This window comes from Anopheles ziemanni, chromosome 3 (genome assembly GCF_943734765.1).
Source record: "Anopheles ziemanni chromosome 3, idAnoZiCoDA_A2_x.2, whole genome shotgun sequence".
NCBI classification, from domain to species: domain Eukaryota; kingdom Metazoa; phylum Arthropoda; class Insecta; order Diptera; family Culicidae; genus Anopheles; species Anopheles ziemanni.
Window position 1 is genome coordinate 60,246,973 of NC_080706.1, and position 72,089 is coordinate 60,319,061.

General features: G+C 40.4%; 3 protein-coding genes across 3 annotated transcripts; all 3 read left to right on the forward strand.

Annotated features, from left to right (window-relative positions):
* The first annotated feature begins 26,296 nt into the window (after positions 1 to 26,296).
* LOC131288761 (uncharacterized) lies at positions 26,297 to 28,208 on the forward strand. The gene is made up of 3 exons (XM_058317934.1): positions 26,297 to 26,447; positions 26,630 to 26,760; positions 28,062 to 28,208. The coding sequence occupies exons 1-3, from the start codon at positions 26,297 to 26,299 to the stop codon at positions 28,206 to 28,208; spliced, it is 429 nt and encodes a 142-aa protein (XP_058173917.1).
* A 4,491-nt stretch (positions 28,209 to 32,699) lies between these two features.
* LOC131286799 (uncharacterized) lies at positions 32,700 to 39,179 on the forward strand. Its single transcript, XM_058315799.1, has 7 exons — positions 32,700 to 32,908; positions 33,029 to 33,185; positions 33,270 to 33,435; positions 37,916 to 38,049; positions 38,115 to 38,645; positions 38,715 to 38,890; positions 38,957 to 39,179. Exons 1-7 carry the CDS (start codon positions 32,700 to 32,702, stop codon positions 39,177 to 39,179), a joined length of 1,596 nt encoding a protein of 531 aa, XP_058171782.1.
* Positions 37,201 to 37,842, forward strand: LOC131286800 (probable small nuclear ribonucleoprotein E). Its single transcript, XM_058315800.1, has 2 exons — positions 37,201 to 37,430; positions 37,542 to 37,842. The coding sequence occupies exons 1-2, from the start codon at positions 37,295 to 37,297 to the stop codon at positions 37,676 to 37,678; spliced, it is 273 nt and encodes a 90-aa protein (XP_058171783.1). The 5' UTR covers positions 37,201 to 37,294; the 3' UTR covers positions 37,679 to 37,842.
* Positions 39,180 to 72,089: the final 32,910 nt, after the last annotated feature.

The window sequence follows — 72,089 nt, forward strand, 5'->3', positions numbered from 1 at the left end:
AGAGAGTTAGAGATTAATAAAAGTTAGAAAATTACAATTGAAAGGCAGGAAACTCTGAAAATTAGAAAAAATTACTTCATTTAAAAATGAACTTATGTTACAAATGTTTATCTGAACTCTACAGTATAGTATCAAAACTACGATCAGTTGAGTGCCCGTGCATTACCATATAACTGCCTAAAATATCGATGTTAATGACTCCGTTGCGCTCATAAAAATGTTGCGTTGAAAATGAAGAAGAAGCTGTGAATCGTTCAGTGGAATTTCAAAACATTCTTTGGATTTACCGGATATTTTGCGACTTAAATATGGATCTGTTACTGTAATGTGTAACTTCTTCATGCACTGAATCAATAGGGGTTTGTTTTTGTTAATAAAAGCGTATCATTAATACTGGACGAGACGAAGTTCGTTGGGTCAGCTTGTACTACTTAAATATGTAGCCATCATGTAATAAAATTTCATCCCTCTAGAGGAAGGGTTAAGAGGGGCTACCATCCTACCCCCTAGCTCAACAATGGTTTAAATGCAATTTTAAAAGTTTAAAAATTCGTAGTATTTGGGGTCACTAAATCGAATGGTCACAGTTTGAGTGCTCAATCTCATGTCAGACTTCTTCTATCTTCTCCTACGTTACACATATTCTCAATCACATAAAATCGGTCTATTCAATTTACACCAAACATAAATATAAGGAAGCAAATTTTTCAAGTGTGAAATGTCCGATATTCTTACTATTTTTAAGCTATAAAGCAAAAGAACTTTAAATCGTATTTAAAAACAAAACACATACATTTTGCCACTCTCATAATTGCTTCATGGATTGGCTTATAATTTGTTTAAACAGCCGAACGTCGATTATCTGTTTTCCTGGTCCAACTGGTGTTTAGGCACAGTTTTTCTCATACCTTCTTCAATTGATTTATTTTAAATGGTTGCACTAAGGTGGAAGCACAGTTAGATAATAAATGCAAAATGTATATTAATCAGGTTTCGTCGACTAAAGGTAATACGAAAAAATAGCATTTTCAGCAAATAGCAAAATTTAAGATTGTAAAACTCAAAATACTGAATGAAAACACTCTTCCACTTGGAATTTATTTTTGCCCGGATGACATCGGGTTAGTCAGCTAGTTGATTATACAATCTTCTACCTAAACTTCCACAAAATATTTTGTTATGCAGAATCACTTATAAGCTGGCAGTTGCTTTTATGAGACAATACCTGATGAAGCGAAGATGAAAATTGCAGATAAAAATTCAAAAATAAATGTTTCTGAGACAAACAATGATGCACTGTGTCAAAAATGTAAGGGCTTCATCAATTTACTTCACCCATATTAAATACAAAGCATTTTTCACTAGGAAGCTATTTACAAGTATAGAAATAGAAGAAACAAAGTGAAGTATGAACGATACTTCAAACCATGCTTCAGATATCTTTTTGAATTCGATTTTATTCATTTTTGTATTATATAAACAACATACTAGCGATAAGGACCAACTTAGCTTCATTGGCTAGGTGTTTGCATTTTCTTGCCGTTGCTGTCGAAATGAAATTTATATGGTGTCTGCTGACCAACTCGGTGCACACGCTTCTATCGGTCTGCAGTTCCGCCCTGGGAAATTAAGGGCAACGACCAAGACGCTCAGGAAGAGACAGCTCGGTTATTTATGGTTTTGATTTTGTTCGCTTCCTCGTGCTCAAAGTTGGAAGAAGTGACAGTCGTACGAGGTGTTAAAGCGATTCGTTCGGCACCGCAGCTCACTTGGGAAAATTGTGGTAAAAGTCCAGGTAGGATGAGCGTGTGTGTAGGATCCGTCGGTATGTCGTATTTACATGCTAAACCCGATTGTCATAAGCCTCGCGTTTCTTGGCGACTAGTGATGTGCGGCCCTAATCCAATTCCTAAGCTGATAATTGCTACTGGCTGTTAATGGAGACAGTGGCGACAAAATGGAATCCATCGCTTGTCAAAACATGCTACCTATAAATTACTGCGTACGCATTGAGAAGTAGCTTGCGAGGAAGAACTCTGTACAGATGCAGTTTTCCCTCAGATGACGTTGAATGATTTATGTGCGTTGTTTCAGGAATTAATTATCGTTTTATAATAATGCCAGCTTTGAAATGTATATAGCCACCGACCTAGCATCGAAAGAAACACGTGTCGATACACATTTGAAAGAGAAGAAACGATGTGTAAGCATGTTGTGAAACAATTTGGGATAAAAAAGTATTCTTGGTCTTTACAGTATTGTTAAACGATTTAGTTTACTTTTATCTTACTAATTTATTCATTTATTTAATGAAAATTCGAAGATTGTGGTCAGTCAACAAAAGATAAATATGGAATAACAATGAGTAAACCACGCTGTAATAACTTTCGACAGTTTTGGAATCAAATAAGGGCTGAACGAGACAGAATAGAAGAAGATGCACCATCAGTAAAATAATTCATTGGATTACAAGTAGCTTTTGTGAAGAAAGGGCTAGGCCAATCTTTAAGTAACGTTTGCACACCAGAGACATGAAGACGCGTTGTTTATGCATATTTCACGCCACTTAATTGACCACATGCTGGTAAACGACATCGTATGATATTCGTTTCGTTTGGTTCAACTGTAGAATGGTGACATTTGGTTCGGAAGAGAAAACGCCAAATAGGATACCGTGCAACACTACTGGAATATAAAGTACCACAGCATCGAGTTTTTTTTTTCTAGGCTATTGCGTGGAATAAAAATTAGCATGCAGTAAAATGCTGAAGTCATTGGCAAAGCACTCAATCCAGTTGAACACAGCAGACGGATCATGTAAAAACCAGTTCTTTGCTCCATCGGTGATTCGTATTAGGTAAACTTTCAACGATCCAATGGCCTGTCTCATGAAATGGATACAGAATTACTTGCACAAGGTGTTGGAAACTTAATCAAATGAATTGATATTGAATAAACGGAAATTTACAACCATTTGGGTGCTTGAAGAAAGAGGATTCCTTACGATGATAAGATACAATTACAACAGAGTAATGGATGAACATAAATTAGAGGGTGAATGGATATTCGTCGAGTAGTTTGAATTAACCAGCGATACGTGGTCTGAAAGCATATACAATCTTGGGTTAATACGAATTCTACAGGGTTGAGCCAAAAAATCGTTAACTTCGCCAACGAATCAATATATTGGGTGAGTATTGGTCAAATGTTTTATCAGTATTACCTAAGGCAATAAGCGTATCACTTAACATCACGCAGCACACACTATTGTGTCCTTTGTTTGATTATAAAACGAATTTTCATTATAAATAGCATTTAAAGCAATTGTACCAGAACCTTTAGAAGATGTTTTACTGCTGTGCAAGATCAATCATACAAATTATGCAATAAATTAATGCGATATGTACCATCATTTCTTTAGTATTTTTTAGAAATGTTAAAATAGTTTTTGATTGATTTGAAGTTTCTTGCTCAGTAGGATTTTCCTTTCTGCTTTCGACATCCCACGAATTCCGGGTTTTGATACGGAGATTAACGGAACCAAGCGTTCACATGTGCAAGCTTATATTCCCACCACATTATCTTAAAAATCTGGGAAATCCTGCTGCGTTTGCATACTGATTTCCGTTAATTATGCTGCGAATGAAAAATGTTTCAAATCAACAATTTTTGGGAATCAATTGCTTCGACTGCGCGGAGAAATTAGATCTCGATGGATACACAGTCTGGCTGGCGGTACTTAACAAGAAGCATTTGTTGCCTCAGGTAGCTTCCAGAGTGATGATAGTTATATTACTCTCCACTTTTTTGGACGGACATTACTGAGCTGCAGCAAAACAAGTTACCGGTGGAAATGTCCAGACGATCATACATACTTGCTGGTTTCGCTGCACAATTTGTTTGCTTTAGCATGTTGTGAATCCTGTCGAAACGAATCAACAAACGAACTTGATAATATGCTGGATCTGGATGATGATGGATGCTTTAAATACACACAGGCCCAAACATCATTGTGCGTGGTATGTTTGTCTGGTTTGCGGATCTGCTATTTTCTGTTGTTGTAAACAGGTTTGATATCATACTATTGTGGATTTTTGGATAATATTATGGAGTGGCATAGAAGGATGGTACTCTTTGCATTTGGCAAAACATCGGATAATGTAGCCAAATTCTGTATAATTATTTAATACTCTCAAATGAATCATCAGTGCTGATGAACAAATCGAGTCTTCTGTTATCTCTAGTCCCAGATAGCTGATAACACACACCTAATCCGTAATTGCGTTCGAACCCCCATTTTCAGAAGGACAGGAAATCAATCATGGAAAAAGGGTGTCACTTCTGCGAATACCAGTTGCCCCGAGACTGTTCAATTTCCCAACAGGATCCGATGCAAACGATAATGAGTTGGTACTTATGGCACAGCCGTTACAATTCAACATACATAAATCGCAATCACTTATCGATCAATTGAAAAATGTTTTGACCACGTAATGAATGATTACGTGATCTTGTAGATAACGTTGATTAATTAGATTTTGATGAGATTTCGTACCATATGGTTCATTTGTAATTTTGTTTCAGGTAGTAGATGTTTTTTTTTAATTTAACGAAAGATTTATAGTTCGTATACGTGTGGATGTGGAAATACACAGCGAAATAAGGTGGAATGAATAGTACCAATATGGTTAGAAATTTACAATTACAACATGTACAGAGATGTAAATGTTTACCAACTAAGCAATCGAATGATTTAATTAGCTTTTAGTATAGAACTATTTAAGTAGAGAAATTATTTTAAAAAGCTGTTAAGATAATTCTTTGTTTTGATCCCATGCGACCTGAGCAAATTTGATAATTATAGTTTATTACTACTTTGTTTAACATAGAGAAGTGCTATGCATGGTGCGTCTTTCCCATTCAATTTCTTTTCAAAAGAAGGCAGAAAAATATAAGCATATGGAAGAAAAATGTATCCAGCTGTGTGTCACCGATTGTCATTGAATTACATTACTGGTTTCCGATTCACCGATCCAAATCCATTTGAAATCGTCACTCTTAAAAACCTTTTGCATGATATCTTACTGTTCGAATATTATTTTTATGGAAGGATATACCATTCTCGAGCCTTTTTGCAAAGGTATAAAAAGGTAAAAGCCACAAAAGATGTCCCTATTTCTAGCACACCAAGATATTGCAAGGACCAATGAGAACACACTCGTAGAAACTAGCTGTTTGCGTTGCGAGCCACATTTTTTTCCGTATCCTTTTGTATGATTCCTATGCTGTGCATTTTTTCTTTTACTGTTTCGTGGAATGCAACATTCAAGCAAAGTATAATAGTCTTCCTGTATTAACCACAGGTGAGGAGGATGAAAACGAAAAGACGATTTCGTACATAGAAATGGGATAGAGTAAACGGAGGGAAAATTGGTTGGAGGTCCAATAAAGATCGGTACATGTGACCATTGTGTCCTATGGCATCTGCAGTTTTGTTAAACGCATTAGTTCCCTTCGTCAATTCCTTTTGCTTGCCTTCCTGTGTTAGAAGCGGGGAACGCATACAAAGAAAGAATAATGGAAATTGTAGAGCGTTTAAAGAATTTTGAAGAAAGATTGCGAAGATTTTGAGAAAATGCAAGGAAAGCTTAGGATTCGAAAAAGAAGGTCAGCGAGACCACACGGAAATTGGGATACGTCAAAATATTTACTTTGCTTTGCGTAGAGGTGTAGAGCCGTCCCTTGAATTGAGAAAGGAAGGTCACGTGTGTATATTTAAGAACGGCCGCTAAACAAAAATGGACCCTCAATAGTACTTTATCAGGGTATAAGCAATTTAATGTTTTTAAAGTTTACCACTAAACATGATGAAGAATATCAAATAAGAATTATAATAATTATATTAGTTCCACAACTGTCTAAGAATTAAATCAGTACTTATGCATTAAATCACAGCTATCTGTACTAGTGTTTTAATACCAAACATTTAAGACTGTGCCCTAAAGGAATCGAAGAAAGCTAACCGATCCACCGGCTGCATTGGGCTGCAACATCTATTCCAGCCCGGAGTCGTTGGTTCGTAAACAAGCAATAACATCAGTAATTAACTGTATAAACATTATTTAGTGCCTCTGTGCTATGAATTAATCTAAATATTTACGGTGCGAACGATATCGGGAACGCTAAACAGTGTTTCGGTGAAACCGATTATCGATTGTATCGCAGAGAAGTCTTCGGTTCGTATGGTGCTAGGGCTGCTTGAGGCTGTACTATTTTCCTTCTCTCTGAGCCATTTGAATTGGAATTGAGACATTGGGATGGGATAGGATAGGAGGACGTATTGTAATCGAAAGAAACTGGTACATGCACTATGAGCTACTGTATTCAAAGAATGGGCAAGCTATACAGAAGTGCTTGCTTGGTTTCGGAAATCTGAAAAACCTAATTTATGATTTCTTTGAAATTAAGAACATTTGAGATAAAATCGGACATTTTATTTTAATACAATTGTTTAATGTATATTTGTTTGTTTCACGTTATATTAAATTACTTAAAACATATATTTTTACGTTAGGCAAAAGTTAAAGTATTGATAGTACTGACCTAATTTGTCTGTTTTCAATCATCTGTCTCTAATTATTTTCAATATTTCGACCTAATTTTCACCACAAAACTTCAATGGTCAAAAAGAAGCATGCTGTTCAACGCACCCATAAAGATTCAATTGACGATCGATTTACGATACCGATCGCCATCAACACTCTTTTGTGCGGGATAACAGAATTTATAGACTTTGTTTCCGGCGCAAACCCCCGAAACTGAAAATCTATCATCGATGTTAAGGAAAGCGTTTAATTTTGAACGTATAACATTTTCTACATTGTTTGGTTTGTTTTTGGGAAGCTCAACATCCGCATGTGTATGTAAATGTAAATAAATGTAAATAAGAAAAAACCGTCGTGGAAAGGAATGATAGGTTTTCCTTTGATGCTTTATCATTCTGTGTAAACGAGCTCCTTTTTGTCGGTACCTTAGTACTTTATCAAAGCGTAATCGTGATAAGCAAATTTTAAGCAGCGCAAATAACGGCGAACCTCATAGAAAAGACGTAATGACGCACTATTCAGCTCTATTTATAATTAGCTGAAGCATCATGTGAATGTTATTCAAAAGAATACAAATTATGTAGCAACAAACCAAATGCTGGAGTCACCCCTTCTTCAAAGCATTTCCATAGGCGGCAAGTACTCTTCGTCGCGAGACAAACAAACTCCCGCGAAAACACAACGCTGGCGTTATTTGTCCAGCGGATGCATCACGGAACGCCACTTCAAGAGCCTAGCAGCATGCCGTGTTTGTATAGCTAGCAAATGAGATTCAAAAGGGCAGTGGTGGAAGGAGGAACGACCGCTCCCAATCCTTTGAACGATATACCTACCGGAGATAAAACAGAATGCATTTGTCGGTAGATAAAATTCTCCAGTAATAAAAAGAACTAACCGAATGTATATGGGATGTCCCTGGGAGCAATGCTTGGGCAAACATTGGCACTCTTGTACCGAAACTGTTTTTCAGTTTATAGTGCAACCTTTGTTGTATGGTACTGCTGCAAGTGCTTCCGCGGCACGAGACTTTTGTTTGTAGCCTATGACACAAGATAGGCTTGCACCAGCTCTTGATTGCTTAAATCAAGAGAAGCAGAAAGTTATTTGAAGTTGGATCGCTTCTTCAACGTTATTTTAAATAAGCAGTTTTTACATTGACATTTTTGTAAAGCATCTAGAGATTGAAAGGAAAAAATATCAAGTGGGGAGCACCCCTATTCTAGAAGTTTTGAAGGCACCTTCAATTAGTATTTCAAACAAACAAAGGATATTCATTAAAACGTACGTTATTCATTTTACTGAAGCGGCTTTTACTGTGAGATATTGCATGAAACACGTTTTTTACTTGAAAAGTCCAGCATCAGGAGAACCGTTCGACCGTCATAAATATGGCGGAATGCTTTGGGAGATACAAAACGTTCAAACATATTGCCGCCAAAATACATAGTGGGATCCTCACTTTGGTTGGGTACTGTTATCATAAACCGCTTAGTGTTTTAGGTATTATGTTTTTTTAAACCTTCCACTACGCTAACAAGAGCGGAAACCTCTCTATTCTTCGTCCATAACACAAAACACAATTCTACCAACAAACCGCCATATCTCGCAACAAACCGTGACTTCAATGCGGGGGGTCTCAAGAGTTTATATCGTGAGGAAATCTCCTTCCGCATTTAGGCGTTTAAATGTCCATGTTGTTACATGCAGCGTGAAGAAGAATGTTGAATAAGTTAAGACGCAAATAACATTTACTTTTGAGGCTTCCCTGTCATGCACTATGTTTGATGTACAATTTTGTAAATATAACATTTTTAAATAGGTTACACTTGCAAAACTTTCATTCTAATTTTTTTATGAAATTTGAATTGGATAACTTTGATACATGTTATACTTTAAAAATCGCTATGAAACCTTAATAATTGCAACGCCTCATTTACCCTTTTACCGAAACAATTTATCATGACTAAATTATTGTAATTAACACTACAGAGACATTTTGAACATCACATTTTAGTCACGATTGTGAAATTGAACTAATTTAATTTTTAAATTTAAACTTTTATTGTGAACAACAACAAGCTCAAGATTCATCTTGTGGCTCATAAATTATTTTTCTCTGAGTTAGTTGAATTATTGATGACTTGCCGGTTATGTCAAGTGTATGATAATATTTGTGGCTTCCCCTAAATTATTCTTCCAGAAATTTGAGGCTACCACTGGCACTTGAGCGCTCTGCCGAAGAAAGCTTACGTGTTTCATTGCGTGCGACTCGTTTCGGGTAGAATGTGAAATAAAAAACCAACTATAGACACAAACATCGTTAGGCCCCTGCTGAGACTCCTGTTATCTTTTACGATGCATCTTCGGTTAGATTTGGACTGTCACTCTGAGAAGGTCAGAAAATATCAACTTCCAAACGGTTGGATATTTGTTTTATTTTTTTCTCTCGTTGGGATACTTCGGGCGATCGAGTCCGTCGATAGCGTCCCCATGGGTCTTGTCGTCGAATGTCCATAATTCATAAACATTTTCTAATTTATGCATCAAACACTTGTCCAGTAAAGGAACATGGTCGGGCTTTGAAGTTTTACTGTGTGTGGGAATCAGGCAGCTTGTTTTGACCGTAGACGACAAACGCCATGAACAGTGTCGCCACTGATAATTAAAGCTTCTCATAACAGGTTTCTATGTTGTTGACGCTTTACAAACGGACGATATGTGTATGTTGCATATCTGAGGCGTATGACATACATAGCAAAGAAGTTCTTCTATAACTTTTAATGCTTTTTAATGTACCGATTATTGCGGTAGTAGTTGTCGTTGAGCGACATTTTGAAAGGTGTGATAGGCTTTAATAAGATGAACCAATTACCGGTTGTTTGAAACGGATAGCCGATAAATGGCTTTATGCTTTGCCGCCATTTTCTTTTATCTAGCCGACATCGTTGTGCGGTGCTGTTGTGCCAGGCGTTAAGCTGCACACAATTACTTTCTTTCATTTACGAACAACGATTTTCGTAACTTAATTAGATTCCGAATCGGATTATCTGCCACCAACAAAGCATATAGGTTGAGAATATACCGGTATTTAAGGTAGTTGAAAGTAAAAGCTTAGATTATAATGAAATAGAAACGTAGCAAAAATGTGATTGATCAACACCGATTGGTAATAAACAAAAAAATGTTTGTGTTTTGAAAATGAGTTTAATAAGGATTTATAAAGGAGTCAACCTTTTATTTACTTTTTATTACTGCTTTATTTAATTTCAGTAACCAGTCCTTTTTCCAGTTCTACTTTTTATTTTATGTTGAAAGATTACTCCAGCACTACGATTTTACATAACGAATAATCCACACCTACTTTCACCTTTGTATAAGTAGTTTAAGCAGCATGTTAACAAAAAGTAACATAATTTTATTTACATTATGCATAAATTAAGCCGATTAAGTAAGCAGGTAGGCAGCTAAACTACCCCGAGAAGCTGATGGCGGGTTTATTGTGAGAAGCACACTTTCTTTGGTGAACTCAACCCGGCTACGCTAGCGGAAGGGCATAATGAAAATAGAAAATAGTTAGAAAACAACTGGCCGTTTCGTCTCATCAATATTCATGATATAATTTTAAGGTGTATGTCAATGGGAAGAGTCGACAGTTGGTCAAAGGCAATCACACACGGCTTGATGTCACAGCCGTGGGCAAATGGTTCCCTGTTTTTGGGACACTGTGCTTGAATAGTAATAACAGTGGTTGTCGGACAAATATCAATCCGTGCACCAGCCACGCACTGTGAGCAGACAGTTGGTGAGAGGCGAGGTTTACATATTCGTAGAATGGAGGTCCAAGTTGACCCATCAAACAGAGCGTAGGTGCTACTGAAGGAACCGATTTTGTTTTTTTTTGTTTTGTCGTCCCAGCTGTACGTCACGAATGATGAGCGGTGCATCCATCAAAATTTGTTGAGTAAACACTTCTTACCAATGTCAACAGGTGCAGTGTTTTTTCCAGTGAAGAAGTTTCCTTAGCATTTTTATGTGATGTGATTTGTTTGCATTGACGTTTATCTCTAATCAGAATTGAAACTCACAAAGGCGCAGAGTCCTGTGAAATATGAGTTTCTATGTAGAGGAATGATCTATAAATTGAAATTTTGACGCTTGGATGATTTTGGTACTATTATATAGTATGTGGTCCGTGTATAAAACCGAATAATTAATTTCTAAAGGTATCAACTCGAATACCAACGCATCAGTTATTTTTGATTGATAGTTCTTATGAAAACCAATCACCGTAGTAGCTAAGGTTTGATCGAATGAACACAAAAGGAAGCATACAGAGCGAGATGGCAAAGGCGAAAGGACACCAGTTTTTATGATGGCTCATTAATATTGAATTGATGCAGGATAAAATTGTGTTGCTCAACGACAGTGTCTTGTCTTGTGATCGTTAATTAAAGTTGATTTATGATCTCTTTCGTTAGGGAACAGATGTGACATTGTTGTGAACTGTAGCACACGTTCTGTGGATGGTTGTTGTGTAGTGTTCAATTGACTTCGTTTTTGAAGTTAAAGAAAGCATAAATTATTTTGTACTTTATACTAAAATTGAACCTTTTTGCATTACTACTATGCTTTTATTTCTAACACCAACTTCAATTTACTCAATGTTTATTGTAAGCTATTAACCCAGCCAGCCAAAATGAACGCAATTCACCCGCATACACCCATAAAACGAAGTATCTATAAGAATTGCTATAGCAGTTGCACTAGCCTTTGCTATACACATCCGGTGTTCTTGAAAATTCATCGGGAATTCATTCCAGCAAAACATGAACCCCGCTTCCCCCTTGGTGGCCCTAACTCTTCTCTCGCACTAACGCCGCCGCATGGTCTTCGTGCTAGCTATCTGCATGCTCCTCGCTGTGTCTGCGCTCTTGGTAGTTCCTTTTCGCTTGGGTCTTCAGATGTTCGTGGCTGGAGTCGAACACTAACTGGCGGCCATCGGTGAATACTGAAAGTATAATACACGATACACGCGTGGCCAAAGCCCGCGCCTGGATTGCATGGATTGTAATCGACTTTTTATCTACAGGAGTGCCCACGCCCAAAACGTTTAAAAGTCTTTACTATCACCGGAGTTGTTGGACAAGAGTTGGTGCGTGATGGATGCGCTAGTTCCCCATCAGTTTTAAATAATGGATAAAAAAATTATGGTCGGTTTTGAAATTATTAATTTATTGTAACATATTTTTGATGGGGCCCGAGTATACTAGGGCTAGCTTGACTTAACGTTATAACGGCAAGACAAACATGTTCGCCATGTCAATCAACTTAATTTTGTTCATAACGCATTGCCTAACATTTCTACTTGATGTCGTTAAAAACATACAGCGAGTTATACCAAATATGCTAGCAATTATCAAATATCGAATTTCAGTGCAACAAATGCCAGCCAACTACAGCGGGGACTCTTGCAAAGCATGAACCGGATTTAGCCACTCCGCACCATGAACACTTGTCTGGACAAAATTATAAAATTCAATTTCTTATTCGCTTTTGACAAAAAATGTTCGCTTGTTATACAGAAAGAAATATACAAATATGCCTTTTTAGTTGGGCACAAATGTGTCACTACAAAATGTTCAACTTTGATTCAAATGTGGAACATTTTATATCAATTGTTGTTCGCGGCATATTGCATTCTGTCCGTCATGGTGCCCAAAGTGCGGGTCGGCGCATGCGTGGGACGGCGTGGGTTCATGAACGTCGGTCGGCGCATGCGCCGAATTAGCCACTCCACACCATGAACACTTGTCTGGACAAAATTATAAAACTCAATTTCTTATTCGCGTTTGACAAAAAATGTTCGCTTGTTATACAGAAAGAAATATACAAATATGCCTTTTTAGTTGGGCACAAATGTGTCACTACAAAATGTTCAACTTTGATTCAAATGTGGAACATTTTATATCAATTGTTGTTCGCGGCATATTGCATTCTGTCCGTCATGGTGCCCAAAGTGCGGGTCGGCGCATGCGTGGGACGGCGCGGGTTCATGAACGTCGGTCGGCGCATGAACGATTGGATTTACGCAGTGAACGTATCTTACAGATACTTCTTTTTATGGGTGTGTGCGTGGTTCACTGCAGTGAACTTATCGATTATTCTGTTTAAAGGTGTGTGCGGGTTGTGCGCTCCCGCGTCTGCCAGAAAATGTTCACCGCAACGAATTCACCGGTGTGAGCCCGTGTACAGATACCCAATACATTCAAAGATCGAGCGATTTTGATGAATTTGAGGGTAAATCATGAATTTTTCTATTCATTTGGCTGGCTGGGAAATTTCCGTAACTTGTGTTGGAATTTGATATTTTGTAAGTTTGTATTTTAACTGATGAAGATAATGTTCATAAATGCAAAATAAACAGTTTTTTTATGTGGCACGACATCCTCTAGTGGGATAAGGACGCTCTCAGAAGAGAGTTTCTGTGACCGAAAGACGATATATTATAGACCCCCGTCAGCCGTTCGTAATACCGGAGGGTACCAAGATTAGAGATTCGATCCCACACCTGCTGCGTGGTGTTTCACCCCACAAAAAAAAGGGGGCACCCCCCAAAAAAAATTTAAATAAAAAGTTTACTAAACTCTTAATTAGCAGGTGAAAAGTGAAAACAAATATAAATGCGTAATTGTTCACAAATAATCTGTTTTAGTTCAAAGATAAACTCACATACATACGGTTTTTACATAATTGTTCTTTTACTTCAAGAAAACAAGCCGAAGAAAACAAACAAATAATTTTTTTTTGAAAAATATAAAAATTTATTACATTTGAATTGACAACCAGATTAAATAAGAGATCTTCAGAGACGATTTTCATTGTTGTTGGTTAACTTTAATAATAATGAGTAATAGCAAATTTTTGGCATTAATCTTAAGCGAATATTATTCAGAGCAAATTTCTCCTTTTCAGCTTAACCAGATTAGCGTCGTTTCTTCATACGGCATGCCAAATTCAAAAGTAGGGTAAGCCAACCCCATACTTCCTTTATTTTACTTAAATTCAGGAGAATAGATTAGTATATAGCATCTTTGATCAAATAGTGCAGTAAATTATTAACCATACAACATGATTTTTAAGAGAGTTACAAATGAATTGCACCACGTACCTTGTTGAGCTGTCAACATCAAAAGTAGTAGACATATTGATTGGAAATTGTGATATTATTAATCAAATATTGAACATTAAACGTTTACAAACTAATAATCTAAAATCAGAATCTCTTATTTATTCTGTTGACCATCTGTCATTTCTCCTAAAGATACATCCCTTTATAATACATACATATACATATGCTTAGAACTATGGTATTGGTTGGATTACAAATCTTTCTTTTTAAGAGTATTATTTAGAGCATATCGGCAAAAGCATGAATCTTGTGTCATTTACCGCATCGTTAATACAAGACAAGTTGAAAGAAACGTGTTTTTACATGTTCAGAGCGTTAAAGTTAAAGAACAAAAGCGTGTTATTCATATCCTGCTTATATGTATAACTTGTGTAGCATGTCGCGAAAGGTAAAAGCCAGTATAAGCATCGTTACAAGAAAGCGGTCCGTGATGCAGTATTTAAACCCTAACTGCAGGAAGAGAAGATTTCCGTCGGTTGCTAGCGCTGCGTTAGATTTTCTGCAACACTTTACTGGATGTCTGATGCACATGCTGCATCTTTCTCGTGTTGGGTAGCAGAGGCATACGCATTGTGGCAGGACGGTAGGTAATGAGTTTGAAAGGAACTAAAAAGTTGCTTTGATCTTTTATGCACATTCCCCCGTTGAATGGAGGTGCATGTTGTCGTGGCCCTTGTCAAAATAAGAAGACAGGCCGCGCTAGCTTACTAGCAACCAGGAGCACAACATGAGAAGGAAGCAAAGCTATCAAACTACGTTCTGTACTTGACGCAAGAAAACTCCGTCAGTACCATCAGACCACCGCAGTATCACTCACGCTCAGTGAAGTGTGTGATAACATTTTGATATTGTAAAATTTGATGAATCTTGCTCAGCCAAGGTAGGATTGCTTCAGATCTAGATTCAATGGACGCACTGCAGTGGCTTGACTTGGCTATACCTACGTTCATAGGGATATGGGGGAAGTAAATATACTCGCATAGATCAAATGCCTGCTCGCGGAAAATTCGCGACGTTGCATACAAACGGGGAGGAATTTACGGTGGTTCACGTTTTTCCTGGATTTCTTTCAATACCAGCCGAAAGTGTGTAGGTATTGACTTAAAAGAAGAATAAAACCTCGCGATCAATCCTTTCAATGATGCAAAAGCTTCAATCTGCGAGCTCAGCTTTGGTGCCCCTTATCCCCTACCTATCCTTTGCCTATGGTTTTCTATGAATAGAAGATCACAAGACGCGACTGGTGACGCCGCTTTGAAAATTGTACCATGCTTTGCAGCAACCATTGGAATGCATTTTACGGCAAGTTGCATTCAATCAGACTTCATCATTAGCGAGGAGTACTTTTCCACCTTTGGTATCAATGATGTGATGCTGATTTCTTATTTGGTTTTGTATAGCACTCGCCAATTTCTTTTTAAATCAAATTGTCATTACCGTTGCTATCAATTCTTAAAAGTTATTGTATATGCTTCCTAGGGTAAAAAAGCAGTCAAATTTAATTTGATTTTTAGATTTTTATAGATACATATTTTTTATTTTTCAGTATAATTCAAATAAGTTGAAACCTGCAAGGTGGTTGTATAGTACTATACAATTTATTTTCATTTTTTACTTTGATACATCATTTGTGGGTTTTTGAATTACTTAAATAATGGTTTCCAGATATTCTTTCTGCATTGTTTTATAGGGCTACTAGCTGTTTGCTGTGTAATAGTTTTGAAATATTATTATTTCAGATTTGTTTAGTATGAGGGAAAAAATTATATAATGTAATGAAAAACCCTCGAGTAGAATAATATTGTTAAATTGAATCTAAATCCACGCTGATAACTAATCTATTAATAACTAATCACAATTGCTTATACATATTAATTATCACTTACTGACTAATAACTTAGATGTGATGATCTACAGACAGAAGTTCTCTTATCAGTAGAAAGGTGCTGGCTGTGAATTGATGAAGCTGGATTTGAGGTTTGTTAAGATTCGGATTAAGGTGTTAATATTACAGTCCTGATGACTGTAAAGTCGTTCTGTACCACGGAAGAACTCTAAGTATAGGTTTTAGGAATTAGTTTTTCAATTTTAATCAAACCTGCAAGGTCGTACGCTTGCTATTGAATAAAAAACAGTCGTAGAGTAAAAGTGTTTAATTTGGAATGCGTTTGGCATACATTTTCATGAATTAAACTTATGTTGCGTTCAACATTTACTACAACAACTGAATTTTCATTTTAACTTTATTTTTGTCACTCTCAATGTGATTTGCTACCGGTAGCGCATCTTGCTCTACGTTTGATTATTGAGGGTTTGGCCGCGCGTTCGTACGGGCACATTTGTGAAGGGTCCTGAAACTTTACGATCGGCCCTTCCCCTATGCCATGGTTGTCGTGAAATTGGTCATAAACCAGCATTTACGACTTCTGAAATGCGCAACAGGTTGGTGAGCTACAACCTGGCAGTTTACTGGAAAGGTCCCTGAATCACGTTTAGAAGCAATCGTTATAAAAATTAATATTGGTCACGGTCGACCAACGTTGATTGTTATGCGACTCATAAATTATCGTTTCGTCAAAATGGGCTCATAGAAAATATGCTTATGAACGCAGTGTTGATATAGGGAAAAGATCATTTGCAAATGGAATACGCTTTATGATTGTAAATATCTTGATTCCAAAGAAAGAAAATTATTTATAAAGTACGGCAAACCGGAATTCTTTCCAGCGCTTTGTTTCTTAAAACTAATGAAAGTAATGATAGTTTGTATAATGCAGATTTCTTTGTTAAACTTCCTGAATAGCCATCAGGAAATATTAGTACTGATTGAAGGCTGCCTAAAAATAAAAAGAAAAAAAATTTGATTCAAATACTGACAAAACAAAACTATTCCGCCATACCTACTGAATTTCTGACAACTTGCATCCCATTGAAAATGAAAATCTCCTGCTACCTGAACGAACAAACATTGCACGAATCAGCTATTTATGTTGGCCGCCAAAGTTTTTTAAAAATAAAAATTTCTTCCGAAACAGAACTTGCGAATGAAAAGGTGTCTGCCGCAATTTTTTTCCCAGCGGAAAGCAAAGATTAATATAGCATGCCTCATTACGACCGATGTCTTTTCTTCCTCTCCTTATTATAAATTTGCGGAAATTCTACTGCACTTTACTTTAAGGAAAAATGAAAGCAGTGACTTAAATAGGAATTTAAACTTATTTAAAGGAAAGCTGAAGATAATGGATTTCTTTAACAATCTTAGATGTAATAAATTTTAAATCTTAAATTTTATTACTATTTTACTATTATCAAATAGTTTTTGTAGTATGATAGATAGCTGATAGATTCCATACTAACTTGATGCCCCAGTGATGCTCGGTGAAAGAGAGTTAAGCTAAGTGTTATGGTTTTCACTCTTTACTTGAGAGTTATATTTTAATTAACAGTTGTAATAACGGGATTATGCTCATACCTCATCGATTTCCCCTTGTTTTACAAAACCCTGCTATGTAACTTTTGATGAGTACCATATGCGGATTCATGGTTACTTTTATTAGAATTATGTGTGAGTCAAAATTTGGGTTAATACAAAAGGAAACCCCCTAATTGCTACGAGCGATTATCCGTTTACCTTAAAACTAAAGATAGTTGTAGACAATGTTGGGGGTCCGCGACAGTCGAGCGGTAGCGCCGGTTAGAAAATCGGCCCATGAGCGCCGGGGCTCACCACCTCGACGGCGTGGGTTCGAATCTCAACCGAGACCGGACCCCTCCCCTGTACGAGAGGACTGACTATCCACGTACAACAGGGAAACAAGTCTCGTAAGCACTTAACGGGCAGGCATGACCAAGAGGTCGTTTACGCCAAGAAGAAGAAGAAGAAGAGTTGTAGACAATCCTGGATTTGCGCAATTTATATTATACATTTGCACAGTGAGTATTTTTTTTTCAAGAAGTCTAGAATGTGTACTCGCTTGTTTTGTTTGTGTTAGTAAAACTTAGTTTCAATTGTAAAATTCAGATGATTTTATCAAAAAATTGTAATTAAACAACTCTTCAACAACATCTGCAGTACTGGAACTTAATGTCTGGACTGTTTTCGAATCGACGGTTCAGTATTGGTTCCGCGTTTAGTGTACACAAAACTCCATACAAAAAAAGGCTAAAATATAAAAGATAAACTTCATATATTTAGCTTTATTGAACATGCACGTGAGGGATGTATTTCAAGAGTGTACAATCAACTTGTTAGTGACGTTCATACAAAAAAATGTTTTTTGTTATATACATCATATTATATGCGCAAACGCACTAAATAATAGAGAAAATCTCAGTGGATGCGGTATTCAGTTTCGCTTGCCACCACCTGAGGCGAAAACAATCTATGATTATCTCCCTATCGTTGATGTCCTATGTCAAAGTTCATCAAAATCGAAAATGAGCCCTGGAGGAAGGTTCATGTCCCTAGCGGATCACATTCGCCCTTTTCTTACCTCCTACAAACGAGTTATCGGTCTCACCAACGTTCATTTACAACTGCAAGTGCGAAAACGGTAGTCTCATCGATCGTCGGTTCTAATTTTTGCGCACTGGCTCATCGCCGACGGGCTCGTGGCGATATTTATTTTCCCGACAAAACCAATAGAGCACAACGAATTGGATTAAGTTTATGTGCACCAGCATTCCGAGATCGCCCGCCGCGCCACACCGATTCCTCAGCCGCAGCAGGAACCATCCCCAACAAGGTTAATTCCTTCACCAGAGCTGTCACAAGGGGTGTCAATGAATCGTGTAAATAAAACAAGAATTAATCGCCGGCGGCTTTACGGTGACGATGGTTGTTTGTTTTACGTGCTACCGAGTTGCAGGGATGAAAATGGGTTAGAAGAATTCGATTTTCTTCGATATACCCGCAGGAGAGATAGCACGACGCCCGAGCTTCGCATGTGTTCGGGCCGCCAACAAACGTAAGGGAAAAGGTGTACCGCTCGGCGCTTTTCAATTATCGACTCAACCACAACGTAAAACGAGTAATCCACTCATTTCGAAGGGTTTAGGTAAGCATTCAATTTTTCTCTTACATTCAGGAATTTTCTACCCCACTCGCAACTCCACGTGGTATTTTCCTGCGAGGAAATAAGGAGCTGTTTTATCGATAAATGACTCAACAATGGTACGTTCCGCTAAACATTGAAGCGTTTCTCAGTTGAACCACAAACGATGCGGAATGAGTGACGCAGAGCTGATTTTATTATCTTCGCTCTGATTAGCTTGGGTAAATTCGTACCACCTTCTTTCTATTTTGGTACACAAAAAGCGACAGACAATGCTAAGCTTTACATATTTAGTTTTGGAATGTAATGAAGAGTAAAAATCAAGAATTGGTACAATACAAACCATATCGGTCTAACTCGTAGTAAACGCTACGACCACCACAATTAAAAATCGCCCTCAGTCATCGATTCACTGAGAACTAGTTGAATTGTATGATTATTGTTTTTAGAAGTTCGTCAAGCGTGTGCTCAAATGGATGTGTTATTCAAGCATAAACTGTTAATAACAATAAAGATTAAAGCCGTCAAACCCAACATCTTAGGTATAAATTACCTGTTTTCATTATGTATGATATATATATTCATGCATACAAACAAGCATAGGGGGGTCCGCGACAGCCGAGCGGTAGCGCCGGTAAGAAAATCGGCCCATGAGCGCCGGGGCTCACCACCTCGACGGCGTGGGTTCGAATCCCAACCAAGACCGGACCGTCCCCTGTACGAGAGGACTGACTATCCACGTACAACAGGGAAACAAGTCTCGTAAGCCCTTAAACGCCAAGAAGAAGAAGATACAAGCATGATTTAAATACGTTCGATGGTTGCTTTTATTAGTTAATACTTTTAGATACAGTTATCGTATTAAGACAGACTTTAAACGTTCCTAGGTGTTTTGATCTGGAAGAACTTTAACAACATTATCTTTACTCAACACTTTCCCGCCCGGCCAAAGTCAGATTGACTGTCAATGTAAGAACACCATGTAGTAGTGATGCTGGCTCTATCGATGCTGCAAACAAACATAGTTTGTTTTAGTTGCAACGCGTGCTAATTGCAACGATCAAATTTTTATGATTTGTTGTGTTTTATCAGCACATTAGGTAAGTAAAATAAGTGGGTTTAGTTTACTGGTTAGATTCGCGAATAGGGAAAGAAAGAGAGCTTAGAACATAGCAACAGCTGCGCCAGAAGAGTTCGTAAATTGTGTGCAGTTCAAAGTCTTAACTTGCCCAAAATTTTCAATTGAGTGGTTAGTTCAAACGAGGAAAGTCAGTTCTCTCATACAGGAGAGAGACCGAGTTTTGTTGTGATTCGAACCCATTTAGGCGCTCGGCACTCGACTCTCGCGGACCCCTAAGGTCAAATATGTCAAATGTTTGAAATTGACAAGCTATTTTCTCACAAGATGTTTTTTATTCGAGTAGGTTGAAAATAATTCGTTGTAATTGTCAATTCGAATTACCTTGGTGTAAAACTATACGTTGAATGTTCAAGCCTTGTGGAGAAATTTCATAGAGTCCAGTTCTGCTGTGAACTGTGAACTACAAGAAAATTTCAAATATGCTTTATTAATTTTATCTTTCTTTTGTATCATTTTGGTATGTTTACTGACGTAATAATCAAATGCAAAGTTGGGGTTTGTTCAAACAAAGTTACATTTGCTTATGTTTCGCTTTTCACTGCTTTGTAGAAAAATAAAGGTATAGTTATAAAGCTATTATCACAAAACAGGTTGATGCTCGTGATTTAGCTGAAACATTGAGGTACAGCTTGTAAAAGTTGTTTTTTCTGCTCTGTTTTCTTATAACGTTCCACAGCTTTGAAAAATATTCAACGAAAGAAAACATGGATGTTCTAAGGAATTGGTCAGCCTAAATGTAGGCAACTGTGAATGAGTATCGAAAGCTTTAACCCTTAATAGCACACCTTCCTTAAATTGGACTAACGTATTTTCGTTTAACGTTATAAAAATGGTATTTTTGTTTCTACTGTTTTTTAAAGGTAGAAAGATGCGGGTTTAAGTGTTTCAATTTCAATTTCAAGCTAAAATTTGTTGTTTAATAATTAAAGTTTAGCCATTGAGTTTCTGCATCAAACAATAAAGGCATTAGTGGAACGCTCCAAAAACTGTTTGAAAACAGGGTTAGGCTTCATTGTTTTGAGAAGAACTAACTTGATCGGTGGTAACCATCTGTAACCATCCAAATTAGAGTGAATGTTATTTTCGCATTTTTATGTTATAGTTTTTTTTTTAATTACCTGCACACTCGAACTAGAACTATGCAAAATGTAAATTTCTGTTACATTCCATTAAAACTAAATGACAATTTAAAACCTTTTTTTTATTCAAGAAGACCATCATACAAATATAATGATCTGTTTAGGGAGGAAACACCGGTAGTGCGAGGTACCGAGAGGAAAAATCACGCTGAACCAGGCATTGGAACCATTCGCGGGTTTGGCACCCCCGGTTATGCGAAAGGCTGATTTGTAATATACCGTCTTTCGTTCCTATGAGGAACTCTATTAGGAGTGTGGTCTAGTCTCGCTAGGGGATGTTCTGCCACCTAAATAAAAGCCGTAAGAAATACTGGGAGGAGCCAGACTCGAGATTCGAACCCACTACCTCTTGTGTCGTGATGTGTATTCGCGCTACCGTTGCGCCATGAGCACCCCGACAATTCCACCCATAATATACATACACGTTCTTGATTATTTTAGAGACACATTCTTGCATCCGACACAGTGTTGCCAAATATGTGGAAGCTACGTTGCTGGTTTTTAGAGCACCGAAGTTAAAACTTTTCAACTCCCTCGTGATACCTCAGAGTACAGCCATTGTGCATCAGCCGCGTCAGTAGTGTGGGCTCATGCACTTACTGGAAAATGAATCAATTTGCCGAGAAATAATCTAATTAGTACAGGAATTTCGAAACATGACACAACATGGTAATCGAATCACTTATGGAGTGTCCCGACATTGTTGGCAATAGCTCATATGTCCATTGGACGTTTCCTGGAAGAATAAATCCTTTGTAGTAGAAACCAAGTGTAGTAAAAAGGACTGAAGCACGATTGGGAGATTAATCGGTGTGTATCAGGGTTTTGAAATACCCTGCGATGCTATTCGTAGCTAAAGCCAGACAATGAATGCGTCATTTTCAAATACGCTCGCCGAGAAATTGATTTCCAAGCATGATTGAGTTGAATTCATGAGACGCATGCCGCTCCCTCGTTTTGAGTGAGGTTGACACATTCATGGCTTTGAACTAATTATTGATCCACAATGCGAGCAGCTGCGTGTCTTTGGATACCTCTAGACACAAACGCCTTAGTAAGTATGCTACGCCCCAATGTACATGCTGTGACACCATTATGCTATTCATGATCACAAATTCGGAGTGTGAAACTTCGAGAGTCTCAGTGGGGATGTGGAATTTTTTTTCAACTTTTTGTGTGGACCATTCCTTCAACATAATGAAAGTTAAAGCTTTAGTGGAATGTAAAGTATCTTTGGTTATGGTATTTAGGAAAAAGTGTACAATCATGAAGAAGAGCAATTAACATAGTTAGACTGGACTAAGTGTGTATATTAAGAAATTGTTTTACAAACTTTGTTATGTATGCTGACCAAAACTTAGTTTCACACTTTCTTTGCACTTATTCGTTGCAGAAGGAAATCATCTTGTGCTTGTATATATTTTTTTTAGCCAACATAGGAAGTCATTGATCGAATCATTTTACCATATCCAAGCGTCAAGCAACCGGTGATAGAAAGAGGTAGCAAGTTTGCTATCTCCGATTAAGCTATCTTCAAGAGTTTGCATCATTGATCGTCAACCAGAAATTAATTGCTAACCAGAAGAGAAAAAGCAAAACCCGTTTCGCTTCTCCACCGCCGAAAATGAACTTTCGCTTATTTTATCCATTCATTGATGGAGGGCGCAAACATTTAAGAAGGGGTCGCTCATGATTTGTCCAGAGTGCGTCGTGAACATGGGCAGATACAAAAAGTAAGTAAAATAAGAATCCGCTACAAACAAGCCTACGTTCGAGTGGAATTTGTGCTGGTGGGGGACAGCAATGCCTCAAGCTGTGATATCGGATATGGGTTTTCTCTCGCGAAACCGGTATCGAAAAATGACGAAAACATGACCACCGGTCCCGGTACGTACATATGGCGTCTCTACCCATACAGGGTCACACGGGTTTGGCCAAAACTGTTTACATCGTAATGACCGATTCGTGTTTTCATTTGTACGCACCATTGGGTGGGTTCACACTTTTTCGGTTGTTTTGGAATTCTTGTCGAGCCATGTCGGATAGTGGTAGCAACATCGGCATGATCGATTTTTTAAGGCGTTGGTAGTTTTATAAAAATATCCCCCTAAAGCCTAACAGTTTGAAGTGTTGCAAGCATGTGTTAACAATTACAGCCCTAAAAAAAGTATTAAAACTAAGCCAAGTTTCTGTAGAACAGGTACATAAAATCTCTCTTAATATAAAAACTCTCTGATTTTTAAGCCATTCGGAAACAGTTCTTCAGAAGGTATTCAACTACGCCTTACATTTACACTTTTACCAAAAAAATCGTATACCAATAATTGATGAGATACGTATAGAGAATTAGCATAAGCTTCAGTTGATTGAGAATCCAAATCCTTTCAGTATTTGTTAATCTATACAGAAATAATATTAACCTAACAGCTCTTTCAAATACATGCACTTCCTTATAAGCTCGGAGCAATATCAGGTCGAAACAAATTTCTCTCGTGTTTGTTAAGTTTGAATGCGTACCTGACAAACTGATATTGATTGATGGATCTTTGAAACAATAAAGTAAAAAAGTCCAGTTTATTGATACAATTTTAAAAGACATGATTCAGCCAAAACTTCTTTTTATTCTGCCATTTACTTGGCGGAGCTTTTTATATTACCGGTGCATTTAGATCCACTAGCTCCTACTTTCTTATTTAAGTGCATTACAGCAGGTTTGATCAGTGGGTAAATTTAATTGTAAAACAATAAAAAAATGTTGTGTTGATAAAAATTATTTATCTATTCATTCCGATCCATTTTTGTTTGTTTCCCATTTCAACAATAACTAAAACTGCGTTGGTCTGTTCACATACCAAGCCACCGCTTCATAATGACAGCCTTCAGCCTCCGATACGCAGCATATGTTTTCCCTACGAAGTGGACCAAAGCTGGATCGTGCTCGATCGCTTGCATGGCGGTACTTTCAGTTTGAGCTGGTATGCAAGTGAGGCAACACCACGCCGCTACGACCGGACCAGGACTGTAGTGTGTATACTAGTGCTCGCGAGTGCATAGCTGACTGCAGCAATCCGAGTGCACGCGTCCGGATCAACCTTGCCGGGGCGATTGGCCTACGAAGCGACCCTGCCATTGGCTAGAGCAACATCTAACGTCTCACACAGCATTGCAGCCACGCTACGCCAAGTCGCTCGTTCCTGGCGCGGTTTATGCAAATGCCACCGGAACACGTCGCCGATAATCCGTGGGACAGTTTTGAGTCACGTGTGGTCGTCAGCCGGGTGGTATTAGTGCGTAGAACAGATGTGAGCTGTGCGAATTGATTTGACTTCACAAAAGTGAGAAATACTACTAAAAAGAAAGAATATGTAACATACATCTATGAAGAGGTAATCAATCCAGTGCTGTGTTCAAAACATAAGAAGTGACTAGCTGCGTAACCTCACTGGAAATGTTTGGGATGAAATTAATCGTTACGTAATTGTGAGAAGATGAAAATATAAGGGTTTTGATAAAAAACGTGCGCAATAAAAAGCAAAACAAATGCAAAAAACGATGGGCATGTTTTTGCAGAAAACCAGTTTGAGTGGGATGGATGTGCCAAGTGCATAATACCTACTTTCTTTCACCTCCCTCGGTTTTGCTTTTCGCCAGCGGCCACTCCTTCTTTAAGTGTTTTTTTTTAATTTATTTTCTCACTTTCTTCGGTCGATCATCACATTCACCGTTGTTTATTTTTTATAATTTTTCCAAACATGTATTAAGAGGAAACTAAGATAAAGAATTTATAAATATTATTGCAAACTCAAAGCAGACAACATCATTTTAATATTTAACATATTAGAAAGACGTTTTTGGTTTCATTTTTCCCGATGGAATTAATGCATTACGTAGTATCACAATTCTATTTAAGCTGTAGTCGCAACTAGATCTACGAGATATGTTTCTATAAATATGTTATTGAAACTTGCGTAGACCTACAAACCATGTATTTTCGTATGGCACTCTTGACTACTTCACATAGTTGGAAATAGTTTTATAGATAGTTTTTTATCAAACCATTTCTTACGAACGGGATATTACAGTGGAATGTGCGTTGAATGCCGCTGCTTTTAGCCATCCAATGCTGCTGTATTAGCATTTTACGGGTGTCAATCCGAGTGTTTATCTTTTATTGCTATATTAGGCCTTCAAAGCCTTTGCGTTGAGCTGATGCATTGGATTTATGACAACCCATAAGACACCTTCTCAAACCACCCACTCTCGTTCACCAATTGCGGCCCAACAACAAACTCAACCGTCCGATCGATACCGGCGAGCACCATACGCTGAATTGCACGGATCGGTGAGTCTGCCAATTCCCTCCTCGAGTGCCGGTGCATTAAGAATAACCTTTCGTTTTGTTCTTCATCCATTCCAGCGTTCCTTCCTTCCCAGTTGCGTCTGCTTGTTATTTTACCAATCGTTCGAATGACAGCGGAATTCGTCACCTACTCGCAGAAGATAGTCAACGCAAGACGACGCGCTCGTGACTTCATCCATCTCTTGTTTGTTTTGTGAACACTTCCGCACACCAAACGGCATCGTGCCAAACAGCGGGCGTGCGCAGGAATTTGTCGGTGGAATTTAAATATTTTCCGTATCGATTAAAGCAACCGATAGGCAAATTATCATCCTCAATGTCAGCGCGCCTCGAGCGCCATTAGTGAGACTGTGCCCCCTCTCCTTCTTCTCCTGTGCGGTGGTTCGCGTTTGTCAACAACCGCCCCCGGGGAAGTCGTCCTAGGCGCACGTATGTGTGTATTGTTGTGTGTGCGGTTGCGTGTTCGGCAGCGTTGATTAAGTGCGTGTTAGCGCGCCCATAGCCGATCGATCAAGGGGTCATCGTAGCGAGAGGAAGCGAGATCGCGCTAGACCACCATTGACAGACGAAAGACTTCGCCGCACCGGCAAGCGACGAACCTCGACGAACCGAGCGAACCGCGGCCTACAGTCGATCGTCGCGTGTGCCATCGGTAGCATCTCGGCGTGGAGTGAAACTCGCAGCTCATCTCAGCAAGTGCGATCGTGGAGACGTTCGCGGATCAACGGCTCGGCCAGTTCGGTGAAAACATTCCGTGAGTGCGTGCGTGCCTCAAGAAGTTTGCCAAACAGCAAGCAGCAGCAGCACCATGCGCGACAAGCTGGTGCTCGTGGCGGTCGGTGCGTTTTGTGCGCTTGCCTGCCTCCAGGTGGCCAGGACGGACCTTAGTGATTATGAAATCGACTACGATTACGACGAGGGCTTCTGGATTGGCCACGGGCTCGGAAGCCGCAAAGAGGGTGCGTTTGCGTTAGCGTTTCGTTTCCGTTTGCGGCGTGGTGACGTAACGCGGCATCCGATTGCGATGCAGTGCAGTTTGCCTAGACTAATCCAAACCCCATTTCTCTACTCCTTCCTTTTCTCTCAACGCAACATTGCCGCTTCCCGCGGTTGTCTGGTCGTGGAAAACTGGCGCGCGCAGGCGACGAAGTCCTGAAGGTGATGCACAAATCCGTCGGCCCGTTCGCCGAGCCGCAAAACGTCACCATCGTGGAGAAGTTCGCCGCGGCCGACGGTGAAAGTATTACGTTTACCCAGTTCAACTCATCTAAGGTAAACACACACTGGCAGGCGGCTCTTACAAAACCGTAATGATGGTGATAAAAAAGTGAAATTAATGGCACTCGGCGATGATGACGATTGTGACGCAGTGCTGCCGGAACGGGGCCGGTGTTCGTTGGCTTCCCGAGGCCAGCCAAGAGTTCGCATTCCGCAACAGTAACGCGCCATAACGTACCGGTCCCCGGTTGACACGTGCTGATCCTCGACGACGGATTGAGTGGCCATTGCGTTTCTCTAGTGGCAACGCTCCTAGTCGGGGCCCCGGTGCTTTGTTATGTTGGTCCACTCCCCCTCCCCTCGCCCACCACCACTTGATCGGTTTCCCTTCGGGTACGGCCGTCCGGAGGTTGTATGTTCGTGGGCAAACAGAAACGTCCGTGGTCATGTAACCGGTACGGCGCACCCCGTGTACGCTCTTATGCGTACAGCTACAGCACAGGGCCACCGGGCCCAAACGCGTAGGGCTACAGCGCAAACAAAACCATGCGTCATTTCTCATTCGAAAGCGTCCGCCGAAACAAAACAACGAAAAAAGGTTTCGAGAAAAGGCGGGGGCTAGGCAACATCATCTAGAAACTGACCACCACTACTACTGCGCAGTTTAAATAGTTGGTTTCCTTTGGTTCACTGCCTTTTTTCCATTTGATTCCTTGCCGTTGGCCCGGTTGCCGATTGACCTTCGCCTCGGGGTCAGTAGCTACCATTTTACAAACCAAAGAAAGAAAAAAAATCAAATCAGATTCAAAATCTCACAGAAAATGAGAGTGGGGCAGATAGGAGAGTAAGATTGTTTCACCAAAAACCCAGGTTGATCGAGTAAACCGTCGTTCGAAATTGTGGTCGGGTTCTTAATTGGGCCACCAGGGTGGGGGTGTTTTTGTCCACCCCTTCCTAACCCAACCGACTAATTAGATCAAATTTACGATCACCCGGGCCGACTGTAATCATAAAAAACAACGTGGACAAGGTATGTTTACCTATTCTGTTTGTCTAGCTTTTCGCGAAAAGACCATCTTAAGCAATTCTTTGTTTGGCAATGCAAATGGCCTCAGCGTTACGGAGGACTGATGGACGATGAGAAGATCCTCTAATGGATTCTGCCAACTAGTAACGCTGTGTAATAAGCTATGACATTTGCTTCGATGTGACATTTTGATTTAATGCCAATCAAGAAAGATACACCCCGTTGCAGTTCAAGCTATATTTGCAATCGACCCTGGGATCGAACAATTAATGTCATCCTTATAACTAACTTATCATTAGAACTGACACATTATCATTTCTTCTTCCAGGTTCTCACATACTTCCACGAAGTGGTGCTGGATTTCAACCCGAAAAGCTTCTACATTCGACTGAAGCTGTTCAACATTTCTAGCCTGCGACTTCAGCGAACGGTGTATGGATTTCGATCGAACGCAATCAAACCGGATGTGAGCTAGAAACGGCCTGCTAGGATGGCGCGTAGCAACGCCGGTAGGAGCTAAGTTAACTGTCGGTATTGTAAAGATTAAACACCCCTAGCGACTAAGGAATAAAGCCAAAAATTTCTTACATCACTCTACACAGCGCGGCTGGCGAATGTTCATTATGCAGCAGGGGTGTGTCGTTGCGAGCGAACACATTCCACCGAAATACGAAAACCAAACGGACGGAAGGTATGGATTGATTTCATAATGATGACATAGGTTCGCCTAATAAGATGCTGGCTATTTGTCAACGGCCAGCCCAACGTGACTCGCTTTCGACTTCATAGTCAAGAAATTGGTTTATCAGCGCGTTTTTCGAGTCATCAGTGCTATAGGTAGGGTTTAGGCTTTGCTGAACTTAAATTAAATTACGTGTAGTAATGTATACAAGTTAGCCTATGCACAAAGTTAGTAGAGACACACATAATTTTCAAAAAAAAAGTCCAACGTCAATGCTCTTTACACTTCGTTAGCTTGTGATAAACCGGAACAAATTGGTTGACGGAAACTAATAGCAAACAAATGATTCATCTCCTTTCTGGCTACCGCTAAACATTGCTCTGAAACTCAATTATCACGCTCCAGTCCCTGTTCTCCTATGCGTCACTTTCTTATTTCCATATATCTTTTCATTCCCCAGTATTTTTTGCGATTGGCTACTCGTTGAAGTAGAGTGAAATTGTCTGTTATGAGATGTTGTTTGCATTACATTTCGTGCCACTTATCAGGCCTCTTCCGGTGTGCCTTCGTAAACCGTGTCTAAGGTTCGCAGAATCTCAAAACCTTCTCTAGAGGAGACCAGTTTCTTTTTTCCTCGAAGATGACCTTAGTGAGAGGCCGCAATGAGTGTCGCTTGGTCCGATACAGCCTCTTCAACTGACGGTTTGGAGGAAAATGGAACTTTTTTCTGTTTTGCATACAATCTAGTCTTGTGTTAATTCCTGCCGACATTGACACCGATGCATAGGCCTTATTGTCAATTTCCCTCTTTATTTCGCGTCACCAACACTAAACATCACCAGAGCAGTGGGGTGATTGAGGGAATCCCCCAGAATAGAAAAGATTACAAATTTAAATGGATTTTTACATTTTCCAAAACATCATCGACCACTTTCGTCGTTTCGAAGCTTCATTGTAATGGAATATGTAGACGAGTGCTTTCCTTCTCACCCTCCGCCAGCAAGCCTCGCCCCACGGACAGGAGTGGGTAAATCCGCCGAACTAACATCTCGACAAAAGGGACACTCCCTTTCCTAATAGTAACGCGTACACCGCAACGGCTACGTGATGGCACGAGGGAAATATGCATCCGAACACAAAATCACACAAACAGCAAGGCGTGATAAGTGCTGTGAAAATAGCTGTTGAAAAATAAATCATCCCTCGCTGGAAGTGTTTACTTTCGGCAAACAGCAAACGCCATACACTTTTCCGTTCCGGAAACGACAGGCATGGTTCCGTTTTTTTTTTATCATCTAGCTCTCCAAGTCTAATTCTGAGTAGATCCTTTAGTGACAATAAAACCTTCGTACATCGATTTTTTCGATTTATAATTAGAAGAATTCAATTCAACTAAGCGTAACCAAATATTTATTGAGTTTTCACTACACCTTTTTTGTATACAGAGTTTAACTAATATGTATATCACCGAATCTGAAGCTGCTTATTGATTGTGAAAGGTGCAAAAGTTTGTTCTATTATTAGAGCATTTATTATTTTTCTACAGTATGTTCATTCTTCCATTGACGTCGGCTTCAGGGAACATATCTTGGCACTCCAACGAAGAAAACGAAATTAATTTACTCCCTCTTCGTACACGCCCCTGTTTGCGGTTGGACACAATCAAATCCTTCGGAGAAGTATTGTGTGTTTTGCTCATGACGATTGATATGTTGTTGTTGAAAAGAACCAATATGAATCAATCTATCAAACTTTGTGGTCGTTTCTGACACGGGAAATGCATCGTAGGACTTCTGCTCAGCAAATATCCACCTCTTAATGCAGGGATGTCAAACATGCGGCCCGCAAGAACATTGGGTGCGGCCCGCGACCCCTTTGAAACATTACATCGAAAGTTTGGATCCTTGAGTATTGGCTTATAGCAAATACCAAAATATTTAATGTAAATTTTTTCACGAACTGCGAATTGCAAGAGAACTGAACGAATGTCAATTTAAACAATTTCAATAAGAAAGTGATATGCAACTTTGCAGCAAAGGTTTAACACAGATTTTTCTAGACAAGTGGATAAATAGTGTTTATAGAAAACAAACGTGATGAACTACAAGACCATTCCAAACAAAATAACAAATGCGGAGCAATAAGTTAGCTATTGTAATTATGTACCTTTACTTTTCTAAAATCATTAACAAAATACACAATAGTGTTGAACTGCAATATATATTTCAATAAACTTGATTTGAATTCGTTAAAATTTAGAAAACGATTTAGCAATAAACTCTCTCTTTTACTCAAAATTTGTAAATTTTTTAAGAAGTAATATAATATGAAAAAATGTGAAAATGTAAAACATCATTGACTGTTAAGGTAAAACCACATTGATAAGAACATATTTTCATCACTCCAATCAATTATATGGTTTGGCCCGCGAGCCTATTTTGGGAGAAAATGCGGCCCGCGAACCTATTTTGGGAGGAAATGCGGCCCGCAAGGTGAAACGAGTTTGACATCACTGTCTTAATGGGAAATGGGAATGATATTTTTGTAGCGGCAAGCAAGACTGATAATTGTGGGAAAAATCGCTTTTCCCAACTGATGAATTATTAGAGCCAGGATATAGTGAACAGCTTAACAAACCCATGTTTTTTTTTAATAAATTAGTTAAAAAGTTTTAATGAATTAATGAAAATTTTCAGTTAAAACAAGTTTAAGTTTAAGCAAACTGCTTTAATTGAAAATTTTGAATTGTTATATGTTGTGTTACATACCAACAATTCTACAATGTTATATATTTGAACTTATATTTAATCTATAAACTTTAAAATTTATAAATATCAAAAAATGAAAAGAAACGTTATCTAGTTGAAACTTTAGTACTATTTTTTAGTTAAATATGAATTAAAATCAGTATAAGAGGAATTTTATATTACAATACAACTCTTACAAGTGATTAATGATTCCAGAAAGTAAAGTTACTATAATCGAAAATTATTAAAGCACAGGGCTTACTAAAATTGCACATGGCAGCAGTTTTGTGTAGGTAGCGGTATTTAAAATTAATTCAATATTTTCCACAACTACCTACAACGTGGATTAAACAGTACTAAAAAGTTCTTCATATTTTTTTAATTTCCAAATTTCTATTCTATTGAAGAGTAAAAGATAAATAAAGAGGTTGTTAAAAAGCAAAATTTAATCTTCTTTGGTATGAAATTACTAAGGGCTCGTAGCAGAACAAAAAAACTGGTAAAATTGTCAATAACCGGACCGAGGTTTATTATGTTCACCACTACTGTTAGATCGCAGCTCAAGAAGCACACATTGCCCGCAACATACCTGTTCCGAAAAGAAAGGGTAAGAAGGCAAAACAATCTTACAGTTGCTTTCATCATAGGAAGGAGTGAAGAAAACAGCCGTAGAACCGGTGTCGATGTAGAAATCTTATGATGAAGCGTCCAACGTAAACGCATCAAGTCGGTGAACATAAGAGCTTGCGCGCAGCGTGGTGTCTGCTATTGTTTAGAGTGATCTTTACATAAAAGTCTCGAAATATTCATTGTGACAGAGTCCTGTTGTTATGTTTCAGCAAATTATCAACGGAATATTACAGGAAGCAATCGTGAAAATCAAGAAAACCTTTGTGATGCTGCCTCCAGTGCCCGTTCTGTGAAAGAAAATCAATTATTTCCCGACGATCATCGTCCAGGTCGATCAGTTAGTGTTGGTGTGACGATCGTGTGCCAATACAGCAGCAACTCGAAACTTTCTTGTTTACACCTTGCGCACAGAGTGGAGTCTACTGTTGTTTGCAGTGATCTGTACGTAGAAGTGTCGAAATATTCATCGAGATAGAGTCCTGTTGTTCTATTTCGTAAGGTAATCGATCCAATATCAATGGAACCGCTCGTGGAAATCAAGAAAACCATTGTAATGCTGTTTTCAGTGATCGTTTTGTGAAAGAAAATCGATTATTTTCCTACGATCATCGTACGGGTCGATCAGTTGGTGTTGGAGTTGCGATTGTGTACCAATACATCAGCAACTCGGAACTTTCATGTGTGAATCAAGCGCACATGTTTGATAGAGGTGTTTTTCTTGCTTGAGTGTGTGTTGTTTTCTCAGTTGAGAATCTAGCGAAAAACGCGTATTATTTGTTTACATTTCGTTGCCCCAGGAAAGTGTCCGATCAGTCCGATAAACTGATAGAATTTCATAGGGTACAGCGGAAAAGATCCTGTTTGTATTGACGTATTGATAACCCACCGGTAGTGAAAAGCATTTTGAATGAAATACGAAATCAGCTACCATAGTGACTCCGAGACGATGGGAAGTCGAGCGCAGTCTGTCATCTGCGACAAGGTCCTTGCTGGGTTACCCCAGCTTCTCGACGACCTACAGAAGCTCTCCGAAGATCAGGATACGTCGGACGTGGCATTTGTGTTGGGATCTGGCGAAGAACGTGTCTACGCACACCGCATCATTCTAATGGCTCGGTAGGTGTTTGTGGATATTATTTCCATAATATTGATCTTCCCTGATTTTCGTCCCCGGCAATCATTTCATTCGGTTGCTACCGCACACGGGCACTATATTTCCGGTCGATTCATTCACAGGTGTAAATCTTTTCAAAACACAAAACGGGGCGAAATTTGCCGCATTCCTGGCTGTACGGTTTCCACCTCCGCTCCGGGGACACCAACACCCATCCGCTTGCCTCACATCGAACCGGACATCTTCCGGCAATTTATTTTGTATGTTTACACGGCGAAGGTAAGGTTTAGTTTTTTTTCTCGCCACCAAAATCGGTGCCTCTGGTTGTGACAGGTTTTATTTTGGAGTGCTCCATCCGTACAGATTATGCTTCAGGACTCGAAAGTATTCGAAATGATGACACTGGCGCAGGATATGGGCGTCGAAGAGCTGAAGATTGCTTGCGAGGACCACGTCAGCAAAACCATGTCGGTCGCTAATGCGTGCACATTTTTAACGGCTGTTATGGAAATACAAGAAAAGGCATCAGGTAAGTTGTTTCCTCCCCTACTCATTATCATCAATATATGTTTTTGTTACATAATTTTGCATCAGAAATCATTCCTAGACACTATTTGAAAACCTTAAGATGAATTGATATTTTACATCTTGATAACCCTAGTGAAACGAGTCCTCGGATCGAACTATTACTTTACTATTCTTCCTATCCAGTCTGATGTTTCATTGTAGTCGAGTTAATACAATATTTGTAATAAATTTGTGCTCATATGAGATTGTTAATTTTATTTTAACGCGATTTTCACTCATGCATACGTCTTTCGACAGAATCTTCGCCAAAACTCGACGACTGTAGAGCAAAGAAACTAATAAATTCAATTTTTGTATTTTAAAAGAATTGTAATTAGTTTAGCTTTCACTTAAACAATTTTTTATTTTAATCAGTTTGTAGTATTTTTAATTGAGATAAATTCGTACCCTTTGCAACAGGATGTCGTGTTTTATTCAATATATTTCCATGCTTAGAGTGATAAGTAGATAAAATTTCACCTAGCGGAGTGTTGTAATTATGAATAATCGAAAACAATTTTCTTAATACTGTTTATCTATCTAATTATGCTGAGCTTATTAGAATTTAGATTAACGAAGATGATGTTACAAAACCTAGCTAAAATTAATCTAACATTAGCTTTACTTTCTTATGCCCATCCATGATGGTTTATTTTGTTGTTATTTATTTTGAATTTTAAATAGATTAAATGAAGGTAAAGTTACAAAAACGAAACAATAAATGTTCAATTTATCGGTATGTTATAAACGTACATGTTTTCCGGTGAAATTTTCATACGATTTTTTACATACAATTCAGTGCTGTGCAATTTGAATGAATTTTATATTTTTTATCAAATTTCAATCGGAACAGTTTATAAACAGTTTTGCAATTGCTTGGTGATAAAGTTAAATTTGGTGTTGATCATCGTAACTCAGTTTAATGTTTCGTTAAGATGTGTATTGAATTAATCATTTTGTTTAACACTACAGTTCAAAGCGGTCCGAAATGTTTCTCCAATTTTAATTTTGGTGCGTCTCAAAAACGCGCAGTGTGCGCAACACACAACAATTTTATTATTCTATGAATTCCCATAAGTATTTTTGATTTTCGAGTAGTTTGGTGAAAAGGATGATAGCTCATGATGGAATTTAGATGTTTTTTTTAGTTTTATCACCTTCAATTGCAATACGCAATTTTAATGTAGGTTGGTGGCTACACTTTTCATCATAAACCTACGTTTGTGGGTTTTCAATGCTTTTTATTCCAACACCTAAAAAATTGTTAACTGTTTTTTACCCATCGGATCGAAGTTTGAAGATTTGATTCTTCCCCCCTTCTAATTTTCATCTCCTTTTGAACCGAGTTTGAAGTCACCGTGCACATTGTAAACGAACACATTGGAATTTATGCCCAAGGTATCTGACCAAGGTATCTGATTTATGACCAAGGTATTACCTGTATCTGTTTTCCACAAAATTTATTTAAAATCTGATTAGTACGGAAAACAAATCTATAAAGATGTTCACCTTAATATAAATTTATCTTGGAGAGTATTTTGTTCAAAGCGTTCAAGGGACTGAAAGGTTATTCGTAAATTGGTTGTTTTAGTCAGGTTTTAAATTGTAACCAAGGTTTTTAAAGCTTGTTGGCGCGCTGCTGCTTCATTCTAGTGGTGGGTACATCGAATCCCCAAATCCGAATCCAAATCTATCAAACAGTCGCGAGACGATGCAAACCAATCAAAGCCGATCTGGAAATCGTTTATCCTAATCTTATTCTCCATCAAACCACAACTGATAACTCGATTTTTCCGTAACAAAAGCATACCACATATTTCCGAAGTGAGCTTCGCCGTGGTGTTTGTATGCAACACTATCTAACGAAGATTATCATTGTAAAATGATACCCGATTGACAAAAACTCAAATTTTTTGCAGCTGTCATGTAGTACCAGCAAGTTTTTCCATGGCAGATTGCTGGGACTCTTGCTGGAACTACATAGTACCAGCATTTAAATTTCTGTCAACCGGGTAGTATTACCAAAGACAATCAACAGACAGGTCGGGTAAAAGCTGTTTTTTGCTCCGCCATTGTTGTGACAGTTGGTTAAAAAAGTGTTCACAAAAATTTCCAGCATACTTGTGAGAGATCTCCGCCAAAATCTTCGCGAAATATGTAGTTGGTAATTTTAGATCACAGTATCCATGGTCTTGCGGATAGAAACAGCTCGCCTGTGTGAAATCATGAGATATGGATCCTTTTGCTCGCTGTGATTGCCGAAATTAAGTGTGTTGGTCTGCCTTATACCCAGTTTTCCTCCAGAACATATTTTGAACGCCTTAACTCTTTGTTCTGTTAATGAAATATACCAAATTTGCAGATTTACCCCACTTTCTTCACTGTTCGTGAGAAATAAACAAAATTTTAACCAACTGTCAAAAATTTTCCCACGGTTTTCGGCTTTACATGGTATGCTGCGACCTGTCTGTTAATTGACTTTGAGTATTACTCAAAATCCGGGAAAAATGTACAGTAGGTCCGCGCAGTACGCTATACTCGATATACGCGAATTCGCAATACAGTCTGTTCTCGAGTTACGCGGTTCTCGACTTACGCGGATTCGGAGATACGCGGTTTTCAAAATTTGACAGTAGATTGGGTTTATTACATCGATTTAAATTCCTGAGATGTACAACCACACGAATAAATATGTAAATTACACATTTGCATAACTTACGCTTTTTATTTCGTTTGTTGCAATTTATGTTGTTTGAATACGCTTGCATTGCATTCATATTAATGAACAAAGAAAAATTTTGAATATTCTATGATACATGTACACAAGAGCTCGATCTCTTAACTCCTAGTATAAACTATGTGTCAAGCAATATTCGAGATACGCGGAAATTCGAGATACGCGGATTTCTCTGGTCCCCATTATCCGCGTAACTCGGGATTTTTTACAACTGACAACACATAGCATGAGTTCTGATTAGTCAATTTTACTTTGTTTTGGTAGAATGAAGTTTTTAATATGCACTTTTAACATAGATATAATGATACAATAGAAGAAATGTAACACTTACTAGTGATTTGGATAGAAGATATGTTAAATAAGCGGTTCCCTCTCAGTTTCAACTCTTCAATATGAGGTATAAACGATATGGCAGAGGTACTGCGGGGACCAACTGCAGTTCTACTTACCATACTAAACTGGTCGATGCCCAGCGAACGGCGGTACACTGAATATCGAGTAGTTTTTTGCCTTTTTCTTTCGGACCCCCCGATATCCGCTTAACGGGGGGTCGGATTACACGCACACAACGTTGAGTCAGAGGTGACACGCACACCAAGCGAGCCAAACAAAAAGAGAGCAAAAACATAGTTGCTCTCTTATTCCGCTCTCTACTATGCCCAGCCCCACTCTTTCTCCCAGCTCACCTTCAATTCTCACCAATGCGTCTGTTTCTACTATTAACTGTTCTTGTCCACAGTAGAGTGTCGCGAAGGTGGGATTCTCCCTACCCCTCGCCTGTAAAATGAACTGATTCGAGCAAAACCGTTCGCAGAGTGTTTGTTTCATTTTAGCACGATTTTAGAACGATTGCTCTGATTCGACTCCCAATCGGATCAAATCTTTGGAATCCGTCAAATGGGACTCGAATATTTCGAATCCGTCTAGGGATCGAATCTTCAAATCTCCCAAAGCCCGGATCTGTCAACACTACTGTCAACGCCCGTCTTCACTTTTGTTTGTGTTTCACGGTTATCCGGCATCATTGGCTTGGAAGTTAGATTCGGTTAATTATTTCGCAAATTAGGTTGCCAAGACAAGCAAGATGTCGTTCAAAGGGTCTAAGGTACAAAAGGTGATGGTTCAACCCATCAACTTGATCTTCCGATACCTGCAAAATCGATCCCGCGTGCAAGTGTGGCTGTACGAAAATACTCACCTGCGAATAGAAGGGCACATCGGTAAGCTTGGCGGCTTGAATGGCCGGTCTGTGCACATAACCTTACCGAGAGGTGTTTGCACAAAAACATTTCCCATTTGCGTGCATTAACAATTATTCCCGATGATTTCAGTTGGTTTCGACGAATATATGAACCTAGTGCTGGATGAAGCGGAAGAGTACAACATAAAGAAACAAACCAGGCGTCAGCTAGGTCGCATTATGCTGAAAGGAGACAACATTACACTCATCCAGAATGTGCAGAACTAAGATGTGTTCAGTGGAAAGAATCGTGCTTCATTTGGGAATGCACCATCTGTGTTAGGATTAAGGATTATTCAACAAAAATGTGTCCGGAAGATAAATAATTCGATATTGAGGGAGAATAAAGTAGATTGCACACGTTGATGTGCATCTAAACTAAAAGAAGTCAGACTTATCAGTGCATTGATAGTGTAGCTTAGTGTGATTTTTTACGACCTATTTGAACAATAGTTTATTTCGTAGGTGCCAAGTGTGCAGCCCCGTTTCTGGAGAAATGCATCACATACATAGCAGAAAATGCTTCCGAATGCGTGAAAACCAACGCTTTCTTGAATCTGACGAAGGAAGGGCTCATTCAAGTAATTTCATACGACAATGTAAGTACTACATATGCTGGAAAAATGATACAGTTCGATACAAAGATTCGTTTTTATTTTAACAGCTGGGACTAGAAGAAGAAGATGTTTGGCGTTGCGTTCTGGCATGGGCAAAAAACCAAGCAGGAGTAACTCAACCGACCGCGCACTGGACGGAGGAAGAAAGGCAACGGGTATGCCAGTACCTGGCACCAGTTATTTCACACGTTCGACTGTTCCTGATTGATAGCCAAGTGTTTGCTGAAGAAGTTGAACCAACCGGAGCCGTTCCAATTGAACTTTCCCTTGAAAGATATCGCCGGGCCGCGCTGCACTCAAATAAGATCCCTACAGTGACAGCAACTGCGGTGCCTGTGCCGTCGGGTCCATTGACTGAAAATGATAAACGTTTGCAACCACGGTTGATGTTGAATCTGTTCCACGGCTCAGCGATACTGAAGAATGATAAAATTCATTTCCAAGGCACCCTAAATGGCTGGTATGGAGCTTCAAAACAAACGTGGCGCATGGTGTACCGGGCATCAACGAACGGATTCGCTGCATCTGCTTTCCATCGACATTGTGATGGTGTTGCGCCATTATATATCATCGCATTGGTTAGTAGTTCCTTCTGTGCTTGGTTATGCTGGATCATAGTTAAACATACAATATCTTTTGCATTGCAGGGTTCCAATGGAGCTATAAGCGGCGGTTTCACAGATGTTGCGTTTGCAAAAACCAACCGGAAGGGAGGATACCTTCACTCGGAAAAGGCCTTCCTGTTCGCGCTCAATTCTAGCAACGAGTCGCCAGCAAAGTTCGATATCGTAAAGAAACCATATGCAATCTGCTATCACCCAGAGTGAGTAAAATAGATATTATACTCGTTTTCCGATATCAGATTATGATGTTCCGTACTTTTTGGCAGCTGCGGACCCATCTTCGGAGCAGGCGCTGATCTTTTAATTTCTAATAATTGCAACATCAACATGGAATCGTACTCTAACTTTCCTCATTCCTACGATGGACCGAACTCTATGTTTGGTCATTTGTTTGGAGATTATAATTTTTCCATCATCGATTACGAAGTTTTTACACCTGCTCCGACCTCAGCTCCTGCTGCGAACAAAATCAAACACGATCGTTACTGATGAGTTTTTATTAGGTAAATCACGTTCTTCGCTTCTGCCTTACTCGAAATATTCTAGTTACATAATAAGTAATATGGTTGAGGTTCTAGATTGGTTCTTTAGACAGTAAGTCATTTTTAAATGATACATAGAAGTAAAGCATACACATGCAAACCCACAGGAGTTCCAGTCGGTCACAAAATCGATCGTACACCTAAACCTAAACACCTAAAGGATAATCGGGTTTTCTCTCATAACGAGTAGGAACATAGACATGATGCAATCTTTAAATGTACGTTTGTAGCAAATTTAAGTGACAGATTAATCGTACGAATTACTTTTTTATAACTTTTCTCTTTTTTAATGGCACGGTCATAGTTGAGCGCGTCGTTCTGGCATGGCCATGATTTGTTATAGCTCGTTTAATTAATTTCAAACGAAACTTATTAGTAACGATTGGTGTTTGCTTTGCACTGGATAATTTCTTATTGAAATTTGGAATTGGATAATTGGAAGCATAATTTGACTTCGTGAACTTTTGCAAGTGTCCAATAATGTTTATTCAGCAGTCTGACCCTGTTGGGGTCTGGAAAGTCTACCTTTCGAAAAAAATTGTACCAACAGAATTTTGTAACGTGAACACATTTTATTGATATGTGTTGCCATGTAAAACCGTTACGGGAAATAGGGCTAGCCTATGGTCGTGTCGTACATGGCAAAAAGTGGCGGACGAGGTAATGAATACAGAGATACAGAAAAATCCTACCGACAGAGGACGTAATGTATGTTTATAACAGCCGACGAACGAGGAGTAGGAAGAGGTGGAATTACTTGATAGCGTTGTACTGTGAAGTTCAACGGCAGAGAGAAACTATACAGTCCAGCGATATGACGATGGACAAAACTTGTTATCTGAACGTTCTGAAACATGACCAAACGGTGAAGAAATTGATCTTTCTTCGTGATTACTACCTCCAGGAGGACAACGATTTCAACATTACTTGGTGCGTTGTATGCGGTTGTTGTAAGAAGACTCTAAGCAATTTAAAACATTTCTCAAAATCTCAGGACACTCAACCGCAAGGCACTTATATGGTAGGAATTCAAGCACCTGCCTAATATCCTCGGCCAACCGTAACCAGGGTACATGAAATAACATCCCGTCGTTTGTGACCTAAATACGCATCGACGATTGCAATAATTGCTTAAATGTCCAAGGTAGTCATAAAAAGTGCACTAAAGTGTTATGTTTTGTTCAATTTGATAAAAAATTACTTTAAAGAATAAAACATGGTCTGTGCGCTCAATTTGACGATGTAAAATATGGTGTTCTTGGATTTGTTAATATTGATCAACATTATAAACTTTTATTAAGTTTTCAGATTCCAAATGAGATAATGATCGCAATATTACAAAGTGTATAAGTTTTGCATTTGTTTGTTTGTTCTCCACACAGACTAAAATTGGTGTAATATCTGTAGTTGTACTCTTAATTTTGTGGCCGATACTATGCTTTATGCCAATCTTTGCCGCGATTAGTGGTTTATGACTTAAAAAAGTAAAATTACATTGTGTGTGTTAATATGCCTAAAAAATATAAAATAAAAATAATAAGTGCGGCTTTTAAAACCCTATGAAACTAACGTTTAGCATTCAAATATTTGTTTTATTCATAGGTATTACTACTAGAGTGGTATAGGTGAAAGAAAGTATTTTAATTACAATTTTGTGCAAACGATATCAATAAAAAAACAGGGTTATTTCCGATAAAATTACAAATATGACTTAATCATAAATTGTTATTGCCGGTTTCGGTAAGCCTCTTGTGAGTAAAAATTGACCGAAGGTGATTGTTCGTATAAGAAGACTTGTAAGTAAGGGAATTGACATGAAAAACTCATGTTGTTTTAGAAACCATATGATTTAAACCTTTTGACCTTTTGAACCAAATGATTTAAAACAAAATCAATTAACCCTCAGATCTACAACCGTTTTCAACCGACCTGGGTAAGTTTTGCCCTTATATTTATATATATATATATTTTGGGTTAGAGTGAGAGGTTTTGTGGCTACACTTGCATCGGTCGATTCTCGCAGAAAAATCGGTTTTTGACACCTGGACCGCACCAGTTTTTTGGTATGGTACTCTTGGTGTAGTCACGCGGTAAGGGATAACAAATATTTGAATGAAAAAAATAATAACTTATGGATTTTTAAATATTATTATTTAAATGGGATGTATTAGAAAACATTGTAAGTACCATAACTGAAAATTTCAACTCACTACGGCATCTAGAATAAAAGATAATCTTTGGAGCACAGCAAAATGCTAACTCCCATACAAAGCGTATGGCTTACCCGGGTAGGCGGTCAAACGTTAACGTAGGTATTTTTGGTCGTAGACTTGAAGGTTAAATCTTCTTGCGATAACATAAAGACACAAATGATCAACAAACATTTTCAAACATACACACGCGCGGCTAGCGAGGCAAACACTGATCTGCTCAATACAGGGTTTGTTGTAATTCAACAAATGATAAGAGATTTCTGATTCAGATTCTGCTATTAATGCTTCGCACAGTGCATACGCGGTGTTTTAAGTTTTATTTCAACTGGGCGTATTATTATAACATACAGAGTTGTTCCGTAAGTGTAAATTTGATAAAATTGAAAACGATGTGAAATTTGTAGCTTATCAAATATGACCCACTTAAAGTATTTCTTTTATAAAAGTTTAGAAAATGTTATAAACATAGTGGCAATGTTAAGATTTTTATAAAACACCTCAAAGAGAAGCCCGGTCCGGAATACCATCAGCCGGATCGGTAGTTCTATAATAGTTATAACACCGTTTGAAATTCCTTAAGATTAACGATGGGCCGTATACAAGAAAACTCGGAACAAATACAATTTAAGAAAGATCTAATGAATAAACTATATAGTTTATTCAGTTCCAGTTTATCCAGTTTATTAAAATTCAATAATTTTAAGGTTGATAACTTGTTTTTAAAGCCTTTCCTCGGTCCAATTGGTTTTTGGTTTCTAACTTTGTAGTTTTCAGTGTGATTGAAATTTTACAGGTTTAAGCAAAATAAAATCGTTAGTCAGTACTTCTCTCAAACGGTTACGCTTCGTCGCTTGTTTGTGGAAATAGAACCCAACACAACATAGGAAAGAGTGGCTCTGTGCTCGCGATGAACCCATTAAACTGCATTGAAATCCGAAATTGATCGATATGCCAATCATTCACTTTTTCGCCCATGCCATGCCGCCAAGCAGTCCTGAAGTTGCAGAAGGCGACGTATTCGCCTCGAGCTCGCCCCTAGACCACAACGAAGAAGGAGAAACACCTCGCCAAAGATGTAGTAACAAGTAAGAAAAAACTGCATCCAGCCGTGTCAGAAGGGAAAAAACAGCATCGCGGTGCACTAATAATGCAATCATCCTGCTGGTTCGCGAGAATTCACAAACGGCCTGCTCCAGCTGGCATGCTGCGACGGCACCGTGGACAGCCCCCATGAAATATTTGCTCCGTGGGATATTTGTGGATAGGCCGGGCTACCGATCGGTAAGATAGATCGACATTCTGCTGCTCACCGTTGCACCGCACTCCGGCCATGGCTCCCGTCGTGCTGACGGTAACACAGTTCAGCGGTTTGTAGTTCATCCATCCATCCATCCATCTATCCGTGCGCTCAGCCGATCGACCATTTAGCCAGTCTTTCTTCCGCCGCCTGCAAGTCTTTCTCCGGCCGTGATGGGTGCGATCGGTAAAAATGACACGAGCCGTGCACTATGATCCGTAGAATTAAGCCTATTAATTATGTCCCTTTGCGCGTCCTGCGCTAATCGCTCCGCCGCGCCGGAGGGAGATTAATATCACGGCGAAAGTTATCCATCACGGCGGAGTGCCCTCCATAAGTCCACCGTAGAGTGGCGAATAGGAATCGGAGTGCGGTGCTGAACTCGAATGCCACGCCGGGCAGCGTACCAGTGCGTGCACCCGGCATGCAGCATACCGGCTTTGCGCTCGCAAAAAATCTCGCGGAAACCGCGTGCAGGTCACGGGAGATACGATTGTCGACAGAAATATTTCAGGCACGTTGTTGGCCCGGGTTTGCCGGTGTCCCGGGTACTGCCACGGTCCGATTCCAGCATCGAGCGGGGCCCATAAATCATTCATCAGTTTTGGAATGCTTTCCCGGGTGTTGTTGCGGGTCCTGTGGGCTGATGCATACGCCGGCTTTGCATACGGTGATAGCGTACGACGGGGATGCAAGGGCGCAGATAACCTGCATCCAAAACAATTCCAGCAGCGGCTCCGAACCGTGGCTCCAGGTCGCGAAGTTAGTCACGGGCTGCAGTGGAACCCGGTCAACTCGAGCAAGATTTACATGGGAGTTGCACCGGTAGACCATGTTCCTCGCAGGGTTTCTTTCGACCAGATGCACATTACGTTCGCTCCCCACAGCAATGGATGATCGATGCTAATAAAATTAAGTCCTTGTCATTATATGGGTATTAGCTTTTGTTGGTTTTGCTACCGCGTAAGTTCAGCGGCTGTGAATATATCAATACCAGCGGGAATTGGCTCGAACCAGACTACCAGCTGCCAACGCAGAACCCACGATAGGCAACGGTCCGGGCGTACCGACGCATGATGGCGGTAATGGAGGGCTTTGATTGAAGAATTTTAACCGGGAAGCCGGCGGTCTGCAGTGGCTTTCCTCTGACGAACGATGACCAGATCGTGCGATGACCTCTGCGAGTTGACCTGTACTGAAAGCGTGCTGAAACTCGTGCGCGATCCTGGGGGATGGTTGTACCGAATGGAATGTCTCGCAAAAACGGGACAGTAGCTTCAACGCTGCAACCGCACTGGGTGGATAGCGACTCGGGGTAACACCTTCAACGGTTTGCTAGGCCGAATGACAAGCAATTTACTTTCATACCGGTTTTATAAAAGGATGCGTATTGACCCAATCACTTAATTATTTTTATCTTGGGATAGAAAATCTCATATTAATTCGCCACTATTGCAAAGACCAACAATGCTCGTGGAAATGAGATTCTAATTTGTTGGAGAAAATCTTTATCGACTGTTAAAATACAAAGATAGGAATCAGATTCGAGGTGTTCACTATTAAATATGATAACAGCTGCTGTGCTCTTCCTATTTTATTATCCTTTTCATATCTATATTGCTTTTAGTCACACTATTTTTATATAAATATGGAAGTGCTAACAATTTTTTTCCTACAAATGTAATGTTCTTACTTGCATTGGTACATCCATTTACCGTATAAAAACACATTGCGACGTATTTTTATTACATTTGTGTGCATGGTACATTCTTTATAAAGACATTTTTGTGGTTTTACTTTTGTGAGAACTTTTTTATAAAATTAAACAATATGTTAACAATGTTTTAATGTTCTGTTAACGATTACATTAAATTTTATACTTATTTAGGCTTTATACCAAGAATTCAGACATTCATCAGACGAAAAAAACAACTAGATGGCCAGACTATGCTGACTGTTTTACAATTGTCAAATTGAACCAAACCGGAATATCACTGTTGACTGTATTCACATAACTTATTCCCTGTTTTAATGTGCTTTTATTACGATAATGGAAATTATCGTCTTAATTCTATCATAGTCTAAGATCAACTTCGTGTATTGCAGTTCTTTGTTAAGTTTAAGTTAAATGTTTGATGAGTTGCTTTTCTTTCTTTACATAACACCTCTTCTTTAGAGCCAAGAAATCCGGTATAGTAATGGTCAAACATCAATAATTTCCTTCGTTTTCTTCGTTGCAACGATTTCTGCACATCTAACCTTGTGAAATTATTGCTTCGCAGTTGATCTCTGTAGCGGTATTTCACACGATGATAACTGTACGGCTAAGGCCAAGCACACCGCTTAAACTGTTATATACGGCATAGATCCCCACAGATTCCAGCTATCTACAGTTTGGTAACTAAATAGTACGTGCAATGGCATTCCCTAATGGTTCCAGGGCCGCTCCCATCGGGCATCTAGCTTATCGGGTTCGAGGTACGGACACGGAATTAGCCCGCGAACCGTGCCATCTTCGGTCAATTACGAATGCAGGTGTTAAAGGGTAGTCAATATGACCACAAACCCCTTTCCACTGGACCTCTCCGGGTCTTTACGCACTTGTCGGGGGTTCCGTCCGTGGGTGTTCGTTGGCGTGCGATGTTGCGTCGCAACAGCTCCCAGCGGGTCCCGTGGCGGGCCCCCACTTTTATTGGCATTATTCACGAGAACCTGGTCAGGTTTTTACGGCCCCGCGGGCACGGTCCCGGGGAGAGCGAGAAAAACGACTGACACTCACATGCAGCAAAGGTCACTATTAAAATGACCTCGAACTTGTGTGCCCATATTTATAAACACCCTTTTCCTTTGCGGACGCCCGTTCCTTGTGGGCCACACGGCGCAGAGGTGGAGTTGGCCTGCCATTCATCTCCGGACTTCTATTCTTGGGCGCTCGCAGGTTTCGCCCATGTTGACGCTGGGCCAAAGTAGCAAAGCAAAGTAGTAACGTATGCTTCATAAATATTTATTCACATGCGCCGAACTGGATGTACTGCAGTTGGGGTTGGAATAATGTGCGCAAGCGTTTTGCTCAGTTTTGCCATCGTCCGATAAGCTGAAGATGAGTCTTGGAAAAGTGGGAAGTGGGTTGAAAGTTTTCCATTGAAGCTTGTCCTTTGCATGCGGAGATGCGAAGATCTTTCGCTTCCAATAGGTTGATTCGAATTAGATCGTTGATGTGTATGGGCGGTAGGCGCCATACTTGTCATAGCCTTTTGAAGTACCGGAAAAGTTCTTAAACTAATAATTTATTTATAATAGTCTCACGACTTTTATTATTTAATGTTACCTTTGAATTCAGTTTGTTTTTCTTCGAATCTCATAAATAATAATAAATTAATGTTGCCCACATTATACAGCTTCATCACATAACTGGTCCCAACCAATATGTCTGTTATATTATTTGCATATGTGCACCAACTAGAGTTGATGAAAAAACCATAACTTAAATACGTAAAGACAAATTGAAATTCACGAAACATGATGCTACCTGTCTTTTTCAGTGAATACTTATCATGAAAAGATTTGTTCCACGATTGGTATAAGCTATAAATCATTATTATTATCTTCGTTGATTTAGATAAAATTTGATTTAATTATTTTCCAAGTTTTTTGAAAATTTAGAATTATTATTTTTGTACGTACAAATAGCCTTATTATAAGTGGTATATGTGATATTTATTTATATATTTATTAACTCGACTATAATTAACTTTGTAAGGGCAGTAGCTTATGGTAATGATAGTATTTCTGATCTGCGCTGTTTGGTCGATTTTCTAACCGTTGTAATCACACGCCTGTCCCAGACCTCGCTAATGTTCATATTTTGTTAATTTACATTTTTCTAAACAACACAGTCACCGAGTAATGTATTTTATAGAAGTATATAAAATACTTTTATAAATAAAGATTGACTTGCAACCGAAAGTTGCACTATTGAAATACGCGGGTTAAGATAAGTAGGAGACTGCAGGTAACATTCTGGAACGCATCCACTATGTTAGGATACTTATATTATAAAATAATATTAAAACCGAGCTGCTTAACACGAGTATGTGGTAATCAAACAAATAATTAATGAATTATGAAAATTAGTATATTAAAACAATGTTGAAAAATAATTATCGGAACCATCAAAGACTAGTTCAAATTACACAAACATATCAGGACACAGAAATTAAAATAAAAAACATGACGTATTGCTTTAGAACTCAATTAAACCAGAACATTTTCTATCAGCAGAAGAAAATGAAGTATTTCGGGAAAGTCCGATCAACCGTGAATGCTTTCCCCCGTTATGGCAGAGTGATAAATTTAACGGATAAAGCACAACCAACGAGTGCTAAACAAATCATCGTTCGATCAAATCGTCGATTATCGTTGACATAATCGACGTTATTGATTATTTTCCCATGATCCTGTTTTCTTGCCTGCACCGTTCCAGACGGGCCTCCCTAAGTACGGTCTTTTTCCGTAATCGAATAAGATCGATCGGCGTACCCTCCGTGGGCTGCACCGAGCAATACCCAATACAGAATCCACCGATCCGATCCACCGGCCGCTGCACAGCGCTCGCGAGCAGAGTAAATAGCACATAAATTATAGATCATCAGTTTAGAGCCCAATTGTCTAACGTGCAGCCGGTGCAGCGATCCATCAGCGCGAGGGAGGCATGGCCGCGCTGGCCGGGAAGGAACAATGGATCTCAATCGAATGCTAAAGCTCTGCATTTTGCTCGAACCTGTGCTGAGCCTCTTTGCAGCCAGCGAGGATAGTGAGCCGTTTTGGCACACGAAAAACACCCCAGTCAGTGGAACGCAGCTTTGTGCCTATTGGGACGTAATCGCGACAAAATCGCACTGCATCGTCCGGAGAGTACGTACGCAAGCGGCGACCATGGAAAGGTTAGACGGTGTAGCCATTTTTCATCTGTGGGTTTATCGGCGCTTGGCATGCACGTGCAGATAACAATCACGGAAATTGACCAGTATTTTGGTGAAATTTTGTAACCAGGTGCCCGGTGCATTCCCGGGTGGAAATCGCTCGGAGCGTGGAAAGGATCGCCCGATAATGACGTTCGTTTTTGTGTGGGGTAGGAAGGAAATTGTTCATCCCGGTGCAGTAACGTGCTCTTTATGGAAAACGGAAGCAACGAGAATGTCAAAAGTGTACCTTGAGGACCTCGTTGGCCAGCGCCCAAACACAAAAATCAACCTCGCAAAGATGGAAAAATGATGCAGCGGACGATTGTCCTCAAATGCGGCGGACGATTCGTCCGTTCTCCACCACAACCCTTCCCTAACATTCCACAACGCAGTCGACTACGGTGCGGTGCGCGTTTGTTGACCAGGTCGGTATGATCAGGTGTTTACGTGGTGCATGGTGCGCTGACTTATCGACCGCTTTCGCCGTGTGAATTGTGATTGCGACCGCCGATTGCAATGTGGGAAAGGCAGAGTCCTGGGAATGTGCATTGTGTTGCGCTCGCCCTGCGCTTCGCGCTTCCTGGCGCTGCGGATGCTGCCGACCGGACGGTCTCAATTTGTACCGCCAGCCCATTCTGTGCCTAATCTATCCTCGATATCAAACATAACTCAATTACCATAAACCGAGTGCACCGGGGGTCGCAGCGCAGCACGGGTCGGCATCGGCGAGGGCTGGCGTTGGTGGAGGTACGATCTATCGATCGGAGGCGTTGCTGGCGACGAGCAACGGTACATTTGGCTCGTTTCGAAAACAATGGCACGGATCGGAGATGCACCTTTCTCGATTTCTGCGATTTTCTTTTCCGGGACCTCGTCGCAACTGGACGAACGAGCTATGTAGTTATGCTAGATTTAGCATTACAGTGCAAGCCGTAGAGAAGGAAGGGAAGTAAGGAAGTTTTCCTCGAAATGATCGCGTATTCGTTTCAGTAACCCGTTTTTGGCGATTTGTTGAATAATTTTTAACGTAGTTTCTGGAACTAAGTTACTGCTTAAGGGTTTCTTTATGTAGAAGTTAAGTTTACACTAGCAAGCCCGAACAGGAAATATTTCACAAATATTGGATCAATAGTGGTGGTATCAACATTGTAAGACCGGCTGTATCATCATCTTTTCGGACAATTTAGTTTGTTGACTAAACGCTGCTTCTGTCGCAGGAGTTCGTCGGATTCAGGAAAAGCAACGCACCTAGTGCTAACAGATGGTATAAGGTGTTGAATAAAAAATTTAGAAAGAAACAATTTTACGGAAAGGATTGGTAATATATTTCGTCTTTATGGTTTAAAGCGATGGTAAGTTATGAGATTATTAAATCATATTATTTTATTTTCTAGAAGTTGTTTAGCTAAAATTTTATATGCAGTTTGATGCTAAATGGAAGCAAATTTACAAAATAAGTACTAGGCCAACATATATAGGTGTTTTAAAAATTCACATTTTTCATTCTGAATAAGGAAAAGAAACGACTAACAAATTTTTAACCTCCTCTGTCTATTCGGCATCGAACTAATTTTCTTTGCGCTCAAGAAATCGAAAATTATCTATTTAATATTCATTGCCGCGTAGGATTGCTGTAAGGAATTCCATGAGGTTATTAATAAATCATCCTTTTACTGCTGATTTTATTTTCACGACTCATACGATCGGCTACGATGAGTGTCGTTCAGGCAGCTTTCTGGTGAATGTTGATCACTATATCCTTAAACGATAATGATCGCAAGTTCACCAAATGTCCATAGCTGACGAATCAGCGGCCAGAGAGCTATGACGGTAGAAGTTATGGGTTGCTCGTCATCAAATGCCGGAGATTTATTCGTTTTGGTCGATATTGGACGGTCTTTGGCAGCCGCAGGACAACATTTGGACAGCCGTTAAAATCGTTTTTAATTTGAATCGATCTGGAGTGATTGGAAGATTCGGTTCAAAGTCGTAGATTTTGGGATGTGGGTTTCGCCCCTGTAAGGAGAAAAAAATATAATATGTCCGCCAATCAGGCACGGTGCGGCGACGACGATACTGGCGGTAAAAGGTTTTTGGCCGGAAGGGTTCAAAAGCAGGTGAGATAACCGCATCGTTAAAACGATGATTTATACAAGCAGGAAACTAATCGGACGATCGACTTAAATGATCATCAGAGCTCGGTCACTGATCAAGAACCAGTTTCGAATGGCTGGAAAAAGAAAAGATGGTAGTGTGTTGATGGTAGTCGTCAAACGATTGTGTGCTGTATTTTGGAGATGAGTTTTATTCCAAATCAAGCAAAGGAAGATGTTGCCAAGAAGTGATATATTTGAGTTGAGATTTTTAAGCTCCCTGCCAGTAGATTGTTGTTAAATTGGGTTTTGTTCTGCGAATCATAACCAAGACCCTTTTTCGACTTATATTGTTGGATTATAAGTAACTGACCGGTACCCTTGTCACCCATTTTGGTATTATTGTTATTGTCGAGTATAGCTAACTCGAAAACGTTTATGACCGGGAGAGTAAAAAAAACTTGTTTGAATTTTTAGACATTTTGAAAAATATGTTCTGTTTGTAAATATCTGTAATTTTATTTATGATGTGATAGGTTGAACAGATTGACCAAAACAAACGATTGAAGAGACGCATCGTGCAAAACATAGGCTGAGATAGTGAACAAACATTTTTGCTAACACACAAGCTTAGACAACATGCAAGCTTCTGGCCGAAGATAAGTTGTACGTACTGCGGCGCACAAGTTCGGAAGAAGCGCTGTGCCATCCTTTCCAAGCCCGTCGAAATGAATTGGATAATAAAACAGAAAACATCAGATAATGATATTAGGATGGTCCCGCGGCCACGGCTAGAAAGCGGCTGCGGGTTCATGTGCCGTTCAGCGAAAACCCGCCGACCTGTGGCCTGCCCGGAGGAATTCCAACTGGCCGCTAACGGCGATGAAAAGGCAATCCGCGGTTGTGCAGTGCAAGAATACGAGTTAATTTGTGGAATGAAGCCAGCAATAATAACAATGATGGTAAACACAACCCCATCGGGAGGGCAGGGAAGAGTAGGGCGGCAGAGTGGGTCGGGTAGTTGACTGGGTTGCGGGCATGGCGACGGTTTGGGTCACCATCGTTTACAATGTCTGCCAAACGGGCTTGTCTGGAGTCTCTCGACCTGCGATGCATGCGGTGCACTTGGGGTCCTTTCGGAACCATACATGAATGACTTCTATTCAAGGCTCGACGGCGAACGAAGCCACCGCCAATTGCCGGAGCTGTCGTCATCTGTTGTGGCGGACTGGCCTTATCTTTGCGATCGATGAAGATGAAACCTGTGTGAATTGTGTTATACCCGGGGGGACGTATAATTTTCCTATCGATGGCAATTTATAAATTGTTTTTCCTGCTCTTGCTCTCTACTTCCCGCTTTCATGCTTTCTGTCCCACTTTTTCATCGAGTACATGCAGGAAAATCGCATCGTATCACTTCCTTTGACCCAAATGCTAGGCCGACGTTTACGTCGAAGTTAGAATCTAAGGAAAATATTTGGTTTGGGATATCCGGAGGATTTTTTTTTATCATGTACACAAGGTTTAATGTGTATTAATAAGACAGTTTCCTTCTTCCTAGATTCCATCTTCTAAGAATCTTTGAAAGAAAAAGAAAGGGTCTCTCGGATGAACTGTGATATATGTATGTTTAACAGTAGCTCGAATGAAATTTACTAAAATGCATACAAAACTACCATCTTGTTTCAGAATCGGAAACAACTGCCTAAATCTGCATTTGCATACTTTTACAAACACACTTTTAGCAAAACTTAAGCTAAGGCTTTTTGGAGGTGCCAAAATGCCAAATTAAAGTAAATAAAGATAAATTACAAGTACTATTTCGTGTTTGAACCACATTTAAAGATTGCCATTTCCGAGTTATGTATTTTGTATACAATATCAACATCGTCTAATTCCATATCAGATGAACGTTGTACTAAGTTACATTGTACACAGTACATTGAGTATTCTTCGAAGAGATTTTCTAACAACTATGCAGCACTGAGGTTTTCTGATACTGTAACCGTCTTAGAATTTGTTGTGTATTCAAGCACAACTAACTATTAGAGTACACGTAAGTTAAAACTGATCGCATTTGGATTGAAGTATCGGATTGATTATTCTTCTTCATCTATTTGGCCTTATACGACATCGTGCTACAGGAGCAAACCCAAAGCAGATCCGGTACCAAAATTTCCCTAGAATTCCCATAGGTTTTGTATTGTTTTGTTTTTGAATTTGAAATCCTCATGATTCAGCCACCAGGGCACCTCGAACGGTGCCCGGTGTCCAATTCCTCACACTCCAGATCACCACCGAAGGCTGCACGGTCTGGCGCACGAAAATGAAACGAAGTTTCCGTGTTTGTTTAAGAGCACCTAAATGAGACCATTTGCTGTCCGGAGGAATCATGTTTTAAAATTCCACCGCAGGTTTTACGATTCATTTTCATTATTAAATTGCTGCTATTTAGGATTAAATTACCGATTCTACGGGTAACACCGTGTAGCAGTGTCACTCCGGCCTCTTCTGGCCATGCGGTCTGCTCCGGGAGTTTTCTTACTCCTGCAAACCCGCTGGGACGATCTGAGCTCTCTCTACCCAGTAACCCTCCTCTTCTTCCACCGTATCAATGATGTGGACCGGGATGACGCGCGTGATGGAAATTTATGGAAATACGAATGATAATCAATTTTTGTCGAGCGATACGAGGTCGAACGGCTTGAAAGGTGACCACCGATCGATTTCATCTCACACGTTTCGGATGAGCCCGCGTCGAACCGGGGCCGTGCGAGCGAGTGATCGCTTTGGAATAAATGTGACAGAAAGCGTCGACATGAGGGCAGGTTGATATTTATGAATAAATTTACCTTCATTACTCCAATAGTTTACCAAATTTTACGACCATCGTGAGCTTGAGCGCTCGAATCGCGGTGAACGATCTACCCCTCCGCCCGGACCATGTTACATTTCGAAGGAGGAATTTGGTCGCGGCAGCAAGGTGTCATAAGTGCAATTTCATTGATCACAACCTGGAAAACTGAGAGACACATGTACCGAAAACTTTCTTCGTTTCGAAACGTTGTGCCAGATTTAGTGCCCTGATTGCATAAATTTGGAATCTATTCGAAACTATGTTTTGATTCGGCTTGTGTGTGTGTCTGTAAGAGAGAGAGAGAGAGAGAGGGCGTCAGTGTGTGTGTAGCTCAGAGACTTCTAAGAGTATAATTATCAAGTTTTTGGCAAATAAAAGTCAAACGTATCTTGTGGAAGCATCTTGGGAGGTCCGCTTGGCTGTTTGTATTGAGAGGAATTAAATTTTACCTGCTGTGCAAAAGTCAGCAGGATATCCAATAATGACAGGAATTCGAACGACTTTAGATACATTTTTTTGTTTAGATTTGCTGTGCTTATTTCATGCAATTACCTCAATCATAAATCATCATGCGTGATGCAAGATGAAAGTATACTTGATGATATGAAACGATCTAGCAACACAAGATTCCTCGGTCAGGTGACCGAAAAGCTGCCACTGAAACGGCCCAAGTCGGCCTTATACGTGTGTGATGTCAATAAACATCTGCTAATTAGCAGTGATAGACAACTAACCACGCTAGCCAGTAGAGAGCATAAAAATTTGTAAAAAGAATGACAAAGAGGAAACGATTGGAATAGCAAAAGAAGGATCCTGAGATGGGACAGTCTAGAGGTCTCGAAGGCGTGGAGCAGCTTGAACTTCATTGAAACTACTATTTCAAAATAAGCATGTGAGATTCACCAGTTTTGATGGATTTTAATGCTAAATGCCAAATTTTGCTGCTCCTGGCTAGCACAATAGTTTACGAGCTAAATTTCAAGCAGGTTGGATGAGGAAGGAATGTGGCGAAAAATACAATGTTGTCGATAAAAATAAAGCAATAAAAGTGTTTTACATATCCATAAAATGTGATAAAATCAGTCCTGATCAAGCTATATGATCTCACTAATTGAAGAATAGATATTATATCCGTATTAGGGACGGTATGATATTACGCATGCCGAGTCAAATGGCGAGGGAATCTTATCAGGGTTTTGGTACAATTTTGCACCATAATGGGGTGGCTATTTTCAGGTGCAGAATAAAACTGGCAAAATGGTTACAGCTATAGCTAGATAGGAAGAAATGCCACGATACAATTAGTTTCTAAGCATTAGGATAAGTAACATCTTATTTGAATATTTCAATGTACAATTTCCAAATTTATAAACAAAAAATATGGCATAACGAGCGAAAGGTGAAATATAATTTGAAATTGTCTTGACTAATGGGATGCTTGTAGATTGTTAAATCAAACAAACTACCATAACTGTGTCTACCCTTGTTTTGTAATTTATTTGGTGAACGAATTCGTTCCAGAAACTGGTGCAATAACTGTCATAAAATGGTATTTTACTTAACACTAACGGAATGGCTTTGATCATTAATGGTTCTTAAAGAAACTATATTAAAAATCGCTTTTTTACGACGATCCGTGGAAGATCGTGCAATCAGTCGCATTCTGCTACAAAGTTGAGATCCACCATGGGAAGAGATTTGAACCGTTGTTGTTTGCTTATAGAGTCATTCTTATTTCGCTCGAAATTTATTACCTTGTTCTCACTTAGCAGAATTGGTTCAAACGAGGCATTGATCGGCAATCCCGCTTCATTCTGGTGCATTTTCTGCTGCATTATGGTACCGGTTGGTGGTAAGTATTCGCATCCGAGCCTGAGAAATGATCCATATTTTAGAGAATTATAACAAATATATGCATATTTCGCGTCTAATTAGCATTATCGTAACCGTAAAGTATCGTATCTATTAATTTGAAATCGGTTTTATTGCGAATATTAATACAAATATCGAATACGCTGGTGGAAAGAACGAGCTCGCCGCATTTCGTACTGCACCGTACCGCTCACCGATGCGCCAATGCGCCGGGAACTTAAAAGCTCCGCCAGGTACTGGGTGGATTGCGCGGGTCGGGGAAACTGAATGGCAAATGTGTATCATTCGTTTCGGCCGGTACCATCTATAAGGAAGATCCGACATGCGATAGGTGACACTGGGCTGAATGTTGCAAGCTCTGTCACTACCGGTACACACATAAAGATGGCGATCAATGGATGAAAAATGTCGTGGACATTACTTTTTGCCCGACGACTTCGCTCGATTATGGTTCTAGCGTTTTCCGACCAGCGTCGGATGAAAGGTAATTACGGACCGAAAGCAGACAGTGAGTGGTGCTTGAAAGACGCCACCGGATTACTTTCAGCGGCACACAGGCTGGTTATGGGCGTGACAAAGATGCACCGTATTTGTGCTTCGAATACTGCTTGGATGCTACCGAACTAGGCAAAAGCCGTTCGTTATAAGTACGCATTCAACGAAGCTGGGGAACCTAACACAAGACAGTAGTTTTGATGAAGATCACTGCAAAACGGAATCTGGGATATATTTGTTTGATATAAGATGGTTTCGTTTATTATCCTTTGTTTTGTATTCGAAACAAATTTGAAAATGTTCAAGAAATTGAGCTGCTAATCCTTAAATGGTGCATAATTTTACTCTGCTAAAATATTAAAATATTTACACGATCTCAAAGCGACCAGTCGCGAGAAAATGTCATCGATTTTGATCGCTAAATATTATCCCCAATTTCTTTTGTCTTTTCTCTACTTACTTTCACTTTTGTTATACGTTATGATATTTTTTCATTTGTGTTATGATACTTTTACCATCCAATAATTTCTTTCGTAACTTACGGGGGTACATTAGAAAGAGTAATGTCATTTAATTTAAACTATTTCTTACCGTCGTTAACTGAAGTAATGGTTCATAATAAAGCAGAGCACACTTTTTCTGCGATGAAAACAACATCAACAGGCACAGTTGAGAAGCAGCGGGATACGGTCTTCAGTTCGTAAAACATAGATTAAATGGCTATGCTATTCAGGTCAGTCCAGTGATTACAGTTCCGTCCATTTTTGGGCACGAGGCTGTAGGCAAATCTGGGCAAACTCTCGATCTCTGACAAAACCATGAGTGACGGGCTGGACCAATGTTAGTAAAGCATACCAACAGCAGCAGCAGGAGCAGTAGAGGGACCAGATATAACTTAATTGGCAGTGGTCAAGATCCTATCGGTGGGTCTGAGCCGATGTCCAGCTACATTCAGATAGCGCTATCCGGAATCACCCGCCCGTGCGGTATCGTAGATTACCATTAGATTGTCAGCAGGTCGCTAGAAACAATCATCTCGTCGTCGGCCGGTGCTGCTGGGCCGACGACCATTTCTGATGAGCAGCGACCTCGTAATAAAATTTTAGTAGAGCGATAATTTACATCCTTAGTCGTGATTATTACTGCACGGTTTTTATGTTGATGAGGCAAAATCGGAGGGATTCGAATTACCGATTTTGGCTGCGGGTTATGACGTGCTTGATGTTGATTTTGGGAGAAATTTCAATATAGTTCTGTATCTCAATCGCGTTCGTACGGCGCAACCATTCAACGGGGTTGGTTTTGTGAACGTAACTGAAGCATACTGGAAACAGATCTAGAGCACACTACTGAATCGATTTCATTCGTTAGGGGCGGCTCTGCACAGAATCTCTGCCTAACAACCACCATTTGCCACGGTATGGATCGACTCCGCACGTTAAGCCGGTGGTGTTTACTAACAAACAGTTCGCACCTTAGCGCTCTGCTTAATTTTGCACAGTTGGACGATAATTGGGTTGTCTCGTGTCCATGTGGTCCACGAGTAGCGACTTTCGAGCACGAGCGCACTCTCGCATACGATCACCACGGGCATGATGCCGCCACCTACTGTGGAACAGGAGGGATCCTACCAAGAACGGCGCAACTGGGCGCATCATCCGTTCGGATGCTAAGTGACCGATTAGTGCTAAAATAAAACGGCACTCACGCTGGCAGTCCTTTACACACATACACACACACACACACACACACACACACGAGCTCGTGCGCTACTCGCACCCCGGACTGGCACAGAGTGCTGGCTGTCCAGGAAGTTATTTATGAGTTTTACGAGCGGGAAAGCTCTTCCCATGACCGAGAGCTAGCAGAGCAGTTTGTCGGGCAGCGCAAAATAAATGCACATGCTCCGGTAAATTGCACACAATAGGAAAAGATAATCGACTGCACTCCTTCCTTGCCATGGTCGGCATTCAGCAGTTCCGAACGTTCGCCGAGCCTCCCGGGTTCGCTAGCAGGTTCCGGTGGAAGATACTTCCCCCTGCGGTGTAGTACTTTTATAGGTAAATAAATTCGGTGACGACATTGTAATAAGCAATTTGTACCATTTCAACATTATTGCATTTTGCACATCTATTGTCTTGAGAGGATAGCGCCCATAGGATCACAATGTGAAATGACCTTTCATGGTTAGTGTTCTTGGTTAGGTTATATTTTGGAAATGTGGCAAACCTGCATTTGAAATTAGGTAAAGCTAAAAATATGAACAAATGCATTAGAAAATACTATCTAAGGAAACCTAAAAGGGGGCAAGTTAGTTTGAGGAATTGCAGCTGCATATAAAAAAAGTCAATTAATCTTAAATCGTTGAAATGGCATATCCTTTATGAATAACTTTTATCTTTAACAAAGGTAATCGTGGTCTCGAAGTATTCACCCTTCAATTTCAACCTTTCAATGTCGAGTCGATATGGCTGGGATCGTTATTGAGACAAAGACCAATTATTATTTCGTTAAATGTTTTGTATTTGTTCACTTTAAAACCAAACGGAAATGAGCCGACTGCATTGTTTTTAAACAAATGCTTATTGCTTATTAGAACAAGTAGTTTCTCACTTCCGTTAAATCGTACGCGACTCAACTCAGTCACCACAGCCTCGAACGACGCACAAGCCCTGAGTGAGGTTGGGGGTGTCACAGCAAAGGACAACTTTCCGTGAGGACTGCTCCCGAGAACGTGGAAAATGTAGCGCAAGCTAGCCGCGGCAAAATGGTTCGTCGATGGCAAAACACCGTTTATCCATTCGTTTGAATTAATCGACACTCTCCGCGTGTCGTGACTTGATTGGAATTCATTTATTGTTGCTTCCCTTCCTTATCGCTGCCACATTTATTTTCCTGCCCCGTCGTGGCCGCTGGGACGAGCGCTTATCTACCAGAAGCATTTAATATATGTCACCGCGGAGACAAATCCAGCAAACCGCACCGTTTCGTGGGCATCGTCGTCGTCGTCATCCCGATTCTGACGAAGACCTCTCGTCGGCGAACCGCGGTCATACGGATCCGGTGTGTTCATCCGTCTATTTGTTAGGCGCACGGGCGGGGAAGCCGTGGCGGGCGACACGGTCAGCTGGTATCGGTTGACAGGGTACAAGAGTATGCCCAACAGCTTAAGATTAATTTCAGCGCTTTACGGTGACGACGCCCGGCTTGAACGCTTCTTCACACGGCCGCCAGGAAAGGGTGCTAGAAAGCGGACCTCGCGATCGGGTACTTTACGGTTTTAGCGTTCGAACTGGCGTTACCGAGGAAGCTGGGAATGGACGGGAGTTGTTGGTTGTAGTAGTAGTTGTAGAAGTAGCAGTAGTAGGGGTGGAAGTATTACAAGCTTAACCACATTCCAAGGGATCTGCACGCACCGTGGTGACAAAATTGTTTTTTCCAACCGCGAAAAGATGACGGCTTCGCACCTTACCGAAAGCGTATTTTACAACCATCACGATACGGGCCTGGTTCGCCTGGGGGGAATCGGAATGTCGAGGTGGATGATTATTGATGCTGCTCTCAATTTCGAATTAAAATAAGATTAATGATAATCGCACCGGATCGTGGCAGCCGCCCGAAGAACGACGAAGAGCCGTACTCCAATTTTGGCTCCTCTGTTTCGGGTGAATTGGAAGTCACGCCTTTCGTCGATCTTGCTGTTTTTTGGTGCTTTCGAGCTGTTCCCGCTGTGTCGGAGCTTCCAATCGAGTGATCCCACCGATCGACTTCTCGGCGCGTTCGTGTTTGTTTTGTCGCGACGGATATTTGATATCGCACCGGTCTCCGGATAAAGCTTCCCCGGCCGCTGTCGTCGCCGACTGCTTACGCGGCAGGATCTCTTGGACGGCATATCGTGGAGATTGAGTACGATAGACGCTTCGTTTTGGGGCTCTTCGTCCTGAACCACCGAGTCCGATGTGATCGGTAAAAATGACTATAAATGCATGATTTATCGTGGCATCGTCGAGGCACAAGCTGCTGCAGCAGACAGGTTTGCTTTCGGTATAAATAACTTGTGTCACCACCGAAAATGTAGCATCGATCAAGGCTGATCATTTATATTCTTTGTTTTGTCGATTGGCCAGAAACATTTAAATTCTATTTTGGAGTTTAAATCTTTTCAAGATATCACCCTCATTTCCCTTTCTATGGCTTTTTACTTGATTTGGAAACAAGAACTCTTGTAGTTGTTTCAATCAAACGCATAATGCCGGAGTTTAAAATAATGTGTACGGCTATATTTTAGAAGTAGTTTGATTTGGGAAAGAGTATTTTAGTTATCAGGATAGAAAGTATTGTATGTATACACAGCATTCGTTAATCATATGATGATGATAATGATGATCAGGATTAAGAACTAAGCTTCATGGTATTTTTACTATTATGATTCTTTTCTTTCTTTGAGAGTGTGTCTTTTCTTATTACGATTAATTTGTAGTGTGGTCCTCAAATCACCCATTACAAAAGGTTAATTTGATTTACGATAAATTTATGATAATTTTTCTGTAATACTCTATATCTTAAATATAATCCGTCTTATCTCAATTATCTGTAGGGGAATGAAGTAGGCCATCAACATCATGGAACGAAAGATTAGTGATTTGGTTCACATATGTTAAACGATATTTCTAAACCAGGCTTTAATAATTGAACATAACCAATTATTAAAAGATAATTTCTTTTTGATTATGATGCAACTTTGTCTCTTCAAACTTATCATCTTCTCTGTTTCAGCTTTCTTGCATGAAAATATTAGAGAAACATTTTTCGTTGGTTTTAGTTCACATGAATTAAAATTAGCAACTAGACAGATAATACTCTAATGTAGGGCTTGCAATAGTGAATCTTATTACTGTATACCTGACCTTGACTTGACGTCTATGCCATTCTTCCACCTCAATTTGAAAAAATACTACACATAGCAGTGTTTTGTAGTTATAGTAGCTAGAGCACTTCAAGTACAGTATTACACTACAAATATTCTTAATTGAAAGTGACATTACCCACAAATACGATGCATCTATTTTTTAAATACCATTCAGCAGAAGTTTTGTAGAACCATATTCAACTGATTTAATGATTTACTTTTGCATCCAAGTAAACTTTTTGGTTGTCAAATGTTACTACTCTTATTTTCATAATTTGTATGCATTACTAAGTTAAGCTAATTACAAATCCTTGTCTCAACTCGTGGCGACCGTCATTAAGTAATAGTTATACGCACCGTAGGACACTGCAATTCTGCGTCATCCTTCCATGTAACACTCCTGCTGAATGTACTGCGTTCCCCGCAAGTGTATGTTTGATTAATACAGCAACCCTGCCGTGATTTTTCATCGTCAGTTTGTGCCATAAAAGTGTGGCAACAAATGTAGCCACAAACTCACCTCACTCAGCACAAACTTTGTAAACAATCTGTTTGTGTAGAAATATTAATCTTATTGGCCTCAGTTTAGCTAGTTCAAGCGGATTGCTCACGCTGGAACCCAAGCACCGATTGAGATCGGTCAAACGCACAAGGAAAGGGTTTCGATGCAATCGTTGACGATCGACTTTATAGCTGCAGGGGTCCATCCGATGCACCTCCTAGACGCAGCTGCGTGAGGGCATAGTGTGCATCGCAGCCGGCAACCAGGTCACGCTATTCCACGGACGCGGATTAGCCATAGTGCACGCGTTTTATAGCCTAAATAAAATGCATTCCCAAACCAATCTACTGGCCCCATCGTCTTAGAGTCGCATCGGACGCAGAGTGTGCAGATTCCAATTACGGAGAGCGATGAGAAGGCAGCGTGCACCGGTTCACTCTCCGAGCGCGTGGGTTCGTATAATCTTACGCAAAATAGTTAGCTGTAAGGTGTCATGTTAAAATCATAAAATTCGAATTAAATTAAATCTTTCTGCGTATGGTTAGGAACGTTCGCTGCCACTCTGTTTCAATGTGCGCTGCCCTGGTTGCCGCCTGAGACAATCATGTTCATACTTTATGGGCTAACTATCTTCAGCTCATCGTATTCGTGGTGATTCTATTTGTTCAATCCTCGCTGGCATCTCGGTGCAGCAGGTTGTGAATGTCAGTGGGAAGTCCTTCGTCGAAGTGTTGATTAGCATCACTTGGTCAATGTCACAACAAGAGCGAACACATTTGCCTTGAATAATTTATTTTCAATTGACTTTTGTAACTTAGAATTACAACCAGTAACACAATAAAAAAAAAAACAAACAAAATAAATGGGCATCAGTTGAAAGGATTTTGCACAGACTTTTTTTTAAACACTACTCTCATTCATATTCAAGTAGTGTTTTTTGTATTGTTATTGCTTTTTCGTTAATACGTGCTTGTTTTCACACTTTCTTGAACCGATCATTCTTTCAGGGTTACGAAACATAAAAAAAGAGTCTTTTTTAAATTTTATCAGGAATAGCTAACTTTCACTGACACAAAATTCATCAATAACATGATTGTATTACATTCTCCATGTGTTGAATGCAATATTGGGTTACATGAATTTAAAATTATTGAACAATGTATTGTTCATACAAGAATTCTGAACAACGTGTCAAGGTTATCAACATTCCTGTCAATTGTTTGTAATCTTTATATTATCCTATTTAGTTTGCCCCTTTCTCTTTCACACTGTCGTCACGGGAATTTGACGCGAAATGAAAGATGGCTAAAATGGAAATATCACGCAAGGTACTGGGCTCGGGGTGGACCCTGGAAGCATCCCGGTGCATATCGCGTATAATGCGACCGTTTAAAAAGAGAGTGGAAAGGACAGGATCGTAAAATTATTCTCATGTTTAATTTGTCGAGTGTCTCGGGAACAATTAACGCGCGATATAAGGTGCAGTCAGTCTCGCTCGCCAGTGAGATGTATTAAAATGGCCAAATGCCAGGAAAGGAAATGCTGATCTCCATATGGTTCGCCAGAAGGACGGACGACAATCGATATGCTGGGTCCTAAGATGAATAAAAGTAAACAAATAAAACCGTGTAAAAAACACACAAGTGAGATCAGAGCAGGTAGATGCTGAAGAATGGTGCTTTTATTTATTACCAATAAATTATTTTTTAATTTGCATGGCGCAAAAAAGTTTGACATGATGACGAGACGATGATTGCATTAATGTGTGCCATCAAAACTCGGCTGTTCCACTACGGTAGGTACGTGAGAAGAGTGCTTGGTAAGGACTGGCGGGTGGCAGGTGGAGTGCATCGATCGGCAAGGGTTGACTCCTACAGAGAATCGTGGCATGGACACACATTTTCGGGGCGGAAATGTAGCTGTTGGGCGAAGACGAGTTCACGTCCGATCATCCACCACTTGTGTGGTTGCTCTTTATCTGACATCTTTCGGTTTTCGAGGATCGAGAATAAATCTCCTTATTTTCGTGATTTTTATAGCCACCATTAAGTGCGCTCAGGCTGGCCAACGCGAGACGTTCGGTGCGTTTAGTAAGATCGCGATACTTTCGTGGTGGCCCATCACTCGGAAGAGCACTTTATTCGACCGAATTGCTTGTGGTATACCGAGTCGAAGTGTGCGATTTTGGGCGAGCTGACGAAAAGTGGAGCGCTGGAAAACAGGCTTGTTGTGCTGGATCGTGTGAGCTTTTATGTTGATCTTGAAGAAACCTGTTGGACTGTTATCGAATGCTTTATCTTTGATACCGTGATTGAAACTTAAAGTTTGCTTCTATATGGCGAAGCACTTAAAACTCAATAAACAAGCAAAGTATTTTCTTCAATCTCTAAACTTTTCAGGGCGAATACATTCGAGAGTGTTCTTTCGCACTGGGATGTAACCTTCAAACTACTTGTGAAGCAGATTTATGGACATTCAAATTACGTTTTTTTTCTTCTGTACAAGCAGCTCCTCTATGTTTAAATGGCTATGCTCTTTACGTTACGTTACTATAATGCCTGCTTGTTGCCAATGGTTGTAGGGCAGTTTGCTTTGACAGCAGAAATGAGATGCAGCGGCATCGGCAGTTACAGGTCGTGTGGGCAAAATTTAATGCATCCACACGACCGGGCGCACGACAAAACGAAATCATGATTCATTTCGTTTATTTCCCTCTACGACCTGCATTCTGGACCGGTCTCAACCGAGCGAATTGTGCAAAGGATGTGCGGAAGTAGTCAACCAGCCACGCCGCACGCTAGAGAAAAATCCACGACTGCAGCATTTCACTGCGGCTGCTGGTCACATCAGTGTTTCTCACGTAAGACTTTTCACACTAATCTCATTCATATTCATCATCCTCCCGATACTGTAAAGCATTATCGTGTGAGCCGAAAAGTGGTAGTATTGTCTAACAGTGCGCTCCTGAATGCGCTTTGAAGGCGAGTTTTATGGTCTTCATCCAGCCAATAGGTGGTATTGCCGACTAATAGGTGGTTATTGCAATGTTTTGAATGGATTTGTTTAAATCTAAAATAAATAACTTATTCAAATAGACTTTTGCATTTGAGCTCTGGTTGGTTTTCACTCCGTTATTACGTGATATTAACAACAAATTAAGCTGGGCGTAAAGTATTGTTCACGGGATATAACATTTCCCAAAACACTCTATGTTGTTTTTTCATTTAGAAAATTATTATACAAATTATTCGTCAAGGTCCAAAATTTTGTAAAATCAATCAGAAACTGTATTACCTGCTACATGCTACATTCCTTAATCAATGTAAAAAACAATCCTTGAAATACTGGCAAGTATTTTAAAACTCTGTACATAAAATACTGATTTAAAAATGTTCTATTTTCTATTAAAAGTGGTAAATATGTAGCCGCCACATATGAAATCATTCGAGTACGATTAAATTAAGAAGTATATCAATGAGACAAAAGAAATGAAAAGTGCAAGCTATATCAAACTGTATATTTAGTTTGATATGAACGTTATTCTACTTTACTCAGTAGATTTCACAAGGAACGACTACCTTACTGCTACCCAAAATCGTATTGTTGCATGTGCTGTGATCTTAGAATGGATACTGCAATCTTAAAAAAGGCACTAGAACCTAGGTCCTCTTTTGGACATGTAAACATATTTCGCCTCAAACTGTGCAAACGTGTAACGTTGTCTTGAACAATTGATCACCATTGGGAAACACTTCTCACGAAATCAAAAGCTTTTTATCTAGTCTGCTAGAGTTTTCTTCGCTCTTCCGTCGATTCACGTAAACTTAGAATGGTAACAAGACTTTAGCCCTTTTTTTTCTTTTTGAGCGACGATGAAAATACTCTCCGCTTTCACGGCTGTGATCGGATAGAGTGCTTTTGGCTTCATCGATCATATCAACCCGTTTTGTACAGGCCAGTGTCCACTTTACGAAACGCCACAGTCTAACTAAGCCACTTATTGATGTCTATCCATTAACTAGGACATGCAATTTAAGCCTTTCAGAAACGCATATTTTGTATGTACTTCATTTATTACCATGAGATAGTGCATGAAAGTGCTGTGCATTTTTCAATGTGACGCCTTTTTTACATTATTTGAAGCCTTCCAACTTTAGTGGCGTAACTTCAGTGAAAATTTTGATCACATGCACAAAAGGTAAAATGTTAATGGCGTTGAAAAGATCAGTAACATATAAATGATTCAAAAGGAATTAATGTAAGTAGAAACTTTATAAAAAAACAAAAATAATTTCTAGTAAACTTGATGTTTAATTTTGATGATGAACAATAAATAATTAAACTTTAAATAAATAATTTACGTTAAATGCTTACAAGGAAATAGATACAATGAAAATTTTGAGACGATACTATTGTTGCGCTGAAAAATTGTGTATTTTTACTTTTTTTAAATCCATTAATTGAATCGTCATCACTTTCCTGTAAAAAATGATTTATCTGTCAGTATTATGCTTCTAATTTGCTGCGACGCTCCTTTGACTCACGATATCCTTTGATTATTTGCTCGAAAACCATATTATTTGATGTCGTTCAGCACCCCAAGGGGTGTGAAAAAATGTATTCCGTTCAGCGAACCGATTGGTTTTCGAATCTCAAACCAGAATTAAACGCTTTTGTTAAAAAAAGAAACGATGATCGTCTCCTTGCCAGTGTCCAGCAAAGTAAACACGAATGATTCCACGAAAACAAATATATGATCGCATATATTAATAACTTGTGCGCTTATCAAAGGTTTTAATCTAAATTTTTCAATTTCTCGGACAGTCAGTTACTCAAACGGCCAGCCCTCGGTTGGCAAGGCGTTAGGTCGAACGGATACTTTGTTCGGCCAGTGTGTTCGTGTGTGGGTAAATCGCGTCCCATCGCCATCCGTGGCCGGGCTGCCCAGGTTCTGGCGTAGCGTCTATATTTCATCGTCGAGACGGTATGTTCGCGTTTTTGCGCGAGAACACATTTCTCATATTTCACGACGGAACGCGCGCGCGATCGTAACGCTCCCAGGGCCCTATATTGTAAACCCGGCACGCCGGCTTCGATGTGGGAACCTGAAGAGTAACGAAGTGTTCCTGTTTTGCGGAAGACCTGGCGTACCTCGTGGTCTAACGCACTCTCCCCAACCCTCGAATCCAGTGAATCCATCGCATCCAAAGGGAGTGGTAGTGCGCCTGCCTGGGTGTAGATTCAGCCGCAGCTTATGAGCTGTATAAGACAGCCAGGTTTTAGCGATTTGCTGCACCGGGGGAGGGTGCACTACCAGCGTTCATAACAATAATATAAATAACAGTGTAAATATTTACCCCCTGCAATTTTTAATAAACTGATTTCAAAATATCAAACCGATGCTGGAAATTTATGCTGGAGCATATGAGCGTGGCCGGTCGGCGCAGGAAGGCCTCTGGAGGAGTGGCAATGGAAAACAAATTGATGACAACCATAAAACGAGCGATCCGCAAGACGTTCGCTGCTGCGCATCGGTGGTATTGGCTGCGACGCTGCTGATGGTCGCTTGTGTCTTAAGGCGTAAGACGTAAGATTTACATGCAGTTTAATTGGTGCATTCGGTTTCCTAATTTGTGAAGCCATGGATCAACCGAAAGCAGTCGGACGCGATCGTGCTCGTCGGTGCTTCTTTCCCTGCTGGAGCCATGATTCATTCAGAAGGAGACAAGAATAACAGGAAAAAAGAACGATCAGCTTCGCTGTATATCCGTGGTGGCTTATTGGTATTTGGTGAAACATGATGCGCCATTCTCACCCGAACCCTGTCCCCTGGCCGGCTCCTTCTGTGCATGCAAAAATGCATGCTCCCCGAAGCACGCTCCCCGAACGGGTGGCGGATGGTGGTGGTGAGTGTAAAAAATCGAAAGGTAGCCTGTGCGGCCCGAGCAACGGCAGCAAGAAATCGATCGCCCGTAATGATAAGCAGTGCTATAAATTTAATTAGAAGCGCAGATGAAAGACTCCAGGCTCAGGTGGCCTGGCCTGCTGTGGCCTGCTGGATCTGGATTTGGTGGAGCTCCCTACGTGAGGATCCGCAAATCCGACGGGGGCGCCCAAGTGACTCCCTGAAAGGCGATCGCGGCACTATTGGGCCAGGAGGAAAAAAGAAAGAGTAAACGATAGCTGAAGCGGAAAGTTCCCCTGGGAGCGTGTGTAGAAGAAATTAACGGAAATTATCCGTAAGTAGCAATTAAAAAATTTGCCTGCCCTGGAAGCAATCACGGGTCTCGGGAAAACCGTGAGAAAGCTCGCCTCCGCAGGAGTAGCTGTTAACAGGTCGGGTGTATGAGTTATATACTTAGCAGCGGAGCACGATGGAAAAAGCTAAGAATGCCAGCCGTAATGAACCTTTGACGTATCACCGGCTGATTTACAGTAAAAGATGGAATGAAGCAATCAGCTCGTAATGCTGAGTATGCACCATTAATAGAACAGCATCGGCTTTGGATAACCTTTATGATAAATTGTTCATATGATGCAGGGGCGCATAGAAAGCAGTGGAGGCTTTTTACGTGTAAAATATAGATCTATTAGACAAACATTCATGATAATCCTGTTGTAATATTTGTGGCAAGAAAGGAATTATTAAATGCAGTATTTTACACAAAAGAAAAACTTTTAAAGATTTTTAATTTTTTCATATTCTTATCAGCAAACTCTGAAGACCTAAAAGCAAATTTTCAAAGATTTCATGCCATTACTATATTTACTTTTTCCATCTCTAAGCTTGCCAGAGAATAAATAAATAAGACAAAACATTGTTACGAAATAGATCTTAAGACGTCAAATTTAACGTAAAATGAACAAAACCTAGTGCTACGATTACTATGCAATGGAATATATATTGTTCTTTCATAGCTCATGGATTAAACCCACAGAAGTGGTTTGAAAATGTTTCGTTACAATCAATCCCATCAATTACAAAACTACTTTTGAAGTTCAAATGATTCATTTACAGTTTTACGCATTTTAACACAACCGTTCCTGAATTTGTAACGATGATGATTATAAGAATATTGTTTGAAAGTTTTAGGTTCAGATATATTTAAGAATATGATAAACTTTAACAAAACATATGAGGCTAACAAAAGGCTGCGAAGAATAAGTAAGAAGCGTAAAAAACTACGTGACAAAGTATTAGGTTAATATTGTAGTAACATTTTCTCTTGGAAAAATAACTCCTCCCACAGACTCTCTAATCGAATGAATGAGTATTAAATAGTTCAACTAATCGAATACCTATATAACAATGGTAAGGTCACTATATAACAAATAAATATGCAATGCTTGTTGTTATTTAGCCATTCATTTGACCTTTTCCAGTGCAAGCACATTGATTCTTAAGGAGACATCTTATATGTTACAAACCATAACAAGATCCATAAATCCGTCAGCAGTTCTATTAAAGCCAACACATGTAAATCACACTCAAAGCTGAACGAGGTATTAGCTAAAAGAGCTGCAGAATGGCGCGCTTCACTTAACGCTCTTCGCGGTTATCGGTGTTAATTATTTTTATATCTGTCGTAGATCGCACCATAGCGGCCTCCGATGACATGGTGTCAAGTGATTTTGGGACACGTTTTGAGGCTAACGATATGCGCAACTGCCGATGACACTCGGAGCCACCCGCTGTCTAATTACCAGCACGCGGGTCGCGTCCTCCGTGGTCGTGAGTGCTGCCTGAGCAGGCGATTTGTTTCGCATCCAGAGGGGTGTACGTACGCTGCGCGCTTCAAATGAATGTCAATTAAAATTAATATATTGAAAATAAAACAAGTGCGAAACAAGCTCGCTGGCGGATGCAATCAACATTTCACTTCAATAAACATTGTAATAGTTGTGACCATATAGTTCGCAGGACGCGCGGGTTAAGCCCATCGCGCAATGACACCCTTGCAGTTGCCCCACTTTTCCTCACGTTCAATGCAATGCACCGAGCCCGATCGTAAAATCCGCACCGTGTCTCCGCGAGGCACACGCGCGTTCCAAATGCCTTCCAAGCTTCGCAAAGGCTACGACGGCCGAGGACGACTCGTGGCTTTGAAGCGAACCCGCATTTCGCCCGTAATCGGTTTGGCCCGGGATTGCATATTTACATGATAAAGGTCTCATCCTTTTCGAGGCGCACAGACGAGCGTGGCGGGTTCTGTTTGGGGCCCGTTCTGGCCGAAGCCAATATGTTCGCGCGCGCACTCCATGCAATTATTTTTCTTATTTATGATGAAATATTTCGAATACTGGTGCGATTGTCCGGTCCGGACCGATTAGGCTTCCACCGGACCGAGTGTGCTCCGGCTCGGTGGGCTCCGATTTTCCACAGGCGATAAAGCCGACCAAAACCACGGCGTAGGGGTGCGGACCAAGGAACAAGTGATTCATGTTTATAACAAATTAGTCAAGCTTTTCATGTGTTAAATATGATGTTGTGTCGATGCCTTTCTTTCTCTTTCCCTAGGCTGGAGCTCCCAGTCATTGGCCGTTCCGTTTGCCTTTTCCCATCGTTCGAATGTGTTTATCAATATTTTTCATGTGTTTTCAAAGAAACCTCGACATATTGGAGCTGTCGAGGAAGCTTTTATCTTCGCGCTAGGAACCGCAAAACCACACACACACACATACACACAGAAACGAAAAGCAGCTACAACGGGTGGCTCGTTTTGCAAACGAGTTAGAGGTTTACTAACCGGTCAGTTTTTCCAATAAGTCGAACGGTATTAATGTCCAGCCGGAATGTGGGAAAATGAGCTTTAAGCCTTCTTCAGCCATCTCGGGTATCGCTATCAAGCAGGAGTTAGCTGGTTTGGAGCTTGGGAACTGGAACCACCAGCAAGGATTTGACGATGATACAGGCCTTACGCCCAAGAGACGTTTGTTAGCTAACCTAATTTTGTAGTGAGTTTGAGAACCTAATTTTTGCAATGATTTTCCTCTGCACTTTTGTTACAAGCGAAATATGTTCGCTCGCTTCAACAGGTTCAAGTAAACAGTCGGAATTTCACGGACAAATTGTTACACTCGAATGTTTGACGACGGTGGCAGACCGCGTTCACACATTTTTGCATTAAAAGGCGTCGGGATGGAGGGATACTCCACGGGCGAGGTCAGTGTGCGGGAGCTTTAGCGTGCCGTTCGCCAGCGGTCGACAAATGGGTTGATTTTGTTTCAATTTTCCAGCTCCAGTGTCGGGTCGTTACACTATCAATGTCTGAGAAATAGTCGCCATTAGCGATCGTGGAAAGTAATACTAGTAATGGATCCTGGCGAACTAATAATTTAGGCCTTTGTCTGAGCCAGAGTCCAGTGGGAACGAGCTGTATGTTGTTGGAGCCAGCCCTTATTGCACAGGCAACGTGAAACTGATAGGAAATTGCACTGCAACCGGGAATCTTATTTGCTCTGGCAGGAAATCGTCGTTCTAGTGCACTCGGCTCGGGATCGCGAAATTTGATGAACGATTCTCATTCGAGCAGTATTAATAATCGCAATTGAAAACATCTCACTCGCGCCCGGGTGTCGTTAAATATTACACTGAGACATGCAAGAGCCGCCCGCGTCCACGATGAAATCGTTTCAGCGATCGATGAACATAAATTTCGCTCGTCGCTTCCAGAGTGGGCCGAGGGGCGAGTTTTCCTCACCCCGCTCCTTCCCACCACCCATCGGAGGACGGAGGTGGGATATTCAAATTAAAATAAAATAAACAAACCGAGCCCGAACTCGTGCTCCGGCCGCCTTCTTGTTGGAGCATCGGTGCGCTTCCTTTGGAGACTTTAATGAAGTGCGATCTCTCATTTCAGCAACTGCTGCGCGCGACCGGCTGAAGATAATTGCATTCTGGTACAGGCTTTTCTCACGGGGACCGCACGGGGGGGGGGGGGATAGCACCTTCAAAGGAGGCTGTATGCTCCTCCCGAGCAAGCGGTTCGCCATTCGCGTCAATGTGCGGAAAAGGAATTAGCGCAAGACCGAAAGTGGCAGGGAAGAAATGGGAATCCAGCTGTCCAGAAGCGCACCTCCGGCCTCTGGAGTTGCATTGCGCGGTGAGAAATGGGATTGATAATATTCTTTCATGTTAGTCCCGTGGTGTGCAAGAGTTGTGCGTACACGTGTGTTTAGCGGCAGGTCAGTCGTATTTTGTTGCATGTCAGTTAGCAACGGCCAGCTCTAGACCGACCTCTCTGTTCACTTCGGCGCTTACAAGGATCATGTTCGCGCTATGCTTTGACAGAGTGAAACGTATTTTACCCCCGTTCGCCCATTACTCGGACATCGATCGAGCCGGAGGCTCCCGGAGGCAGTACAGTTAATATATTTTATTTGCAAAACGAGACAAATCAATTTGTAAGCAATTACTTAAATCGTCCAGCGGCTATGAAGACGTTTTGGGCCGAACAGGGGTCCCCCGAAGGTAATTAATAGCGTTCGCGCGATAAACAAGGTACTTTGCCTGTGTTCTAAACGCTAGCAATGTGGATGTATGTGGCTTTCGTGCTTGCCTACCTCTTCTGTTTTCCGTGCCGGTGTCACCAATGGTGCCGCGTGGATGTGATTATAAATTGGATCAATTTAGTATTTCAACGCACAGCTCGCATAAATTAGGAAATATCCAGTGGACTTCGGGGCGAAATCGGTGGCAAACAAGGCAAACAATGCTGAGAGCTGAGCCGACAGCGTAAACGTACGACGATGATGACCGGCAAGTCATATGTCGCTGAGATCGCTATCGTATGGACCACAGAAACATCGATTAGCTCTAATGGTTTCCGCCGCAGGTGATTTATTGGCTATATTTTTTATACACTTTTGTATGCCTGCCCGACTTTGGGTTAGCTGGGGCTATTTGGTTTGCGGAGGTTTCAATGTCCCGAAATTCCACACCGTGCCTTCCGCGGGAGCTTCTACTGCCTCTGAGTCGTTATAATCTGTATTAGCTAATTTTGAAATATCGGGCGGCATTATTCGGACCACTTAATTTCGTGGCCAGAAAAGCTGTAGTTATGATGGAATATTGGACGAGAAGATCTGAGCAAAAAACACCAATCTAGTTCTGAACGCCCGTCCGAGGCTGGAACGACAGCACCCTCTACGACAGGCGACATGCGGCGAACCTGTCCGTAACGTCGCGGTCGGTGCGCTGTCGGTGTCTTAGAGAATTTACATAAAAAGTCGATTTCAATGAAATGTGAAATGATATCACGCTCGTGACGATTTGTTTTGCTCTAATCCGTAGGAGTGGACACGTGCTTAAGCGGATCGGTTTGACAAGGACGCGTAGCAACGTACGATAAAACCTGATGATTGTTTTCTTGAATTGTTTGAAGCCCGGTTCGATGGACGTTCTTTTTTCTGAACGTTTTCTCCATTCTGGACGAAAGCTGACGCAGCTTAAAACCGTAGTAGGACTTTATGCAAGTTTCTCGTGCATGTGACAAAATAGAAGAGCGCTTCTTTCTAACACTTCATCTCGTGCACCGGAAACTGTTACGAGCATGCCGCTGCCGTCTTACTTATTCGCATCAATGATCCCAGCGCTTTTCAGATGCAAATTGACTAACAACACTGGTTGAGGATGTGCTTTCCCCTCATCGAAAC

Excerpts from the sequence above, each read along its gene's own strand:
- LOC131288761 (XM_058317934.1), top strand. The coding sequence starts at position 26,297 with ATGCGCGACAAGCTGGTGCTCGTGGCGGTCGGTGCGTTTTGTGCGCTT. Across the intron at positions 26,448-26,629 it reads GCTCGGAAGCCGCAAAGAGG|GCGACGAAGTCCTGAAGGTG; the intron begins GTGCGTTTGCGT and ends TGGCGCGCGCAG. Across the intron at positions 26,761-28,061 it reads CCCAGTTCAACTCATCTAAG|GTTCTCACATACTTCCACGA; the intron begins GTAAACACACAC and ends TTCTTCTTCCAG.
- LOC131286799 (XM_058315799.1), top strand. The coding sequence starts at position 32,700 with ATGAAATACGAAATCAGCTACCATAGTGACTCCGAGACGATGGGAAGT. Across the intron at positions 38,050-38,114 it reads AAGTAATTTCATACGACAAT|CTGGGACTAGAAGAAGAAGA; the intron begins GTAAGTACTACA and ends TTATTTTAACAG. Across the intron at positions 38,646-38,714 it reads CATTATATATCATCGCATTG|GGTTCCAATGGAGCTATAAG; the intron begins GTTAGTAGTTCC and ends TTTGCATTGCAG.
- LOC131286800 (XM_058315800.1), top strand. The coding sequence starts at position 37,295 with ATGTCGTTCAAAGGGTCTAAGGTACAAAAGGTGATGGTTCAACCCATC. Across the intron at positions 37,431-37,541 it reads GCGAATAGAAGGGCACATCG|TTGGTTTCGACGAATATATG; the intron begins GTAAGCTTGGCG and ends CGATGATTTCAG.